Here is a 70,892-nt window from a genome sequence, read left to right on the forward strand (position 1 = left end):
TCTTGCATTTTTCGAAAATTCATGCATTGCATTCTTCATGATCTTCAAGTTGTTCTTGATGAATCCTCTTGTTTGATCTTCATATTTTCTTGTTGTGTGTTGCATCTTGTTTTTCATATGCATTATTGCATTCATAGTGTCTAAAAATTAAAAATTTCTAAGTTTGGTGTCTTGCATGTTTTCTTTTCTTGAAAATTTTCAAAAATAAGTTATTGGTGTTCATCTTGACATTCAATGTGCTCTTGGTGTTCATCTTAACATTCATAGTGTTCTTGCATGCATCATTTGTTTTGATCCAAAATTTTCATGCATTGAGTCTTTTTGATGTTTTTCTCTTTCTTCATTAAAAATTCAAAAATAAAAAAAAATATCTTTCCCTTATTCACTCATAAATTTTCGAAAATTTGAGTTGACATTTTCAAAACTTTTTAAAATTTAATTATTTTTTATGAGTCAAGTCAAATTTTCAATTTAAAAACTTTATATTTTTCAAATCTTTTTCATTTTTCTTTCATAATTTTTGAAAATTTCAAATTGATTTTCAAAAATCTTTCTCTTATTTTTATTTCATATTTTCAAAATTGATACTAACAATTAATGTGATTGATTCAAAAATCTTTAAGTTTGTTACTTGCCTAGTAAGAAAGGTTCAATCTTTAAATTCTAGAATCATATCTTTTTAGTTTCTTGTTAGTCAAGTAATCAATTTTAATTTTCAAAATCAAATCTTTTTAAATTTCTTTTTCAAATCTTTTTCAAAATATCTTTCAATCACATCTTTTTCAAAATCAATTTCAAAATCTTTTCTAACTTCTTTTCTAACTTCTTATCTTTTTAAATTGGTTTTCAAATCTTCTTCAAATCAATCCTATCTTTTTTTCAATTATATCTTTTTCAAAACTACCTAACTAATTCTCTCTCTAATTTTCGAAAATCACCTTCCTCTTTTTCAAAATTTCTTTTTAATTAACTAATTGAATTAAATTTAATTTAATTTCAATTTTCTTTTTTAAAAAATTTTTGAATTATAACTTTAATTTTAAATTAAAAACAAAAATATTTTTCTTTTCTTTTCAATTATTTTCAAAAAATTTTCTCTCTCATCTAATTATTTATTATTTACTAACACTTCTCTTCATCTCAAAATTCAAACCCTCTCTTCCTCTTGGTGTTCGAATTTCTCTTCTTCTATTCTTTTCTTCTTCTACTCACATAAAGGAATCTCTATACTGTGGTATAGAGGATTCCATATTTTCTTTTCTATTTTTTTCTTTTTCATATGAGCAGGAATAAGGATAAGAACATTCTTGTTGAAGCTGATCCTGAACCTGAAAGGACTCTGAAGAGGAAGCTAAAGCACAACTCTCTGGAGAAAATCTGACAGAAATTTTCGAAAAAGAAAGAGACATGGACGAAAATAATAACAATGCAAGGAAGATGCTTGGTGACTTTACTGCACCAAATTCCAATTTACATGGAAGAAGCATCTCAATCCCTGCCATTGGAGTAAACAATTTTGAGCTAAAGCCTCAATTAATTTCTCTGATGTAACAGAATTGCAAGTTTCATGGACTTCCATCAGAAGATCCTTTTCAGTTCTTAACTGAATTCTTGCAGATCTGTGATACTGTTAAGACCAATGGGGTTGATCCCGAGGTCTACAGGCTTATGCTTTTCCCGTTTGCTGTAAGAGACAGAGCTAGAATATGGTTGGACTCTCAACCTAAAGATAGCCTGAACTCTTGGGATAAGCTGGTCACGGCTTTCTTAGCCAAGTTCTTTCCTCCTCAAAAGCTTAGTAAGCTTAGAGTGGATGTTCAAACCTTCAAACAGAAAGAAGGTGAATCCCTCTATGAAGCTTGGGAGAGATACAAGGAACTGACCAAAAAGTGTCCTTTTGACATGCTTTCAGAATAGACCATCCTGGATATATTCTATGATGGTCTGTCTGAGCTATCAAAGATGTCACTGGACCATTCTGCAGGTGGATCCATTCACCTAAAGAAAATGCCTGCAGAAACTCAGGAACTCATTGACATGGTTGCAAATAACCAGTTTATGTACACTTCTGAGAGGAATCCTGTAAATAATGGGACGCCTCAGAGGAAGAGAGTTCTTGAAATTGATACTCTGAATGCCATATTGGCTCAGAATAAAATATTGACTCAGCAAGTCAATATGATTTCTCAGAGTCTGAATGGAATGCAAGCTGCATCCAACAGTACTCAAGAGGCATCTTCTGAAGAAGAAGCTTATGATCCTGAGAACCCTGCAATAGCAGAGGTGAATTACATGGGTGAACCCTATGAAAACACCTATAATCCCTCATGGAGAAATCATCCAAATTTCTCATGGAAGGATCAACAAAAGCCTCAACAAGGCTTTAATAATGGTGGAAGAAATAGGTTTAGCAATAGCAAGCCTTTTCCATCATCCACTTAGCAACAGACAGAGAATTCTGAGTAGAATCGATCTAGCTTAGCAAATATAGTCTCTGATCTATCTAAGGCCACTCTAACTTTCATGAATGAAATAAAGTCTTCCATTAGAAATTTGGAGGCACAAGTGTGCCAGCTGAGTAAAAGGGTCACTGAAACTCCTCCTAGTACTCTCCCAAGCAATACAGAAGAAAATCCAAAGAGAGAGTGCAAGGCCATTGATTTAACCATCATGGCCGAACCTACAAGGGAGGAAGATGACGTGAATCCTAGTGAGGAAGACCTCCTGGGACGTTCAGGGACCAATAAGGAGTTTCCCTTTGAGGAACCAAAGGAATCTGAGGCTCATCTAGAGACCATAGAGATTCCATTAAACCTCCTTTTGCCCTTCATGAGCTCTGATGAGTATTCTTCCTCTGAAGAGGATGAAGCCATTACTGAAGAGCAAGTTGCTAAGTACCTTGGTGCAATCATGAAGCTGAATGCCAAATTATTTGGTAATGAGACTTGGGAAGATGAACCTCCCTTGCTCACCAATGAACTGAATGCATTGGATAGGCTGAAATTACCTCAAAAGAAATAGGATCCTGGTAAATTCTTAATACCCTGTACCATAGGCACCATGCCCTTTGAAAAGGCTCTGTGTGACCTGGGGTCAGGCATTAACCTTATGCCACTCTCTGTAATGGAGAAACTTGGGATCTTTGAGGTACAAGCTGCCAGAATCTCATTAGAAATGGCAGACAACTTAAGAAACAGGCTTATGGACTAGTAGAGGACGTGTTAGTAAAGGTTGAAGGCCTTTACATCCCTGTTGATTTCATAATCCTAGACACTGGGAAGGATGAGGATGAATCTATCATCCTTGGAAGACCCTTCCTAGCCACAGCAAGAGCTGTGATTGATGTGGAAAGAGAAGAGTTGGTCCTTCAACTGAATGAGGACAACCTTGTGTTTAAAACTCAAGGATCTCCTTCTGTAACCATGGAGAGGAAGCATGAAAAGCTTCTCTCACTGCAGAGTCAACCAGAGCCCCCACAGTCAAACTCTAAGTTTGGTGTTGGGAGGTTCCAACAATGCTCTGAACATCTGTGAGGCTCCATGAGGGCTCACTGTCAAGCTATTGACATTAAAGAAGCGCTTGTTGGGAGGCAACCCAATGTTATTTAATTATATCTATTTTATTTTCTTTTTTGTTATTTTGTATTTTATTAGGTTGATGATCATGTGGAGTCACAAAAACTACTAAAAAATCAAAAACAGAATGAAAAATAGCTTTAAAAACAGCTCACCCTGGAGGAAGAACTTACTGGCATTTAACGCCAGAAAGAAGCATCAAGCTGGCGTTAAACGCTAGAAACAAGCACCAGGCTGGCGTTTAACGCTAGAACAGAGCATGGAAGTGGCGTTAAACGCCAGAAACAGGCTATATTTGGGCGTTTAACGCCAAAAACAAGCAGCAAGCTGGCGTTTAACGCCAGACATGCATGCTAAGGGCGTTTTACACGCCTAATTGGAGCAGGGATGTTAAGTCCTTGACCCCACTGGATCTGTGGACTCCACAGGATCACCACAGGATCTACGGACCCCACAGGATCCCCACCTTTTCTTCTCTCCTCTTCACACCTTTTCATAACTCTCTTCCCCAAATACCCTTCACCAATCAACTCAATCACTCTTTCCCATCACCTCTTCACCACTCACATCTATCCTCTCTTCCCCAAAAACCCCCCACCTACCTTCAAATTCAAACTATTTTCCCTCCCAAACCCAACCCTAATGGCCGAACCCTAACCCTCCCCCCACTCCTATATAAACCCCTCCTTCCTTCTTCATTTTCACACAACACAACCCTCTCTTCACCCCTTGGCCGAATACACCCCTCTCTCCCTCTCCTCTATTTCTCTTCTTCTTCTCCCTCTTTCTTTCTTCTTTTGCTCGGGGACGAGCAAACATTTTAAGTTTGGTATGATAAAAGCATTGCTTTTTGTTTTTCTATAACCATTAATGGCACCTAAGGCCAGAGAAACCTCTAGAAAGAGGAAAGGGAAGGCAACTGCTTCCACCTCTGAGTCATGGGAGATGGAGAGATTCATCTCAAAGGTCCATTAAGACCACTTCTATGAAGTTGTGGCCAAGAAGAAAGTGATCCCTGAGGTTCCTTTCAAGCTCAAAAAGAATGAGTATCCAGAGATCCGACATGAGATCCGAAGAAGAGGTTGGGAAGTCCTCACCAACCCCATTCAACAAGTCGGGATCTTAATGGTTCAAGAGTTCTATGCAAACACATGGATCACTAGGAACCATGATCAAAGTGTGAACCCGAATCCAAAGCATTGGCTTACAATGGTTCGGGGGAAATACTTAGATTTCAGTCCAAAAAATGTAAGGTTGGCGTTCAACTTACCAATGATGGAAGAAAATGCACGCCCCTACACTAGAAGGGTCATCTTTGATCAAAGGTTGGACCAAGTCCTCACATATGTGAGGAAGGAGCTCAATGGAAAATTAACTCAAGAGGCAAGCCTGTTCTACTAAGAAGGCTTGACCTCAAACCAGTGGCTAGAGGATGGTTAGAATTCATTCAATGCTCAATCATTCCTACTAGCAACCGGTCTGAAGTTACTATAGACCGGGCCATCATGCTCCACATTATCATGATTGGAGAAGAGGTGGAAGTTCATGAGATTATACCTCAAGAACTCTACAAGGTGGCTGACAAGTCATCCACTTTGGCAAGGTTAGCCTTTCCTCACCTCATCTGTCACCTCTGCAATTCGGCTGGAATTGACATAGAAGGGGACATCCTCATTGATGAGGACAAGCCCATCACTAAGAAAAGGATGGAGCAAACAAGAGATCATGGACCTCAACAAGAGCATAAGGAAATTCCTCACCATGAAATCCCTGAGATGCCTCAAGGGATGCACTTTCCTCCACAAAACTATTGGGAGCAAATCAACACCTACCTAGGAGAATTAAATTCCAACATGGGACAACTAAGGATGGAACACCAAGAGCACTCCATCATTCTCCATGAGATTAGAGAAGATCAAAGAGCTATGAGGGAGGAGCAACAAAGACAAGGAAGAGACATAAAGGAGCTCAAGAGCACCATTAGTTCTTCAAGAAGAGGAAGACGCCACCCTCACTAAGGTGGACCCGTTCCTTAATCTCTTTGTTCTTATTTTCCTATTTTTCGTTTACTATGCTTTATGTTTGTGTCTTTACTATGTGATCATTAGTGTCTAAGTGTCCATGCCTTAAAGTTATGAATGTTCTATGAATCCATCACCTTTCTTAAAATGAAAAATATTTTAATTACAAAAGAACAAGAAGTACATGATTTCGAATTCATCCTTGAAACTAGTTTAATTATTTTGATGTGGGGACAATACTTTTTGTTTTCTGAATGAATGCTTGAACAGTGCATATGTCTTTTGAATTTGTTGTTTAAGAATATTAAATATGTTGGCTCTTGAAGAATAATAAAAAAGGAGAAATATTATTTGATAATCTGAAAAATCATAAAATTGATTCTTGAAGCAATAAAAAGCAGTGAATACAAAAGCTTGCGAAAAAAAAAGAAAAAAATGGCAAAAAAAGAGAAAGAAAAAGAAAAAGCAAGCAAAAAAAGCCAAAAGCTCTTTAAACCAAAAGGCAAGAGCAAAAAGCCAATAGCCCTTAAAACCAAAAGGCAAGGGTAATAAAAAGGATCCAAGGCTTTGAGCATCAGTGGATAGGAGGGCTTAAAGGAATAAAATCTTGGCCTAAGCGGCTAAACCAAGCTGTCCCTAACCATGTGCTTGTGGCGTGAAGGTGTCAAGCCAAAAGCTTGAGACTGAGCGGTTAAAGTCGAGGTCTAAAGCAAAAAAAGAGTGTGCTTAAGAACCCTGGACACCTCTAATTGGGGACTTTAGCAAAGCTGAGTCACAATCTGAAAAGGTTCACCCAGTTATGTGTCTGTGGCATTTATGTATCCGGTGGTAATACTGGAAAACAAAGTGCTTAGGGCCACAGCCAAGACTCATAAAGTAGCTGTGTTCAAGAATCAACATACTAAACTAGGAGAATCAATAACACTATCTGAATTCTAAGTTCCTATAGATGCCATTCATTCTGAACTTCAATGGATAAAGTGAGATGCCAAAACTATTCAAGAGGCAAAAAGCTACTAGTCCCGCTCATCTAATTGGAGCTAAGTTTCATTGATATTTTGGAATTTATAGTATATTCTCTTCTTTTTATCCTATTTGATTTTCAGTTGCTTGGGGACAAGCAACAATTTAAGTTTGGTGTTGTGATGAGCGGATAATTTATACGCTTTTTGGCATTGTTTTTAGTATAATTTGGTTAGTTTTTTGTATATTTTTATTAGTTTTTAAATAAAAATCACATTTCTGGACTTTACTATGAGTTTGTATGTTTTTCTGTGATTTCAGGTATTTTCTGGCTGAAATTGAGGGACTTGAGCAAAAATCAGATTCAGAGGCTGAAGAAGGACTGCTGATGCTGTTGGATTCTGACCTCCCTGCACTCGAAATAGATTTTCTAGAGCTACAAAATTCCAAATGGCGCAATCTTAATTGCGTTGGAAAGTAGATATCCAGGGCTTTCCAGCAATATATAATAGTTCATATTTTGCCTGAGTTTAGATGACGCAAACTAGCGTTCAACGCCAGCTCTCTGCCCTATTCTGGAGTTAAACGCCAGAAACAGGTTGCAAAGTAGAGTTAAACGCCAGAAACAGGTTACAAACTGGCGTTTAACTCTAAGGAATACCTCTACACGTGAAAGCTTCAATGCTAAGCCCAAGCACACACCAAGTGGGCCCGGAAGTGGATTTCTGCATCATTTACTCATTTCTGTAAATCCTAGTAACCAGTTTAGTTTAAATAGAACTTTTCACTATTGTACTAGGGGATCTTTTTCCCTATTTTTGAATTCATATGCCATTTAGGGAGGCTGGCCATTCGGCCATGCCTGGACCTTGTTCTTATGTATTTTCAACGGTAGAGTTTCTACACACCATAGATTAAGGTGTGGAGCTCTGCTGTTCCTCATGAATTAATGCAAAGTACTATTATTTTTCTATTCAATTCAAGCCTATTTCTTCTCTAAGATATCCATTCGCACACAAGAACATGATGAATATGATGATTATGTGACGTTCATCATCATTCTCACTTATGAACGCGTGCCTGACAAACACTTCTGTTCTACATGCAAACAAGCTTGAATGTGTATCTCTTAGCCTCCTTATTCATGACGCATGGTTGCCTCGCCTAACAACCGAGCCTTCCATTCCATGAGATCAGAGTCTTCGTGGTATAGGCAAGAATTATTGGCGGCCATTCTTGAGATCCGGAAAGTCTAAACCTTGTCTGTGGTATTCCGAGTAGGATCTGGGAAGGGATGGCTGTGACGAGCTTCAAACTCGCGAGTGCTGGGCGTAGTGACAGACGCAAAAGGATTACTGAATCTTATTCCAGTATGATCGAGAACCAACAGATGATTAGCCGTGCGGTGACAGCGCATTTTAGACTATTTTCACTGAGAGGATGGGATGTAGCCATTGACAACAGTGAAACCCAACATAAGCTTGCCATGGAAAGGAGTAGGAATGATTGGATGAAGACAGCAGGAAAGCAGAGGTTCAGGAAGAACGAAAGCATCTCCATACGCTTATCTGAAATTCTCACCAATGAATTACATAAGTACCTCTATCTTGATTTTACAGTTTATTAATATTTTAATTATAAATTCACCATAACCATTTGAATCCGCCTGACTGAGATTTACAAGGTAACCATAGCTTGCTTCAAGTCGACAATCTCCGTGGGATCGACCCTTACTCACGTAAGGTTTATTACTTGGACGACCCAGTGCACTTGCTGGTTAATTGTGCGAAGTTGTGACAAAGAATTAAGATTACGATTGTGCGTACCAAGTTGTTGGCGCCATTGAGATCACAATTTCGTGCACCAGCAACCATTAAAGTAGAGGGTTGCAAAGGATATAATACTAAAGTCAGACACAGGAACTTCCAAGCTGCTAATGCCGATACCTCAGCAACTCATGAAAAGCTTGCCCCCACTTAGAAGGACCCTTCACATTTAAAGAAAATTTAGGTAAAGGGGCATACAAGATAGAGAACCTTGATGGTACTGAGGTCCCGAGAACATGGAATGCAGTTCACCTCAAAAGGTATTATTCTTAGGAAGTTTAGTGTTACAATAAAGACACTATTTTCCTATTTAAGTTAGGTTTTTAATGAGGCATTCTCAAATTTTAATTTGTATTTGTATTTGACTTTATTATCTTGTAAGAAATTCGCCAGATATAGTTAGATTTACTAGAGGATTTACTAAAAGAATCCGTTGGTAATTTGTTTATCATCGGATTTAGCATCGGAATAAATTCGATAGCATAAATTTCGATGGTAATTGTTTACCAGCGGATTTTTCGTCTGCCGTTAATTACCGTCGAAAAATTTCCACCAGTAATTTTTGCCATCTATCCCCGGTAAATTTGAAGGTAATATATTATTTCCTAATAATTAAATTAATAACTACTGGCAAATTTAACCCATGGTAAATCCGTCGGTAAAGTTAAATTTTAAATTTTTTTAAATAATCTGATCTAATTTCAAATAACAATTTTAAATAACAATTTTAACAAGAAATAAGTCTCAATACAAACATAGATCTTACATATCAAATTCTAAATGAAACAAATCCAACATACAAAGATAAATGACATATCCAGTCTTAGTTAAAAGAATTGTTTCTTAGAAAAGTATTGTGGAATCGCTTATCCACATACGAACAACATAGTGTTTAGAAAAGTATTGTTCTTTTCTACTTCTTATTTTCTTAAGTTGCAGTTTGTAACACAAAAGGCAGGCCTTTCTACAATTCTTTGACAAAATAAAAAAGTAGCTCAAAAATAAAAATAATAAAAAAAAGAGTAGAGTGCAATATAACCTTGAAGAAAACATAGACCTAATAACACCCATTGATTATCATATCTATACCAAGCGAGACGCAATGACAGCCAAGGAATAACACTCTTTAATTTCTACATTTTTCAAACCCGTAACTGCTATAGTGATTTCATATTTCTCAGCTTGATCAGGAACACCAATTAGCTGTATAATGGTATGAACAACACAAAAAACATAAATATTAATTGTAAATAAGCACTATCTAGCATCCAAGTCGAACATTATAGTATAATAGGAAAAAGATGGAATTTAAGCAACCAAACCAAGATAAAAATATGAAGATTCCTTCTACTCCCTTTACTCAGTAATACAATGCTGACATTGTGACATACTTTTTCTTTAAATAAATCCACCGTATTATTTCAGTAAAAAAGATTACAAACCACTAATAAGTCAATAATCAAGTGCTCTCTTCTTCCATGACTTCAAATACAGTTGAGCTAAATTTTCCATTTTTTTTTAACATTCGGGATTTGATTGCCCATAATTCATTGTCCTTCCTTCCCAATTCCTCAATGAAAGTAACATATACATATACAATAGGATAAAAAGGACTAAACATGGTAGCTTCTGTTACCTGGTAGCAAGAAAAAGGGATTTCAACAGCTGATTTCAACTGAGCATTTTCAATAATGCGAGTATCAACGGGTTTCAATCTTCTCCTTTCGACATTACTCTTTCACGCGTCTAACCCAATGCAGAAGGAAGAACCACAAAATCCAGAACCCGCATCGCCATGAAAACCCGAAAATGAAACCTTCAAATCAAAGGAACCAACGCGAAGTAACGTAGAAATATAGGAGTGAGGACAACCTACCTAGAGGGAGGAAGAAGGTAGCTCTGGTGACACAGGGAGAAGTGGTGGCAGCAATGGCTAAAGCGACAAAAATGATGGCGACAGAGCTACCAACGCGATACAAGGAGCACCAACCGAGTCCACACAGTCTTTGGATACTGTTAGCGGTGGCCGACGTTGGCAGAGGTGGTTTAGAGGGGAGAGAGAGAGAGAGAGGAGTAGGTTAGAGGGTACGTGATTCAAATTTAGGGCAAGATTACCGTCGGATTTATTCGCCGATAACACTTTGAGAGTGACCAAAATGTAGCATTGCACTAATTAGGTTTACTGGCAGATAAATCCACCGGTAATGTTCGCGCCAATTTTTTCCCTCCAATTATTACCGGTGAATTTACCGTCAAAAAATCGAATCCGACGGTAACTTTTTTACCCGACAAATTTATTACTAAATCCGCCGGTAAACCTTTCGCTAACGTCTTATGCTAAATTCAACGATATTTAGCATTTCTCTTGTAGTGGATAATGTCAATTTATTTCATTATGTTAACATTATTCTGAGTACTTTGAGAATCATTCAACATAAAGAAGCAGTAATGTCGTTAAAATGGTAAATAAATATTTAAAGCGCAATAACCGTTAATATTGGAAAAACGGAAAATAAGTATCAAAAGTGAAAGACATCAAAATAGATATCAAGATTAACAAGAGTTCATAAGCATAAAATCAACAAAATAAAGGAAATAACAAGTAAAATTAAGAGAGCAAAGATGTAGTACCAAGAAATTGCAAGGAAAACTAAATCAATACAAGATTAAAACCTAAATCTAAGATAAAATTAAATATAATCTACCCTAATTATAGAGAAAAGAGAGAGCTTCTCTCTCTAGAATATAGCCTAAATCATATTCTAAAACTAAACATAATTGCTCTCTCCTTCATCCTTCTTGAATTTGGCCACTAATAGCTTTAGAAATGAGTTGGATTGGGCTTTGGCAGGTCCAGAAATTACCCTAGCGTCTTCTCATTAATGAGTCACGTGATCGCATTCGTGTGTACGCATCAATTCCTGTGCGTACGCATGGCTGTAAAATACTCCAAACTTCATTTCCTCATGAATTCTTCACTTTTACATGCTTTTTCCTCACTCCTTCAATCCATAATTGCCTTCTAAACCTGAAATCACTTCATCAAACACATCAAGGCATCGAATAGAATTAAAGTAAATTAAAATTAGCAAATTAAAGACCTAAAAAGTATGTTTTCACTCTTTGACACAATTTAGGAAGAATCCATAAAACCATGCTATTTTAGTGAATAAATGCAAGAGAAGTTAATAAAGTCCAACCAATTAAAGCAAATAAATACCATGAAATATAGATTTATCAAGCGTACAGTTATGATATTTCAAGGCAAGAAAAGTTTGAATTTATTAAGGCTAAAATAAAGTCTAAACCAACCAAATGATTCCCAAGAAAACGAAAAGAGTTGTTCTCAAACAAAATAAAATACCAAGTGCAATAACTTAGAAAATTTTACAAGATCTCTATCACTTTTCCATCGACTACTTTTTTTAATGCTGTAACACCCTACCACACAGAGCCTTACGCTTAAGTCGTAAAGTAGATGTGGCAAAGTATTACGACCTCTAACAGAAAAGACCTATACATATATATAGTTGAAAAAAAGCGTAACAGAAGTCGCACCACACTCGTACGCATAAGCGTAAAACGGATATACACAAGATAGAAAAGAAGGACTAAAACACACACACACACACACACACACACACACACACACACACACACACACACACACACACACACACACACACAGATATATATATATATATATATATATATATATATATATATATATATATATATATATATATCAGAGTTTTATGATACAGATATCAAGCTCCAGACTCGACCTGTGAAGCTAAAGCCGGCCAAAGTATGTAAATGTATGTGTGTGTGTGTGTATAATATATATATATATATATATATATATATATATATATATAGAGAGAGAGAGAGAGAGAGAGAGATACATACATACATACATACATACATATACAATCCAAAATACGACTCTAACTATAGAATAGACACCTGTTTCTCCATATTAACTTCTAAAAGAGACAAAATATAAAATACAAGGTGCGAAGAACAACTGTGAACATACATATATACAAGTACAACCAGAAAGCTAAACCCAAATATAGTTCTTCACTTCTTGAAAGTCTCCAAAGGATCAATGAGGTGCCTCCCAACCTGTATCTGAAGAACAACAATATATGTATAGAATGAGAACCGGGGGTTCTCAGCATAATAAAGGTGCCTACATAGTTAATATAAAAGGTCTCAGAAAAGCCAGAAGCAATTCTAGAACTTTAACACTCAGATTTAAACTTAAGATCCAACTAAATCAGAAATTTGTTAAAACTCTCTAAGGTATTCAAATTCTAATCTAACTTCAACCGAACATTTCACTTTCTATCTCCTCCAACCCTTCGAATCACCAGTGGAACTACCCTCAACACTCCTCCACCATTGAGGGATCTCTCAGATGCAAACACATATAAAACATGCAAGGAAAGTACAAGTATAGATAGCAGTTATAACAATTAGATCAGATAGCAGATAATCACAGATAAACAATCAGGCAAACTGAAACAAATGAAAACTCAAAAAAAGCATACAAATGCATATGATGCATGCCTGTCCTACTGCCCATGAGCTCATGCGTCGGTTATGCTGCCAGAATCTGACACATCTGGTAGCTAACTCAGATACCATCTCTCGATTGCGCATCTCCAAGAGGCATAAAATCAGCGGATTAGTGCCCTACCACCTTCTCATGGAGGCATACACCAAGAAAAATAAATCGAGGGATTAGTGCTTTACCACCTTCCCCTAGTGAGGTCGTGCCATACTGGTCGAGAAATTAGTACCCTACCACCTTGCAGACAGAAAGAGAGAGAGAATGTGGGGAAAAATACCGGGGGATTAGTGCCCTACCACCTTACTCACATCCCACAAAACACAAATCACGAAGAATGCATGGAAATGAATCGAGGGATTAGTGCTCTACCACCTTCTCCACATCCAACTCATCGCAGTCACAAAGAATGTGGGGGAACGAATCGAGGGATTAGTGTCCTACTGCCTTCCCCACATCCCACTCATCAATATCCTTATTATCGTTAATTATGTCTCATTCATTCTCAAATTCCCTATTATTCATTCATATTCATTCAAAACTCATAATTAAACTCAATCCTCATCATTCCTCTTCTTCATAGCCAATCTCATCATTAATCATATCTCAATTCAGTCACATTTCATTATTGTTATCATTATCTTTATCAATTACTCCTTACTCAGCATTATCAATATCTCATTTGTTAATTATCATTCCACAAATCCTTCTCAATATTCTCTTAACTCATTTAACTTATTCACCCTTGTTTTAAAACCCAAAAGCTTGCTAATGGACCCTAAACGAGTGTTAAAGAGGTTTGGAAAGCTAATGTATACGTTTAAAACTCAAAAATACCATTTTTCCAAAATAAGGTGGTCATGCATACGCATGCCACCCTATGTGTACGCACGGGTGTAATTATGACAAACTTGCATATGCAAGCACCTCCTGCATATGCAGGTATTCATAACAGAGGAGGTGCCTCATGTACGCGTGAACATCGTCGCGCACGTGTACCTTTAAAACTTGGCTTTTCATGCGTACGCATGCCTCATGCATACGCATGATTGTAAAATTTGGAAAAGTCACGTACGCATCCACCTCATGCGTATGCGAGTGTATAAAACAAAGAATATTCTCACGTACGCATACATCACTTTTCTCAAAAAAAACTGTTAAATTTAAAGAATTCTATTTTACACACCCAACTTCAAATGCGCATAACTTTTCCGTTAAAAATCGTTTTTAATCCATTCTTTGAATGTTGTAAACTTCACGGATCCAATTTTCTTTCAAAATAAAATAACTCCAAGGTTCTTAAACATGTTCATACACTATTTTTCATACCATGACATGCCAACATACATAATTCACCCAATCCATTCAATTCAATTTTCCAAACTCACCGTCAACTTTTAACACATCAACAAATCATTATTATCTTATACTCATGAACATCATAATCCATTACAACAAGCTTATATACTGATCACAATTATAAATTAATACATAACAACTGATCACAATCATAATTTAACACATACCAACTCATCTATCCTTCATAAACAAATCATATGCCATACATATATCATTTAATTCATTCATACCTTATAGTCCTCTAACCTAAGATTTCACGTGACATTAAACATTAACTACAAGAAACTTAAATCATACCTTGACTTATTCCTCCCTAAGCTCAAAATGCCACAAATTTTAAGCTTCCAAGACTCCAAATCAATTTCAAAGAGCTCCATCCACCAGAGCTTGAATCCAAGCACACCAATTTGCCAAATTCCACTTTAATCCGACGCATAATCAATATAATCCATTCAATTTCACTATAATCAACATAGGGTTTACCAAATTTTAATAATTCACAAGGGTTCAAGGGTTTCTTATCATTCTCATGGGTAATCGAAGCAAAACTCAGTAATTGCTCACCATTAAAGCACACCTAACATCGTTAAATCACAAAATCTCAAAATCCATGAACCTAAAATTTTTAAATTTGAAGGGAGAAAGGCTGGGTGAGAAATTGTAAATTTCTTACCACTTTGTTCTCATAGATTTGAAGAGAATTCCGAGACGAACGCGTGGCTGCTGACGGCTTGTCAATCAGAGCTCTAGATTGAAAGATACATGAGATTGAAATTTGAGCAAGGGTTTAGGTTTTTCTTTCTCCCCTCACCCCAAAGCTCAGCGTGTTCTTGGTGATTTGGGAGAAAATGGCTGAGTTGCATGTTATATATGTTGGGCCTTGGACCCGTTTTAGACCCGGTCTAATCGGTTCAGTCCGCCGTTGATCCAATTTTGGGACAAAATCTTTACAATTAGTGTTAAAATTCATATTTTAATTATTTCTACTCTTCTAAATTATCAAATTTAATTTTCTAATTTTTTTAAATAATAATTAATTTATTGATTAATTATTTATTAATTTTAATCTTTAAAATTAGTATTAAAATTTATATTTTAATTATTTTTACTCTTCTAAATTATCAAATTTAATTTTTTTAATTTTTTTACATAATAATTAATTTATTGGTTAATTATTTATTAATTTTCTGGAGTTTACAAATGCACTAAGTGATGACAGGTTCAAGTCGGGAGCGATTAACTGCATGTTATGCTCAGCATTGAATAACCTATCTACAGCAGCTTGTTCAGCATGCCTGACTGATTTGTTAAGGGATTCGATCTCCTTTATCAACTCAACAACTTGTTTGTTCAAATTCTTGACTTTCGTGTTAGAAATCTTCTTTGTTTCTTCCAAAGACTTCACTTTTTCTTGAAGTGTAGTATTTTCTTTTTGCAAAGAGGTTAAAGAGGCATTAAGACTCTGAATTTGAATTGTTGCGATCTTGAGCACTTTTTCTTTTGTCACATACTCAGAGTGAAAGTTTGAAATTTCTTTCTCAACATCTCTGATATAGGTGGCTAAGCGAAGTAGCATCATCTGAACTCAGGGCAAGATATCTTTGAGAGGCATTTTAGCTAGTCTCGACTTCGTGTCTTCAATTATTAGATATTCATCAATAAAATCAGGAGATTGAAACTCTTTCTCTAAAAAACAACCAAAGAAAATCGAATGAGGGACTCCACTTGGTTCAAAATTGACTTTTACTTTGGTTTTATGCTTCTTCTTCTTTGGAGTGTTGGTATGGGATTTTCATTCAAGTTATGGATTTCGAAACCCTTATCAAACTTTGGAGGAGGAGGAAGGTTGCTCATTATGGCTGATGAAGAAACTCTATCACCTCCACCAGGATTAGTCAGAATGTTGGATCCAGAAGCTAATCTTCTCCTCATGGAAACAATGACTTCAAGTCCTCCTGTCATATCAACTACTAAAAAAAAAGTTCCAAGTTTAAAATTACATACAAAAGAAAAAGAAGATAGCCATACGAAAATTTTTATGAGAATATTCATTCTTCTTAAGTAAAGCATAAATCTTGACCACATGCTAGTACAATAACAACTTAAAAAAAACACATGAATGAAATTTCATGAATATATAATTTTTTTCCAAGGATAATGCTATAAGGACTAGGAAAAAGGTTAATGAGTTAACCCCCTTCAACTTATCTAGAGAAGGGAGATAAAAACTCAACTCCACCTAGAGAAAGGTCAATCCATAAATGAAACTCTAAATTATATTTTTTATCATTCATATCATAGTTCACAGCCCAACAAAATATGATACCTCTTGATAGTTAAATAACATGCTAACAATGAATATAAAAAATGTGATCTTTTAGGTATGAGGCATCCACTTAATAGATAGCATATATAACCAGAACACGAACAAGATAATTAAAACTTAAAAGGGATTGGCAGTTACTGGAGATCAATTGATACATGATAGCAGATATAGTTGAATAGATTATTGGATTATACTAGCTTGATGGTGGATATTTATATAAAATTAAAGTCCAAATCTAGCATCAGTGATTAAAATGATCGGGATCAAAAACTCAAAAATCACCATTTATTTTGAAGACTTCAAATTGGAGATGCGATTCTATTCTCACTTGTTATTTGCATCTTTCATAGATTTTCTCCAAAACTATAAAACCTGTATCAGGCGACCGTTTCCAACCAGAGAAATGCATGTGATTGTATCACGAACCTAGTCGATATAAATTTGAAAAACACAAAAAAAGTCGTATAAGCCCAGAGATTCCATTTCAAATCTTTTTCCTATCACACACAAACATTAATGGACTGTAATTAACAAACGTACCTAAAAAATGGAGATGAAAAATTAAAACTGTAAGTCTACAACAGCATGACTAAGAAAATTTAAAGTATACCTCAGATATAAGCAGTTCTAACAAAGTAGTCAATTTTTAATAAAAAAATAATGAATTAGCAATGCTGAACAATGTCTATTCTCCGAGCTCACAACTACAACTTGTTTTTTTTTTAATAGTGAATATTTCTACACATTAGGATGACATGAAGTATATTTATTGTGTATAACTAAAATAAAAATGCTACGAAAAGAATCCAAAATTAATTAAGATACTTTTTTGCTAGAAGAGATAAAGATTTTCAATTCTCATGGGACATGTTTGATCAATTAATCCTTCCCATGACATAGGCCTAACAATCTTACAGAAAATAATATTTAACTTTGAATTGATAAAAATAGACAACTTTACATGATGTATCCTTCAAGCTTATGTCTCACAAAATGTATTAAGATATCTTCAACAACATATAGCAATTTTGTTTTGAAAAAGAAAAAAAAAAGGGACAAAAGTATAAAATAAAATAAAAATTATGGTGCAAAGATAGTAGAAAAACATCCAAATTCACAAAAGAAAACATAGAAAAAAGCAATTAAAAAATGAAATCTATGTAGTTTGCAAGGGCAGAAACAAAGCACAACGTATAGGGCTCAGAAAGTGTAGTGTGGCGATGGTAGAAGGAGTGGTGACGGTGTTGAGTGCAAGCGGCGGTGGCAACAGTCGCGGTAATAGCTATGGGGATGGGACGAGAATATGGCAAGAACTCTAAGAGAGGCAAATGTCTCATCTCTTTGAAATTGTGATTCAAACAATAGATATAATGTGCAAAAAGCAAAAATAGAGGGGCAAACTTTTAATTATTGATTTTTCAGAAATAAAAAACGGGATTCTATTTGTAAATATTTTATGTTGGTTAATATATTTTTTATTGAAGGTAGTTATTTCATTAATGAAAATGTTGGTCCAATAGAACTAAATGCAATAAGGACAAAAATGAAAAAAATCCACCACAAGAAATCTAACACTCATTTTAGAATATAATTCTCTAAGTTGGGGGAAATTAGCAACCTTCGGGCTTTTTCAATGCTAGAAGAAAGGGTTTTTGGCATCCATCGAAAATGAAATAATTTTGAGCCTTCTAGTTCAGCCACATGAGATTGGTCATCAGCTCCATTTGGTCTCCACCATCTTTGCTCCTTCTCGTCTTATCGAGAACTTCAACCCAGCATCACCAAGATTTAATGTTTGATGATGGAGTGGGCAGTCCAATCAACCTCCAAGCTTCCATATAGTCTAGACAAGACAAAATATAATGGTAAACTGTTTCATTCTTTGCACCACACCGGGGCAATCTGGACGCATTTTTCGTGAAGTTGATTTTCTTTTTCATAGGTAGAGCGTTATGCATTAGTTTCCACAAAAAATTTCTTATTTTGGGTTGGTTCCTCAAATTTTAGATACTAGACCAGAGTACTTTTACTTGGCACTGCTCCAGAAAAAACTCCAGAGGAGGATGATTGAATTGGAAAGAGATTCTGTAACCATATGCAATAGAATACTTTCCATTTTGTTCCATTGTCCATGTAACTATCCTCATCTCTCTGGATATTTGTATGTAAAATTGCTTCTGCTACTGCTGGATTAAAAATGTCGATGATTAGTTGTTGATTTCATTCACCATTAGGAAAAAATTTAGAGACCCATGTTGGAATATAATCTATATTAGGAATAAGGTATTGGATAATAGCCACGAATTCTTGTATCCAAAAATCATCTTTAATTCTGATCAGATTGCCTCCCCGACCTTCCATAAAATCTCTTTCTCCGAAATCTTTCTTCCTTAAATGCTCTCCCAACCTTAAGAGGGTTTGGTTCCCACCTCAACATTTAGGAAAATAGTAGTCTTAAAATATTTACTATTCAGCATCTTGTAAATTAGAGAGTGAAGACGAGTTAAAAGTATCTAACTTTACTTTGCTAGCATGACAAGATTGAAGGCTTTTAAATCCTTAAAATTAAAACCCTTTTGCTCATTCAGTCTACATATAATCTGCTAGCTAATCCAATGCATTATCCTTTTTGACCTTTTTTGACTTTACCAAAATTACACTGACTCTTTGTATTTCATCTAGTAGCATCTCTAATAACTTTGATATGAACTTCGTTCTCCGAGATTGAGAGAAGAGTTATCTTCTATTACTGCAATTTGTTATTCATCTTATTTTTTATGTAGCTGAAAGTAGCTCTTTTAAATTTTTGAATTATTGCTAGTAACCCCACATACTTATTCTGATTCTTCACATGAGGCACTAGAAAAGTATTTGAGAAATGGTTTCGGATAGGTTCTAAGATATTCTTGCTAAAGAAGACAAAAAAATTATTCAAGTTTACCATTTATCCACTTACTTTCTTATAAACCTTTAGGATTCTAATGAAACTTTGACAATCTTTCTTAGTAGTATGACAGAATAAGATAAAATCGTTTACAAAAAATAAATAATTAACTCAAAGACAACTGTGAATCTGTGATAAAGCCTCAATGCAATGAATGTTATTTTTACGTAAAAGTGAGAATAATAAATTCGTAGTTTAAATAATAATATTATATTCTTATCGGCAAATAGATATTTCAAAAGGTCAAATAAAAGACAAGAGGGAAAAAAATATTTAAAACATAAATATTAATAAATTGTTAACTAAAAAAATTATAAAGATTGAATCACATTTTATTTATTTATTTATTTTGAGCTCAACACTGATTAAACAATAATGTTATGTAAAGAAGATCTAATTGTTTTGTTATAATTTTATTAAATTTTTAATTAAATTTTTATTATTTAAAAATTTATGATGAAATATTTATATTTGGTAAAATTTTTTAAATAATAATAATAATAATAATAATAATAATAATAATAATAATAGGATTTTTTTCGGTTATAAATTATTAAAAATAATTATTTTCCAAAAACCCAGTTTTGATCTTTATTTACAAGAATGTCTATTTTATTTTTGCTAATTAGGGCAAGTTCGTCGTATCCCCCAGCGAACTCCATATTTTTTATGGAGTTCGCCGTACCCCCCATCCTCGACGAACTCTATGTAAAGTTTTCCTATAAAATGACCCTAACACAACGAAGTTGAGCACCGAAATTTGTTCTCGACAATCATTTTGGTTGTTGAATATCTCATTTTCTTTACAATGGCGAGAAATCCACTGTTATACATTCATTACGATGCAGAAATGGTGTATGATGAAGAAGGTTCTATCGTTTTAGATCAAACCAACCAATATTTACATATCTGACAGCAGAAATCAATTGTTTAGAGCCATTAAAAAATCTGGTATTAATTTCCGTGGGATGAAAGAGACAAAGAAGGTGAAGAAAATCTACTACAAATATCCAACCGAAGTAGATGGTACCTTAATTTATAAAAGGTATGTCAAAACTCTGTTGTTTATGCTGTTCATATATTTGTGTGAAAACGCTTGTGATGAAAATGTTATGTTATTTTGAATTAGGTATCGTCTGCGCGATGATGAAGACATACGTCTTATATGGTCTTGGCACAACCGTTGGGTAAATATTCATCTATTGGAGTTAGCTGTGTTCCTCGTCGATTTGGGTGGCCGAGGATCGTCTGCGGATACTGTCGACAAAAGTCCGTTAAGTGGGCCTGTAAGACAAAATATCAGGTGGACAATGGTGGATCTGAATATGGCTCTTGAAGGTAGTCAAGAAGGGTCTAATGTTGAAGTGGATAATGCTGAGTTGGGTGACGGCATTGAAAGACACAATGGTTCCGCTGTGAGGGATCCGATGATGGATCAGTATGAAGCTAACCCCAATGATGGAGACGATGCCGAAGAAGAACCAGCCGAAATTTCTGATGATGGTGACGATGAAGAAGAGATGAATTTTTATGGTGACACACAAATTGCCCTAACACGGTGATGAGTATTTTGGTGGAAAAATAAATTTCTTCCAAAACACACAAATCTAACCGGCAAGTGCACCGGGTCGCATCAAGTAATAAAAACTCACGGGAGTGAGGTCGATCCCACAGGGATTGAAGGATTGAGCAATTTTAGTTTAGTGGTTGATTTAGTCAAGCGAATCAAGATTTGGTTGATTGATTGGTGATTTGCAGAATTTAAATTGCAAGGAAAGTAAAGGGAACGGGTGATTGGCATGAAATTAAAGAGAACAAGAATTAAATTGCTGAATCTTAAAGTACAAGAAACATAAATTGCAGAAACTTAGATTGCAAGAAATGTAAATTGCAGAATCTTAAAGTGCAAGAAATATAAATGGCTTGAAATGTAAAGGGGATTGGGGATTGGATTTGCAAAATTTAAACAAGGAAAAGTAAATTGCATCAAGCAGAGAAGTAGAAGAGGAGTGGGATCAAATTGGATCTCAGAGCAGAAAAGTAAATGAACATGGAAAACAGTAACAGAGAATGTAAAATTGGGAAATTAGATCTCAGGACCCAGAGACTAGAAAACCAAGTCTAGATCTCAATGCCTTCCTAGATCCAACAAGAACAATTGCAAGGGAATTATAAATTGCAAGGAAAATAGATGAAGAACAATTAACAGAAATTAAATTCAATTAAGCAGTGAATAAAGCAAAGAGAATCAAGGATGAGATTGAAACAGAATTTCTTCAATTTTCCAACCCAAGATCCAAGACAATTGTAAATGAAATTTAAAGCAATAAAACTAAGAGGAAGAGAAGTGAATTCTCCTTCCCCAAGACTAAGAAATTAAAGATCACTCAATATCCAAAGCTCTCCGAAAACTATTATGAAAATTCAAAGGAAAAGCTCCCTGAAGAACTTGAATTCTATCCTATTTATACACTTTCTTCAAATGATCTTCAAGCCTTGAGTTGGGCATTTGCTCTTGGTGGAATTGGGTTGAAAGAGGCCTTGGTTGATTGCTCTTGAAGTTTGGAGAAGAACCAAAGTGAACCAATTGAACCGGGTTAGAGTTTTGCAAAAGTTGGACCAAAAGTTGGAGCAAAAGTTAGGGTCTAACTTTTGGTCCAACTTTTCATATCAGCCAACATAACTTGCTGATACTCACGTTGGTGCAAAAGTTAGGGGTCTAACTTTTGCACCAACGTTGGCCTTCCTTGGTGCACTTGTGGCGCCAACGTTAGCCCAAAAGTTAGAGGCTAACGTTGGCGCAAACTTTTGCTCCTCCCCTTGTAGTTTTCATGTGCCAACTTTAGCCTCAAAGTTAGGGGCTAACGTTGGCGCAAACTTTTGGTGCCCAGGGAGTGTTTTTCTCATGCCAACGTTAGCCTCAAAGTTAGGGGCTAACGTTGGCGCAAACTTTTGGTGCCCAGGGGTGATTTTCATGTGCCAACGTTAGCCTCAAAGTTAGGGGCTAACGTTGGCGCAAACTTTTGGTACCCAGGGAGTGATTTTCAAGTTCCAACGTTAGCCCAAAAGTTAGGGGCTAACGTTGGGGCTAACTTTTCACCCAAAAGTTTGTGCAAAAGTTTGAGGCTAACTTTAGGTCCAGCTTTTTGCTTCCTGGTTCAATTTCACTTATTCCATTGTCTTCTCTTTACTCCTAGCTATTCCTTCTTGCTTCAACCTTTCTCCAAGCTTTCTTCACCTATCATTAATCAACCAAACACATCAAAGCTATGCTTAAAATCATGTGATATTCATTCTTTCATAATATGTGACAATTATAGTATAAAACCTCATGAAATAGCATGAATTCATACATGGTTGATTAAATCAAAGGAAACATGAAAATCTACCTAATTGGCTTGCTTGTAGCTCAAGAAAGTGCATAATTCTAATGAAAACAAAAGAAAAAGACTAGTTAAAATAGGCTAAGATGACTTGTCATCACACGGCCCGTTATTTCGCAATCGTATGATCGCCTGGACCACTTCTCTAGGTTGAATCTCGAGGCAATGATGTCCGATTGGTCCTTTACCCAGGGAGGCCTTGAAGATGATCCAAGAAATGAGTTCGAGGTTGGACAACATTTTCAGAACAAGAAGTCATGTTGACTATTAAGACGTACAGCATCAAGAGGGCTGTGGAGTACAAAATAGTAAACAGTGACCAGTGGAGGTATAATGCACAGTGTGTCCAGTTCGGACCGGGTTGTGAGGAGATACATAGGTCCTCACAGAGCATGCAAACTTCGATGGAGCAAGACTATCATCAGTTGGATTCGAAGGTGATTGCGCAACACATTTTCACAATGGTAAAAGCAGATCCAACAATAAGTATCAGGGTTCTGCAAGGAAGTGTAGAGAAACATTTCGGTTACAAGGCGTCTTACAGGAAGGTTTGGCTTGCAAAGCAGAGAGTGATTGCTAGCATATATGGGGATTGGGAGGAGTCCTATAACGAGCTTCCTCGTTGGTTGTTCGCCATGCAAATTTACTTGCCTGGTAAGGATTTATTCGTTGTTGTTATATGTTAATAAGACAAGAACGGTGTACGATATGCTTATTGATGATATGTTTGTAGGTACTTGGGTGCAACTTGTCACTCAGCCTTGGCCTGGTGCTGCCGATGCCGTCATGTTTCATTGGGTGTTTTGGACGTTTCCACCATGCATCGAGGCTTTCAAGCATTGCAAGCCACTAATTTTCATTGATGGAACACACTTATATGGTAAATATGGTGGCACGCTGCTTGTGGCCATAGCTCAGGATGGCAACGCAAACATTTTGCCTATTGCGTTTGCCGTGGTCAAGGGTGAGACAAAGGAGGCATGGTCGTTCTTTCTCTCCTATCTGCGTTATCATGTGACTCCACAACCCGGTGTCTTAGTGATTTCAGACAGGCACAAATCAATTGATGCTCACTGAATGCCGATGATAGTTTATGGAAGCCACCCCATGCGTTCCGGGAATTTTGTACGAGACACATTGCTTCCAATTTCATGACTCACATCAAGAACAAGGACTTGAAGAAGGTTCTGATTAATGCAGTGTATTCGAAGTCGCAACGGGAGTTCATTCATTATTTGGGGCATCTGAGGGGTGAGAATGAGGCGATCACAAAGTGGCTAGAGGAGATGCCACGATCGCAGTGGGCGCAGTATGCGGATGAGGGTCGTAGATTCGGGCACATGACGACGAATATCTCCGAGTGCATAAAGGCAGTGATGAAAAGTTCTCGGAATTTGCCAATCACGGCTCTGGTTAAGTCAACTTATTTCCGGTTAGGAGAACTTTTTGACAGGAAGGGTTCCGAGGCCCTTGCCTAACTCCAAGTCGGCGCCGAGTTCTTGTAGACACTAATGAAGGCCATCGAGTTTAACTCGAAGCACATCAACACCATGAATGTTTACCAGTTTGACCGTTCGCGAACTAGCTACACAGTTGAAGAGTTAGCGGTAGTCCCTGGGTCCAGACAACAAAACTACCAGGTTCTGCTCGACGAAGGCAAGTGTGACTGTGGGTATTTCCAGGCGCTTCATCTTCGATGTCGTCACATCCTTGCAGCATGCTCCCATGCAAGAATTGATTGGAGGGGGTTTGTGCATCTAGTGTATCGCATGGAGTCCGTCTTCAACGTATATAGGTTAGAGTTTCGTCCGATTGGACATGAGGATGATTGGCCATCCTATGAAGGGCGCATTCAGCCCAATCCTATGATGATGAGAGTGAAGAAAGGTCGACCAGTCAACTCAAGAATCCGGAATAACATGGATGATGTCGAGCATACCAGGGAGAAGAGGTGCAGCTTGTGTCGTCAACCTGGTGACACGCGGAAGACGTGTCCCACTGTTGACGGTGCAGGTGCATCGTCTAGCCGACGTTAGTAAGTGGGGTGGGTTTGTATAACTGTTACGATTGTAATTTGACTTTCGTGTAACTTTCATTGCTATAAATGTTAATGAAATTAAACATATTTGGTTGTTAAATTCTAATGCAGTGATACCAAAAACATGGATAAATATATATCATATATGTTCAAGAAACACCTAAACCTGGATAACTATTTATAATATATATGTTCAACAAAATTCTATAGATACATTATCGATAAAGAACCATACAAATATCTACTAGCCCCTCCGTCCCCTACCTCCACGCGGAGGACGCCGTCTGTGAGGCCTCTGGTCCAGACACCCACCTATGCCACAGGTAGGTGGTCGAATATCACGCTGAGCTCGACCAAGCTGAGGATCAGGGTCCGGTTGATGAGTGATAAGATGCTCTCTCAGTGCGGCGTAGTCTGCAGTGGAGGACGACCCACTAGAGGGATTATCAACATGTTGTGGCTAGTAGGCTGACTGAAGAGGAAATGTGTGCATCTGCGAGAATGGTTATGCCTGCTGTGGATGTGTCTCGATATCCGCCAACCCGCCATCACCACCCTACATTAACCCCTTCATCCAGTCAGGGACCAGCATCGTCACATCAAGCAAGTCCTGCGTGTCCAATATGGGCTGGTAGTCCGTATGCTGTCCGAGATCACTAGGGTTGAATGGCAAATGGAACAGGGTACCGATATCCCCATGCACTGCCCGCTGCTCCTGCTGGCTAGTCCTAACCTATAGTCCCTCAGCCTGGTGGCTAGAACCGGCATCAAAGTGATGTGACCCAAGGGGTCGGAGGGACAGGTATCCTCCGGGCAAGGGTCCCGACAGAGTCCCAACAATCTGGCCACCAGCCTCATCCCACCAACTACCTCTGGCCCACCACTTGGGGGTTGACTGGGTCCCTGTCCCTGTGAAGCTCGTCTCCCTGCTCCCTCCCTCCGCCTCCACCACGTCTACCTCTGCCTCTTGCTCTCCCTCGTCCCCTACCTCTCCCTCTTCCAGCAGGAAGTCGCAGCTCTGGGAGGTGACCATCCTTAGGCTGATGTAACTCTAGAGCAAGTGGATGGTGCAGAGGCAGGTCCTCCGGCACTACTCCCGCCGGCACTAGGTGTTGGTCACCCTGACTAAACAACTCCGTGTGTACCCACTGAATGTACCAAGTCATATACGGTAGTGAAGGACGCAGGTCTATATGATTATGGATATGCAGACGATGGTTGGCCCGATGATCCCATAAATCATGCCATCCCCCCAGCAAGTGCGGGAACCACTCACTACGTCCGAATTGACCATCCATACCATGTAGGCTATCGATGTCTAATGGCCTGGTCGGAATGTGCTGCAGGCCACCGAACTGCCACACGGCTTGGTCCACATGATGCCACTCAATAATGGCAAAGCAGAGCAGCGGGCAGACAACAGCCACCGTGTGGTCAGCCTCAGCAATCACATGTGGAACTAGACCCTCCAACTGCGGGTCTGCATACAGTGTCCACTCAACCTGTTTTCAAGACACAAGTTAGTGTTATTATTGAATTTTCATATGCAAAAAACATAACATAAATTGAACTGGGTATGCATAAATATTTATGACTTACGGTGAACATGCCAAAGCCGTTCAGGACACGCCTGTAATGCCTAAGGCGCCCCTCACCTCTGGCGTTGTCCGGTCTGTACTGAACCCACCTACAATTCTGCGATAGAGGTAACATCACAACTCAGTTATATTATATTAAACACTTAATTTATTAAATAAACAAAGGACTATTGCAGAAAATAAAAAAATTATACCTCTCAACAAGCGAAAACCGACGGATATCAAATCCATACGGACGTAGCAGGGGAATACAGTGGTAGGCCCATGACAATAGCAGACTAATGCGACCACCCAGGTTGCGCGCACCATGCTCCGTGGCGCGACACATCTGGCGGTACATCCAAGCCAATACAGCCAATCCCCACGACAACCTCACATGCATCGAGGTCCTCCAGCAGGGAGACCCACCTGATATGCACCCGAAAGTCAGATGCATCTGGGAATAGAATACCCCCTATCAGCTGCATAATGTAGTCTTTCGTGTACCTCAATAGGCTCTCCTCAGTGGCGTCCTGCTCCAGCTCTCCGCAGACAGTGTTCAGGAACCAAGTCAGCTTGACAGTCCACTTTGTTTGTGACTGTCGGTCCTCTGCACCAGGCACAACACCCAGTAACTGCTGACAAAAGTCGTCAATGGTCCGTCCCTGGTGGTGCTATTCCCAACTACCTATGCACCCGCTCATAGGATCACCATCGATCCTGAGTCCCAGCTGATATGCCACATCCTGTTGCATGATGGTCATCTCCCCGCATGCTAAATGAAAGGTGTGGGACTCAGGCCTCCACCTCTATAACAATGCCGAGACGAGTGGCCAGTCATGCTCAAACTCAACCATGTAGGCCACATACTCAAACCCGGATCATCTGAGATATGGCCTAATCGCCTCCGGTGGCCTCGTCATCAAATTTTGCCTAGTGCGCAAGATCCGATGCGCCTACCAAAAGGAAAGATAATATTAAAAACAAAACAAAAAAATAGCGTCAACTCTAAATAGCACAAATTCACTGTTTGATAATTAAAGACAGATAAACGACAAGGATATCATCATACCACTTGATCAAGTCTGCCAGCAATGTGCTCAGCCTAATCTAATTTGTACAGGGTCCCCTCATATCCCAATAACTGCTGCTCCATCTAACCACAACGAATTTAAACAAAATAACATGTACTTATCAGCATTTGTTTCACAATAACGGGATTTGTAAGTAAACGTATTTGATAAATACTACTTATCTACCTCACTTTCAGTAAAACCCTAGGCAACCCTACCCTATTACTTACTTAATCCCACATTCTACCTTAATTTTATTCAGATTTGACTAACAATGTAAACCAATTTTTCTTACTAAACTAACTACGAAATACACTAGCAGCTTATACTAATTCACATGTTAAAAACAATCAACAACCACCGAATAACATGAAATAAGTAAGCAGTCACTCTAACCATAACTAGCATGCAACTACTAACTAAGAAATAATAGGTAACTCTAACTAATCTGAGAAAAATAACTCAAACTAACATTTTAATTACTAACCTCAAACTGCTAATGCTGTGAATAACGAATCTCTCGAATGCCGGAATACAGAAAGTTCCAAGAGAATAAAAATTGGGAGAAAATTTGGAAAGAAAAGGACAGAAGACAATGATCCCACTTCGAATTTATAATACGCCGAACTTTACGTGGAGTTCGCCGGGGGTACGGTGAACTCCATAAAAAATATGGAGTTCGCTGAGGGTACGGCAAACTTACTCTAATTACCAAAAAAAAAAAAAATAGACATTCCTGTAAATAAAGATCAAAATTGGGTTTTCGGAAAATAATTATTTGGTTTAATTACTCTGCAGGTCCCTATAGTTTCAACGAATTTTCAATTAGGTCCCTATACTTTTTTTCTTTTCAATTGGGTCCCTGTACCTTAATTTTTTTTCAATTAAGTCCCTGTTAACGTTTAACGTTAAAAAAAAAACATTAGTCAGTTGTGAAATGACTTATTTACCCCTTTCTTCTCCCTATAAACAGATCTGTGTCTGAGTTATCTGAGGTTTCTCTTCTTCTCCGTTTTTCATTTTCAATTTTCATCTTCCCCAAATTTATGGCTCAAAGTCAAGGAACCTCATTCATTCTCTCTTCGAGAAGCTGTGTTTCTAGGAGCTCCAACCCGAAGGAAAGAAGACACGTGTGTTTATGTGGAGAGGCAGTAATCATCCGCCGTTCCTCAGCCATTTCTGACCATGGTAGGAGGTATGTTACTTGTGGAAAGATACCAAAATGCAACTTTTTTTAGTGGATTGATGATTTTGAGTGGATTGAGGTTGATGACGGTGTAAAGAATGGGTGGCCAAAGAAAAAGGAAAGGCGGGTTTACTGTTTTTGTGGTGACACTCTGAGTCTTCAAATTTCAGGAACAACAAAAAAACCTAATAGAAGATTTATTTCTTGCCCTAACAGAAGATGCAAATTTTTTGAGTGGGTTGATAAAGTTGGTGCAGGAAGTAACGTGTCTGCTGCTGCTGTTGGAGTTGTTGGAACACAAAATTCTGCTAAGTTGGAGGGTGAAATATGGAAATTGGATGCACAAGAAAGAAAGATAGAGAGACTAAACGTGGGGATGGAGAGATTAATTTTTGAAGCCAGAGAAATAGATGCTTGTGTGGGTAGATTATGTGATGAGTTCAATATTCTCCAAGAACAAGTTGGGAGATTGGATGACAATATAAAAATTCAATGTAAAATGCAATATATGCTATTTATGTTTTTGCTAGTCTTAATAATTGGAATGTGGTTTGCAAGATTTTAGAGTTATCTGTGCTATGAAATTCTATGTAAGAGGTTCTATGGCTTCAATCCAGTTAAAGCTAATTATGTTTAGTTTGAATGAATTTTGCATTTTGATGTATTTTGTGTGTGTATAACAATAAAATGATAGTTGGGAAGAAAGTTTATCAATGTGAATATTTAAAGTTTCATAATTGACAACAACTTGCAGAAAAAAGTGGCCAGATAATATGCCACATATATTTTCATTAAATAAGTGTTCCTGTACCCCTTACTTACACAAAATATCACAGCATAAGTGGTCATATAATATGCCACATACCTAGTCCAAAATAAAGGTCCAAGAAGTGCAACAATTAAAAGTGGTCCAACCTAATTCCAAAATATCAAAATAGTGGTCCTATCCACATAATAAACAGTGGCCACAGAGACACAATTGAAAACAAAATATACTATATAATAGCAACCCCAACAACCCTAACTATAAATTTAATCATACTTCAGTCTTCACTTAGGTATATATGTAGAGTAGGTGCCCCTTTTTACTTTCTCACTCCTAACTTTAGCCGCCCACTTCTCCTCACACCAAACACCTTTGTCTTGGGTAAAGGTTGAGAAGATGCTCTAGGTAGTTGCTGAGAATTTGCACTTGCCACAGCTAGGGGAGGCTGGGAGGCTGGCCCTTCAAGAGGTAAGGCTTGTTGTTAGGTGGCTATGGTTGGAGCCACTGCACCGGTGGCTATGGTTGGAGCCTGAGAAACTGAAGTTGCAAGTATGGGAGGTGGTTGAGTAGAGGCAGCAACAGCAGGTGTGGTGGGTAACTGTTGTGAAGCTGCAGGTGTGGTGGGGAGTGGTTGTGAAGATGCAGCTCTACCCCTTCCCCTGCCCCTTCCTCTGCCCCTACCTACCCCTGTTTGCCTTATTCTCTCAGATCTATGGATATTCACACCGGATCTATTGTCGGCAGCAGGATCAGAGTCAACAGCAGCCGCAGCAGTAGCCACAGTGTCAGCACCAGCCATATCTTCTCTGTTGGCGGCAGTAGCAACATCAGGCTCTGAAATTAGGTAAAACACAACCAGTTGCAACATGAATATTCAACTCTTTTTCAATCAATTTATAATCCATTTATAATTTATTTATAACACAGCATAATCAATTTATAATCCTGTTATAATCTATTTATAAGGAAGCATAATTTGTTTGCAATCTACAATGATAAAACAATAATTTGTAATACAGCATAATTTATAATCTATTTTCACGCAACATATTTTATGCTATCACAACCTAATCCACTAAACACATCAAACACCCTATAATTTTGAAAAGAAAACAATAAAACAGCAGTTTGTATATTCAAATTTGCAAAATACTTGACACAATTGGATTGGGACAATGCCTTCTATTATGTCCATATTGTCCACAGTTGCTACATGTAACAGATGTACCCGTCCTCCTAAGCTTTGTCTGAGAACGGTTCTCATCAGGTTCTCTGATCCTCACCATCCGTGGTCTTCCTGGCTTCACTCTAAAGATGGGAGGTATGATGGTATCACACTCAACTTTCGGCCACATATTTTCTCCGTTGATTGGAGAAACTAACTTACCATAAACTGACCAAGTGACTTGAACTCCAACCCCACCTTAAACTCATATTCCCTACTCATCTCAGCCTCATTGTATTTAGGATATCTTCTCTTCTTAATCATATCATCCGGATCTCCCTCAAAGCTATCAATATCTTCGGTTTCATAACCCTCAGAAATTTTTCCAACTTCAACATCATCCTTAACAGCAGCATCAACACCAGCAGCTTGAGCATTGTCATGTTCATTTAACGGGCCATCAAACCCCCTAAAAGCATTTGCAAATCCACCATCATTTCCATCTTCAATATCAAACCCAAAATGATCATCGTGATCTCCATCATCAGCACTATCATCAAATCTATCCTCCTCACTAGACGCCTCTGATTCACCTTCAACTTCTACTTCTACGAAACCACTGCCACTGTACTTAGCTTCAGTTGGCACATAATCCTTATCATTCGAAAATATCTCAACACCATTACCTTCCCTGCAGCCATCAACAACATACACCAAGCAATGCTTAACAGTCTGCGACACTAATAACCTACCCATTCTCATGGCATCTCCATCACTCATCAACTCTCTGAGACCCGAGCTCAATTGACAGCTTGGTTCACAGTACCAGATCCTAGCATACCCTTTGTACCCTAACTTCTGCAACTCACTAACTATTTCTTGCAAACTCCATTCATCGAACTCAAAATGCATATCTTCCAACACCCTTCCTCCCAAATATTCTAGCCTATTTCCTATATCATGAAACTTGCCACCGTGATGTATGTCTATGGTAAAATTTGAGTCCCCCATCACTACATTAATAAAAACAGAAACAGAATATATTTAAAGCAGCATCATCACAACAATAATAATCAACATTCAAGAATAAACAAAATTCATCATCCAATGCCATATTTTTAAAAATTGCTGTGCGCAAGATTCCCCATGCTCTGACCTATTAATGCACCTTAAGCCTATGCTTGTTTTTCTTTTATATATTATTTTCATCATCCCAATTCAGCATACATCCAGAACATGGAAAAGAAGCAAGGCAATGATTGTGAAACCATCAACATAATTTATTATTTGAATATGGAAACTATCATAACATAAATCCCTAGCTCAAATCTTGCGATACATCTTCCTATCTTGCTTAATTCCATAACCCAAAATATGAAAAAAGAACCATCGAATTATGCATCTTTCAGAGCAATTTGCAAACTTGAGAGTAACGCTCCAAATCAATTAAGGTTGTTCAGAGAAACAAAACTAAACTATTATAAACCATTAAATCAAAACAATCCCTATACATAAATATTGATATTGTAAATCCTAAATAAACCATTAAATCAAAACAATCCAGAAATCAATTCAACAAATACATAATCAACTAGTTCCATAATTAAAAAAAATAAAATTAGCATAAACATCAAATTTTAAAACTGAAAAAAAAGAGGCATTTTTTTGTTACCTGTTTGCAGACAGTTTGAGTGCAGGGAGATGGAGCAGAGGTACAACGCGGGGACGGGAGGCCAGGCGCTATGAGGCTCGGCACGGTGCGATGAAGCGACGCCAAGCGAGGGTCTTCACCGCGAGGGACGGCGGACGGACAAGCAGCAGAAAGACCTCCGAACAGAACAACGCAGAGCAGACCGGCACAGAGGGAAGGACGCGACGGACAGCACACCTCCAAGCGTCCGTTTGCAGTTGATGCCAGACACGGACACCGCCGATGGACCGACGCAGGAGACACAGGAGATGAGAGTAACTTAGGGTTTTCTTTTTCCTTTGGGATGAAATGTGAGGGGTGCTTTTGGTATTTGGAAAAAATTCATATTAGTTCAGCTAGCCACTCCAGCTAAATGAGAGGAATATTCTTTTTTTACCAAGAATATTCTGTTATGTTAAACGTTATACTGACGACAAGGACTTAATTGAAAAAAAAAATTAAAGTACAGAGATCCAATTAAAAAAATATATATAGAGAGATCTAATTGTCGGTGAAACTATAGGACCTACATAATAATTAAACCTAATTATCTTTAAAAATTTATGACGGAAAAAAATCCAATAATAATAATAATTATTATTATAATTGATAAACAAAAAAAGGTTAGTTATCTTCTATGGGATAAAACACAACAGAAGAGGTTATGAGGAACGAGATTTGCGTAGGTGAAGTAAACAGAACCAACAGGAACCCTCGGAAAGCGAGTTTCCTCTTATGGTGCGAATCACCGTCACGCGTTGTGGCGTTGCGTTGTGGACGATTCTCGAATGGGGCTACACCCGAACCCCACGGCCCCAGCACCACCACCACCGTAAACGTAGCCTCCATCCACATTGCATGCGGCCGCCGCCACCGCCACCGCCATGGACCGCTACCCCTACTCCGAGCCCACCACCCCTGCCTCTTCCGTCCCGAGGGAAACCCTCTTTGTCTCCAACTCCAGCAACTCCCTCGTCTTCTCCAACTCCGGCAAGTCCCTCGTCGTCTCCGCCTCCGGCTCGCGCTTCGATCCGAGGAAGAAGTATGTTAGGCAGGTCACCGGCCGGCACAATGACACCGAGCTCCACCTCGCTGCCCAGCGCGGCGATGTTACTGCCGTTCGACGAATCCTTGCCGAGATCGATGATCAGATGACGGGAACCCTAAGCGGAGCTGAGTTTGATGCTGAGGTGGTGGAGATTAGGTCCGCGATCGTCAACGAAGTCAACGAATTGGGAGAGACGCCGCTGTTCACGGCCGCCGATAAGGGACACCTGGATGTCGTTAAAGAGCTTCTCCCTCACACCACCAAAGAGGCCCTTTCGTTCAAGAACCGTGCCGGCTTCTCTCCCTTGCACATTGCCGCTAAACAAGGTCATAAAGGTATGTGAATTTCGCTGCGTAATTTTGTTCAGTTTTGTTCTATTTATCTATATTAATAGCTTTCTAATCATTTTCTTAATTCATGTTTCTAATTATATAACTGAACGTTTACTTGAGACGGAAGGAACTGTATTTATGCTTATCTAGTTTTTTTTTTTTTTCCCTAATTTGTATTCTGCTCTCCTAGCTATTGGATTGGCTGTGGGACCTGCATGGTAATATGCGCCCCTATGGCCACATCCTATCCAGAAGTGTAGGCAAGTCAGATTAGTTTGTGTAAATATATATGTACAAGTATACATTTTTATTTATTTATTTATTTTTCCATGTATAAAATGAGAGAAAGAGGAACAAGCAAGAATATTGCTATCAAAAGGAATTCAAGCATAAATACACCGAGTAGGAGTGTGGTTAAGTGGAAAGGGTTGCATGGAAAAACTTCAAAACTTTGTATAAGTTGTTTCTTCCATTGATGTGCCTACAAGTTAGAGAAAGATTAGTTATCGTTCTCGATACCCCGGTTGTAAACCAAAAAGAAGAAAGACAATTCATGATAAGATATAATGCAGTGTTTGTTCTATGTACTTACCCCATTTTACAGAGAAATATTATTTGAACGATTGATGGAAATTGTTTATAGTGAAAAAGGTTTAGTCGAACATTTGTTAAATATATATATATATATATATATATATATATATATATATATATATATATATATTTATTTATTTTTAAAAATTTGATAACTTCTAAAAACAGTCCGCATGGCTAGAAAAGAAAAATAAAGTTAAGAAAGTGAATAAATTTAACCAACTCCAAAATTACTCCTAAGAGTATTTTCAGAAATTCATATATCTCTATTTCTTTATATTGTCAATTTTCATTTTGTTTTTTAGATTCTATACAAGTTTTGAATTAAATACTGTTGTTGCAGACATTGTAGAGGTGCTTCTAGACCATGATCCGGAGCTAAGCAAGACCTTTGGCCAATCAAATGCAACCCCTCTTGTCACTGCAGCTATGAAGGATCAAGCGGATGTTGTTGAGCTGTTGCTTAACAGAGATCCTAGCTTGTTGGAGATAGCTAAGTCCAATGGGAAGAACGCACTCCATTTATCTGGTCGGCAAGGGCACGTTGCTGTGGTGAAACTGTTGCTGGCCCATGATCCGCAACTCGCTCGGAGGACCGATAAGAAAGGACAAACTGCTCTGCACATGGCTGTGAAGGGGACTAGCTGTGAAGTGGTGAAGATGATTCTTAATGCAGATCCTGCAATAGTCATGTTGCCTAACAAGTTTGGAAACAATGCATTGCATATAGCCACCAGGAAGAAAAGGGTAGAGGTATATATATCATGTGAAAAATGTTTTTTAAACATCTAATTTCCTCCCAGTCCAAAATCTTCTAATACTCAAACTCCTACTTTTCATTTTTTGATTTATTTAGATGTCAATAAACACTTACTTTTAGATGTACAAATATGACAATTCAAATCACATTGTTTAAACTTAATTTGAAGGATGTTAATAGTGTAAAACCATAAGGTTATAACTCATAAGGATCGTCAACATTCCCTATAGTCTCTGTTTCTTGTATTTGGTTTGTGGATTAAATATGTATCTTTTTGAACTACATTATGAATTTGAATATGTATCTTAAGATTCTTAACTATACATACATTCAATTGTGTATTACTATATAAACAAAAGTACAACACAGTCACTTATTAGCTTAAAAATTTTGATAAATAAAATCATGCAGATAGTGAATGAACTGTTACTTCATCCTGACACCAATGTGAATGCCCTATCAAGAGACCAGAAAACGGCTCTTGACATTGCTGAAGGACTTCCAGTGTCCGAAGAATCCTGGGAGATAAAAGACTGCCTTGTCCGTTTTGGTGCATGTAAATCCAGTGACCTCAAGCAACCAAGGGACGAGCTGAGGAAAACTATGACACAGATCAAAATGGACGTCTCCTGCCAGCTCGAACAAGCCCGGAGAACAAGCAGGAATGTAAGCGGGATTGCGAAGGAGCTGCAGAAGTTGCACCAAAGCGGAATCCATAATGCCACAAATTCAGTAACCGTTGTGGCCTCGCTGTTTGCAACGGTTGCATTTGCAGCAATCTTCACTGTTCCTGGTGGTGATGATGATTCGGGCAAGGCCGTGGTGGTGCACACTGCGTCCTTCAAGGCCTTCTTCATATCCAATGCTATTTCGCTCTTTGTTTCACTGGTTGTTGTGGTGGTTCAGATCACGGTTGTTAGAGGGGAGACAAAGTCCGAAAGAAGAGTTACAGAAATTATCAATAAGATGCTGTGGTTGGCTTCAGTTTGCACCTCTGTTTCATTCATGGCGGCGTCTTATATAGTTGTTGGTCGCCGCAGCAGGTGGGCTGCAATCCTTATTACAGTCATAGGGACTGTTGTAACAGTTGCCGTTCTTGGTACCATGACTTACTTTGTGCTGAAATCCAAACGTCTCCGAAGAGAAAGGAAGAAGTTCAAAAGGATTAAAACATCTTCTTGGCGGTGTTCAGATTCTGAAACTGAAGTGGATCCAATTTATGCCATCTAGTTCCTGAACCCTGAACTTTAAATTCTAACTACAGCATGATTTTGTATTTAACAAACACTGAAAAGGATAACAATGCTTTTCCAAGGTTTCACGAGCTGAGAAAAAGAGAGATGGCTTTTGTGGAAGTGAATGGCGGCTGCTTTTTGTTTCCACAACAGGGCATAAGGGAGACAAATTGGTTAGTTGATCTCTCTTTCAAAAGATTGATTTCACACCAGGTTTCCTTTATCCCTTTATGGTATATTATTGTATTTGTTAAAACAGTTCTGATTGCTTTGTTAAATTTAGGACGATTTTGCAAATACAAACGTAAAGCGTTATATTAGACACCGACATTAAAGTTGTCGGAATTTATAAACCAACAAATAAATGTATATTTTGAACAAACTGGTGGGGTGTAATTTTATTATAAATATATATACCTTACAAAGCAGTAATCTAGTATGAGGGCTAAAAAATTGGTTATGGGTTTATTATTGGTGTTTTAATTGGAAATAGGTGCAGTGTGTGTATTTACAAATTGGTGGAGTGTCAGAAGGCATTTTCATCAGGCGGGGGGACATGTTGCAATCAGCATGTGGGTGGGTATGAATGCCATGTGGCGAAATCTGGTTGCATGAGACTGCAACACGGGGGGCGTGCTGAGTCAGCACGGGGGAGGGACGTGTTACGCGTGGCAAAGGCTGGTTGGTTGGTGATGCAACATGGGTGGTGTGTTGAGTGCTTCGCCTGTATAAGGCAAAGCTTGATACCATTTTCATTGCGAGGAAGAGTGTTCTTTGAGCGTGTTGCTAGTTTAATAGAGGGTACCGCAAATTTGGTAGTGTATCGCAACGTTGAGATTATACGAAATATTCATGAGGGAGTGAGGTTTGTGTGTCAGAATCCGTTTTCATTTGTGGTTCCATGCACCATGACGTTTATCAAGCTTCAGAACGGTCTCTGTCAAAACATGAAGAATGGTATATTGAGGAGAGTGAGCAGTATATTGCACCGGAATCCAGTTATAGTTTTTGGTGGTCTAATACAGTTTGATATCATGCTGATCGTTGATGAAGAGAGTATGTAGAATATGTTCACCAGCAAACTTAGATGCAACAACCACAGATTGAGCCATATGTTGAGTTTTAAAACGTAGAGGCAGATGAGATTCAAAATAATTGATAGAGCTGTAGTGTACAAAGGAATGAACAGTAACAGCGAAGAGGACTTCGAAGTCACTTATGAAACTAGCGGCATAGACGAGGATGGTGATGTGGGAGTCGAGGCAGCAACGGAGAATGTAGTGGTTCATCCCACAGTTAGTCAACCGATGAATGTCCTATCTTTTATGCGTAATTTAGATCTTGACATCATGAGTGCACCGGAATTTCCGGAATATGCAAACATAGGTACGTGATGAGTGAATAATGCGTTTTTGTTAATTTATATTTTGGATGGATCAATGAATGATGATTTCTGCTTTCTGTAGGTGTTGCTGATCCTGAGGTCGAAGAGTTCAGGATCGGAATGGAGTTTAGTTCTAGAAAGTCTGTCATCGCAGCAATCAGAAGTTACACTATTTCTAGAGGAGTCGACTACAATGTTTATGAGTCCGAACCACAGACGCTCTATGCAAAATGCAAGACGTGTATGGGCGTGGGTACGACTGGCTTATCCAAGCCAGTTTGATATGGAAAAAAGGTTGTTGGAAAATAAAGAAATACAACGGTAGGCATACGTGCACCATGAGAACGATTTCAAATGATCATTCCATGTTAGACTCGGACACAGTTGCTGAGGCTATAAGGCCATTGGTTGAGACTGACCCCGTCCATCAAAGTCAAATCTATAATTGCGGAAGTCCAGTCAAGGTTCAACTACACCATCAGTTATCGAAAGGCTTGGTTGGCAAAGTAGAAGTCCATAGCCAAAATTTTCAATAGTTGGGAGGATTCTTACCAAACTTTGCCATGGTAGCTCTCGGTCATGGTTCAGAAAATGTCTGACTGAATATTATTTATATTCGAAAATAAATAAATATAAATAAATAATATTTATATTTGAAAATAAAAAAATGTAAATAATATTATATTTTTATATAATACTAACAATAAAAAAATTAAAAATATTTAATTTAAATACAAAAAATAATAAAATTTATGAATTTACATAAACTAAATTTTTTTTTTGGTGACTATTTACATAAACTGAATGATCTAAATAATTGATGATATATTTTTCAAGTGCCATATAATTACGTACCATTTTTAATCACTACAAATTAATATTTTTTTATATAATTTTTTTTTCAAACACACCTAACACCTAACTCTCTTCTTTAGCCTCTCTTCTTCTTTCTCGGTAAAACTGTGAAACTAAGATTACCAATAATAACACTTGATGCATGAAAATGGTCACCAAGAAGCTCAATTTATAGAGCTTCTTTGAGCGTCGCTGGTTGCTGGGGTGGGGACTGTCCCTTGCATGCAGACTGCTTGCAACACGCTCCCCCCGTGTTGCTCTAAGCTTCTTGGAAACGAACGAAAACCCTGTTATCAGGATTCAGAGACAACACGCCCCCCGTATGTTTTTAGGGTTGTGCCACCTGTCATTGCCAGCTACTTCACCACACCCCCTACGTGTTTTCAAGGCCTGTCACGCTTTTGACAGACCTGTCACCACGCCCTCTGGTGTATTGAAACTGACACCACCCAGGCATTCATAACACAACAAAACACCTTTTTTCCTCTCAAATATTGAGCCAATACACCAATGAAAAATAATGTGTAGTATGAGTGCTCAAGGTAATTGCTTTCCGTAGATTGGATTGAAGCAACCATTTTCTACAAGAAACTATCAGATAACATATTTTTTAATGTCCATTTTAGCAAACTTTGTCACAAATTGGGTACTAATTGTCTAATGATTAATTATCTCACTAGATTCCTTAACCAAAGAAGACCATCTCACAATTTCTCAAAAGTCCTATTTCAGATTTTCAGCTTTTATCGGAAAAAGCTAAGGACTGACCCTTGAAGAATAAGGAGAGAGACTCCACGTGGGTCGAGGAAAGAGAGTCCCAACTTAGAGGAAAGTCTAATCAATCATAACTTGTCAGTTGACAAATTATTTTTAGAAAAACATAAAAAAATTAAATTAAAATAAATATTAAAACATTAGATTTAATAACGGCTAAAATTTATTCTATAAATACAATTTATACATATTTTTATTATTATATTTTTTCAATTTTTTAATTTTTTTTAATTTCTCCAATGAGTATTTTAATATTGGTTTAAATTCAAATTATATATTATTTATTATTTATGAAATTAAATTTTTTCGTATGTTATTAATTTATAATAATGAATCATTTTTTTAATTTATAAATTTTAATAATATTATTATAAAAAATTTAAGTTAATAATTATATTAATTTTTTATTTTAATTAATTAAATAAGTAGAATTATAATAAACATTAAAATTAATCTCTTTTATTGAAGATAAAAGAATCACTTTCAGTTTTTATTTAGTGTTTATAATGCAAAAATTGATATGAAATTATTTTTATGATAAATTGACTATAAACAAGGATTGGAAAGAGTTATCCTGTTCGATTGAAAATTTAATTTTGCAAACAAAAAGCACCTTTATTTGCAACCAACGATATAATCTTTAGCTAGAAATATGAGGGGGTTAATTATTGTTGGCTGAGCTGGATATAAGGTTTGTATAAGACATTGAGTGCCTAGTGTGAAAGGAAATAAGATGGTTGTTACAATACTCCGATATTGTTTGGACTTTTGTCATTTGTGACTGTGAGTGGATTGTGAGTGAGTGGTAGTGCCGTGGTGGTCTCAAACATCCAAGTAACTAAAGACAGGTGCATCTCTGTCTGCTAGTAACATCAAAAGACCAAAATAGCCCTCCGAGAGGCGGCTACGTCTCTATAGTCAAACATATTCCTTTGACTCGGCCAACCCCCACTCCTTCTTTTTACTATTTACTTTCTTTTTATTTATTTATTTAAAAATAAAATATATTTTTTATTTTAAAATTTTGTAAAAGTTTTAATAATATTTTTTATTTCTTTTAATTTTATCTTAAAAATTTTAATTTATATTAAATATATTTATAAAAGCTAAATTTTTAAAAATTTAAGATTAATCTAATAATAATATATAACAATTATATTTGATTTACTTGTATTAAAAATTATTTTTATAATATTAATATTAAATTAGTTTTAAATTTGTTTTAAAAATTAATCATTACAGATATTTTTAATGTAAATAAAAAATTTTTAAGATAAAATTAAAAAAAATTAAAAATATTTCTAAAATTCTTAACAAATTAAAAGAATTTGTTTAAATATTTTTTTGGTATTTTAAAATTAAAAAAAATAAATAATTTTTATAAGACGGATTTATTTATTTATTTATTTATTGTTATAGAATGACTTTTACTTACATGATGATTTTACCATTGAGAATCGTATTCAACTATTCGTATTTCGTGTGCATGGGATATTGGGATGAATCATGGAAAACTATTTGCCACTTTAGGCTCACAAAAACGATTTTTTTTTTAAGAAAAAAAGAGAAGGGTGTAAGAAATGTAATTAACATTTTTCTTTTTCACTGGCAAGGATAAGTGAGATTTCTTACACACAAGACTTGTGCTAAAATCGTAAATCAGCAAAAAGAGACAAGTTAATTACTAGTTAGTTAGTAATGCACACGGGTTCCTCTTATTTATCTTCGGTGGAAAAATGTGCGTCAAACATTATTAAATAATAAATCGAAAACAAAAACCAATCATCACCATTCAACTCATACCTTCAAACTCACCCAACTTTATGGTGTTCTTCGCGTTACCTACACCACCTTCTTCTTCTTCTTCTTTGGTTGCTCTTTTTCTTTTCTCTCTTTTTGAAGCATACGAATAGTGCTCCCAGAAAAGGAGTGAGGAGGGGACCGAGTGTGATTCAGTTTCTGCCTCTTCACACCTCGGTTTCCCGCTACTTTCATTCTTCATTTCCTCTTCTTGCTATTCTTAGTTTAATACTCTTTTCTTATTCGGTTTCTATAACTTAGATCTTAGCAACACCAACTCTCAAGGCTCAACCTAGGCTGTTGCTGTCTTATTCAGCAATTGTTGGTTAGTTCATGTCTTCTTTTCCCCCCAATTCCATTAACTAATACTTGCCAATTTATTCCAAAATAAAAAAGAAATTAAGGAGATCAACAAGCAATGTTTGCCCAATAATTGTGTGCATCTGTTGAATTAATGTCTTGCTTTGCTCTTTACCATAAAGTAATAATAGATACATGAAAACTGAATTTGGAACACTTTGGGTTCCTAGTGCTTACCCATGTTTTTGTTTCTTAGCCTATGCTGAATCTGTATTAAGAGTCTGGTTGGGTCCTGAATTGTGAATGCAGATGTGGCCAGAAATTTTGAATGGCTGAGTGATGTGATATGAGGGAGACAATGAATAATTGTATCTTAGATATGTTTTAAGGAATGTGAACTTGATATGTTACATCCATCTTATAAGTATTGAAGATTAAAGATACCTTCCAGAGAAGATGAAGAAACAATTGACCGGTATCCGGGGTGATTCTCCCTTGCACTCAGCAATCCGAGCTGGAAACATGGAATTGGTGCTGGGAATCATCTCTGAGAATGGAGAGGAGGAATTGAAGGAGTTGCTCTCAAAGACAAATAACTCTGGTGAAACTGCCTTATATGTTGCTGCTGAAAATGATAATCTTGATATAGTGAAGGAATTGATCAAATATCATGATATTGGTTTGGCCGGCTTCAAAGCTAAGAACGGATTTGATGCATTCCACATTGCTGCTAAAAATGGGAACTTGGGTGAGTGTCTTAATTCTCTTTACTTCGTAGGAGCTTACAGTTATTTCACTTCATTTTGATGAATGATGTGCAACATGTTATAATAACTCTTTGGTTAATTTTTCAAAGAAAGTTCGCTTCTTAGGATTTGTTGATATAGAACTACACATATTATTTCTCTCCAATTTGAGTTCTTATGTCAAATTAGCCATAACTCTTTTACATCTGCTAGCTTTCTAGGTTTTACATTTTGACTCTTATTTTTGTTGATCATCACACTTACAAATTTATCATTAATCTAATGTTTGGAATTTTTCTGACTCCTCTTCTCTCTTCCGGTTTGTAGAGATATTGAAGGTCCTCATGGAAGCCTTTCCCGAAGTTTCAATGACAGTTGATATGTCAAACACTACTGCATTGCACACAGCTGCAGCACAAGGATATATTGAGGTAGTAAATTTTCTCTTTGAAAAGGGTAGCAGCCTGATAAGTATTGCGAAAAGCAATGGGAAAACTGTGTTGCATTCTACTGCAAGGAACGGCCATGTTGAGGTCATCAAGGCCCTTCTGAGCAGAGAACCAGAACTCGCAACAAGAGTTGATAAGAAGGGGCAGACAGCACTCCATATGGCAGTGAAAGGACAAAACCTTGACTTGGTGGATGAACTTTTGAAATCAAGCACATCATTGGTTAACATGGTGGATGCAAAGGGAAACGCTGCTCTGCATATTGCAACCCGAAAGGGTCGCCTACAGGTAAAAAACCACTTTCCTGTTCTCGCTTTGTTAAGATAGTGAGCATATGGCTTTCCATTGGACTCAGACTCCATCATCTTCTAAGAGCATAATCTAAACTTATTTTCTCAAGTTAATTTTGTGTATGATATTCAAAGAACTTCAGAAGTATGTCTATTTTATTTGATAACTAGCATAAAGAGCGACCGAATGCCTACGACTCCTACTGTAGGGTCTAGGAGGGCAGCTGCAGTCATAGGCTCATAGCCCTACCTCTAAATTAATCTAGTAAGCACTTTGAGGGAAAAGTGCACTTTGTGCCACTACTAGTGTTTTATATGGCAATTGCTGTCTTGTGGACTGCGGCATATGGGTGGTGAAAATGAAATAATACGATGACATAAACTTTGGTGTTTGTTTTTCCCTAGTAATGTTTGTTGACCTTGTTTTAAAATTTTAATATCCTGATATGACATCATCATAAGCAGTTGACTGGGTCCTGCAACCGTTGTAAGCAAACTTCTCTTAGCATTCTATTGATAATCTTTGCAGATTGTTCAGAAGATACTAGATTGCCCAGAAATAAACACTGATGTTATCAATAAATCTGGTGAAACTGCGCTGGATACTGCCGAGAAAAACAACCGTAAGGACATTGCCAACTTGCTGCAAGTTCGGGGAGCTAAAAGTGCCAAGTCCATCAAGTCACCTGCCACAAACACAGCCCTCGAGCTCAAACGAACTGTGAGCGACATCAAAAGTGGGGTTCATAACCAGCTGGAACACACATTTAAAACGCAAAGAAGGATGCAAGGCATAGCGAAACGAATCAATAAAATGCAGGCTGAGGGACTTAACAATGCAATCAACTCCAACACTGTTGTTGCTGTCCTTATAGCAACAGTTGCTTTTGCAGCCATATTTAATGTTCCAGGCCAGTATCCTCAGAACCCAAGTGACCGTCCTCCCAGCTTGTCTCTTGGGGAGGTATACATCGCTCCCAATATCGAGTTCACAATATTCATAATCTTTGATTCTCTCGCCCTCTTCATATCATTGGCCGTTGTGGTTGTCCAAACATCGGTGGTTGTCATCGAGAGGAAAGCGAAGAAACAAATGACGGCCGTTATAAACAAGTTGATGTGGTTAGCCTGTGTGCTAATTTCTGTGTCATTCCTTGCAATGTCATACATCGTTGTGGGGGATAATAAAGGTTTGGCTATAGCAGCAACAGCTCTAGGAACTGTGATTATGGCAGCTACACTAGGAACACTATGTTATTGGGTGATCGCTCACCGACTCGAGGCTGCCAGATTGCGAAGTCTTCGGACAACAATGAGCAGTAGGCAGTCATTATCCATGTCAATGATGTCGCCATCGGAGAACGAGTATAAGACGGTGTATGCAATATAAAGACAAGACTATCTGTACCATGCCTTAAACTTTCCTTTTTGGTATCTAACTATACTAACATAGACTCAGATGTTTTCTTAGTAAAAGCAAACATGAATTAATGCTGCAAAAGCATGCCTTTGGAACAACACAGGCAAAGATTTGTAATCATACCAATGTAATTTATCATCCGAGGTATTGAGTTGGAAACATACTCATTTGCATAGAATTAGTGAATCTATGTTGTTTTTTCGACATCAACTAATGATTTTATGTGAGAGACTGTCAAATCAGGTGACTGCATGTGAAAATGGATTAAAAAATGGATATGTATCAGAACATTTCACAACATTTACATTCAAAACAGAAATTCAAATTTTCCAATTGAAAGTTTTCATTAATTAGTTGTAACTAAGGATGTGAATCTCTTGTTCAGTTTTTTTTGGTGACTAATCTCTTGTTCAGTTGATATATTTGTAAAGCATCTATCTATCTATTTTTATCACATAAAAAATAAATATTGATTTTTATGATTGTCACATCAACAATTTTGTATAGATGGCTTTTTTACAATTTTGTAATATAAAAGATAATAAATTTTTGAGTAAATGACATTTTCGTCCCTGACCTTTTTTTCCGCAGACATTTTCGTCCTCAACCAATAGAAAATACATTAAAGTCCCTGACCCTTGAAAAATGTGGACATTTAAGTCCTTCCGTTAAATTCAGCCGTTTGCACTGGACGGAAAAGGCTGAGCTGGCAGAGGTGGCGATGAGGTGGCACTAACGGAGGCCAGGTGGCATGGAACATTTCGTAACAGGACATATAAGTCCCTGGAGACAAAAACGACGCCGTTTTGTCTCCTCCCCCAATCTTTCAAATTCGTCTTCTCCAATCTCTCTTCCGCACATAAACGATAAAGTGGGTGTTGTGGGGAGTGGGAGCAGAAAGGAAGTTCTTCCTTCCATGGCATGTGAAGGAGTATCATCAAGCTGGAAGAGGTGGAGAAGAAGATGATCACCCCCACCTCCATGATTCTTCTTCCGACGACGCCGCCGCCGCCCACCACGATGCCGTCGCTGCCGAACCCTCAGCGGCGTCCCACCCATCACTGGGCGACAGATCCATCTTCGACCGCCCCCAACCTTCCTCCGCTAGCGGTCTTCCTTCTGCATTCGATGCATTCTCCGAAGTAAACACTCCGATCTAAATTCCAGTCTTTTTGCTTCACCCACAGTTCTCTATTTCTGAAACTTTGGGAATTAAATAATAATAAACATTTTTTTTCTGTAGTTAAGTCATTATCGTCAATTTTGTTCGGTATTGTTGAAGTTTGGGTGTTTCTGAGTTTCTGGTTTCCCTTTGCTTCAGTTGTGTGTTTGTTATAAGCCCTTTTTATTAAAAAAAAATAATAAAAAAATAAAAATCCATACTTGCTTGTCATGTTTCAGTTGTTTATGTTCAAAATGCTTCTGGATGGCCTCAATTGAAGTGCTGGCCTTAGGTGCTATTTGGCAAGGAGACACGATCAATGATAAGTGAAAATGATATTTTTTTTTCTTAGGGTTGGTAACTAGGTATATTACTCTGATGTGTTAAACTCGGCTGGCGGCTACTATAGCTCATATGAATGAAGAGTCTTTAGTTAACCTTTTGGACTTTAATTTGGTTCCAATAATTGGTGTGTTCTTGTTCATTTCAAAATTTTAATATTTGTTGATACACTTCTTAAAGGTGCGGTGGTAGAGGCAAAGCCTCAATTGGTTGGGATCCATGAACGAGTAAGAACTGACAACGGTAGTCAACAACCGGCATCAGCTCCGTCAAGCACCCCAGAAGGAGGCAAGCGGATGTCAACGGCAACCAATCCCAATGCTGAATTTTGGGCAAGATCCCTACGGTGCGGATGGAGCCGACCTGACCTCCACCTCTTCTCCAACTTGATGATACCCCTTCACATGCCATGGAAGGAAGAACTTCCTTTCTGCCCCCACCCCCACAACACCCACTTTGCCGTTTCTGTGTGGACGAGAGATTGGAGAAGATGAATTTGAAAGATTGGGGGAGGAGACAAAACGGCGTCGTTTTTGTCTCCAGGGACTTATATGTCCTGTTACGAAATGCTCCATGCCACCTGGCCTCCGTTACGTGTCACCTCATCGCCACCTCTGCCAGCTCAGCCTTTTCCGTCCAGTGCAAACGGCTGAATTTAACGGAAGGACTTAAATGTCTACATTTTTCAGGGGTCAGGGACTTTAATGTATTTTCCATTGGTTGAGGACGAAAATGTCCGCAAAAAAAAAGGTCAGGGACGAAAATGTCCTTTACTCTAAATTTTTATATGGTAATGGTACAAAACTTTAATCATCTTAATCAATTAAATTCAATACCTATTGTTACTCAATTGAATTAAAAAAAGTAATAATGATATACAATTACTATTTACATTAAGATTATAACAATAATAATTTTCAGTTACAAATATTTAAAGTGTATATTATTTGGTCAATTTAAACATATTTTCAATAACTCTCTCTTACTACTATTATTTTATTTTTTAATCTCTTAAATGAATTGTCCAAAACATTTCCCGACACATTCAACTTTGACACAACATCTATTTATTAGGTATACATTCTAATATAGTAAATGCTATGGTATCTATCACTTTGTACCTAAGTTACTAAAAAGGTAAATAAATAATATTTAATAAATTTTACATGATTTACTTTTTATTTTAAACATTTTATTTTTTACTTTAAAAGGAAAGTTAGACAATTTAGGCACCATAACAAAGACACTATAGAACTCACCTTCTAATATATCATGATTAATAAAATTTATTTATAATTTTATATTATATATTGTATTTTTTCAATTATTTTTTATAACCTTTCTTTTAAATTATCTCTAAAAAGAATAAAAGAAAAGTCTCAAAATTACAAAAGTCAATATTTATTAAAGAGACCACCTTCACAAGATTTTATTATTGTCGTATATTTTCTTTTGTTTTTTTAAGTAATTATATTAAATTATATACAAACGGTAAATATTTTTTACAAATTAAAATTTAAAATTTAAAATTAATTTATATATTATTTAATTAATCTTCAAATAATATAACATTTTTAAATTTATAGTATATAATATAATTAATTTAGCTTTTCACTATGCACGGGTCTTAGTCGAGTAGTTGTTTAAGGTGGTTGCTTAATTTACACCACAGCATGATAAATGTTGGGAAAAAGCTTAGATAACTTGCCTTCAAAATGAACAAATACAAAACTATTTCCCATTACATTTTTATGAAAGTTGAAGCTTAAGGACGAACATACCCGTTCCATTCCTTGCTTACCTTATTTTTCATTTTCCCTTGCTAACTTTAAAGACAAGTTTATATAAAGAGAGCCATTTCATTTAAGGGGCAAAAAAGCGAAAAAACCTGATATGGTACAATATGTAAACCACAAATTCTACAATTGGGTTGATTAGTGACACAACCTATTGCTTAAGGTGGACCAAATGAATGAATATTTGAGGATTGACTCTAACATTAATTTCTATGCCATCAAAGAATTTCCCTAATCCCTATAGGAGAAGGATACTTTCGAATAGAAGGAAGAACGTATAGTATTTCCATTTACATCCTTATACCCTATACTAATTGTCATTGATATCTGGAATAGGGACTCTCCAATAATTCCATGAGTTGAAGTCCTCATGCTCAACCAAAGAAGTAGGTGGGAACATGTCATTGACAAGGGTGTGCAATGATGTGTAAGATTTTGAATCAATTCTTTGACTTATTGCTACCTCACCCTGTTCATTTTCATACAGACATCAAATTAATAACATGCTATAACTAGAGAAAGTACTAGTTAATAGAAATCATCAAATCACACACCTTAGGATTAATAATAAATATTTTGCCCTTTGGAATCCCTATCTTCCTGTAGCTAAGTTCATCTGTGTCTCTATTGCCAAATCCAGCATAGAATGGATTGTAATCAGCAGGGAACAGTCTTTTGATATCCTGCAAATCAATTCTCATCAGAAAACATGTGTAATATAATGTTGTTGGTAAGGTTTCTAGCTCTGGTAATTTACCTCTAGACAAGCAATCTTGAACTCATGAGGTGCTCTTCTTATCACTTCCATTTGTGAAGGAAACAAACACAACATAACAAGTCAGATATACAAGCAACGAAACTGTAAGATTAGGGCAGTAATTATAAGTCTAGGCAGCAGAGATAGAATCAGTTTAGAATATGAAGAATAGAATTAAGAAGGGAGAGTAGGAAGAGAGTAGAAGGAAATGAGAAACAGAAGTTGGAAGGTATCAAGGTGATACTCTCTGAGTCTCTTGATGAATTCATTGAAGAACCAATTATGAAAAATAGAAAACAAGGTAGCATTTGAGAGGCTACCACCTTCCTAATCTCCTGCCCAGTCTAAAATCCCCCTCCCCCTTGAATCCCTTCATTCCTTCTATTTATACTCTTGATCCTCTCTATAACAGAATTCATTCCTCTGACGTCCTCTCCACTAACCTTTCTTGCTGTCCTATTGTTACATTAGTTGGTTCCATTCTATTGTCATTTTCAGCGCTCTTTTTTTTTTTTTTCACTCTTCTACAGTAATAGAAGGTAAAGGAGCTATTTTACTACTCTCCTCTCTAACTGACTTAACTGCTTCCATCCCCCCTTTTTTTCTTGTTTTCTTCCCTTTGGTGCTTAACAGAAACAGATGAAAAAAAGGTAGTCAGAAAGTAGTTTATTTATACAAAATCAAGCATTTAGATCATCTATATGACTTCTTCAATCACAACAGAAACTATGATTTTATCTAACACACACTTTCTACTTAGTGATACTGACAACCACAGTATGCATCTCTTCACAATAATGACAAGAATGTAGTTGTAAACATTAAGCATAACTACATTGGCAGAAAGAGGAGTTATTATCAATTATCATGATCACAGCCATAATGAGTTTCACACGAAAAGGTTTCTCACCTTCTCGGTATAGTGAAGGGAATAATCCATCAGGTGAAATAACAACAGGTCCATTTGGTAAGGTATTTCCATCCTGAAAATGTTCAACTTAATTAATATTAATGATGTCCTTTTAAGGTAAGACGAAAGGCTGTAAAAAAAAAAAACACTATATAAATAAACAGATGAGGACTTAATTACTCATGCATTCTAAGACCAACAAAACCCTTCATAAGAAAATCTCATAAATAGATTCCTGGATGAAAGAATAAATAAACCTACAATTGAAAATAAACTGTTAATTTCAACTTTCAATACCTGTTTCAGGTTAAGCAAGAAATTCCTGGTTAGATAAGCTTGGACAATTGCACGAGCACTCAGAAATAGCAGCTGATAACCATTTTCCTAACATAAATTCAGTATCCAGCATTAGATTTGAGATTCAATTCAATGAAACAATAGATAGATAATAACATCAACCATGCTAGGGTGCATTTACATTTGATAGAAGAAAAAGTTAAGTTGACAACCATTACTATGTAACAAGCTTGTTGAAGAGCGCAAGGTGAAACAAGGAAACAAAAGAAACAAAAAAAAGTAGAGCATGCAACTGGACTATGGACCATGGACAATTAGTATCAGTTCTGTTAGACACAAAAAAAGCCATCATCTCAAGAACCTTCGTATCAAACAGGCTTGATCATATAGCAAAACAGTCCAGACTTGACCAGACTCTGGGCTCGATTATATAGCAATGCTTGACTTCCTAATCAAAACTTGTTTATATGTATATTGGCATAATATCTCTCAAGGTGAGTATTAGCTAAAAATTGTGGGTGCACCAATACAAATGCTTCCAATCTAGAGTAAATCTCAGCCATAACAACGAATAACCATAAGTAAATAGAAGTAACTCAAAACTCTAGTTAAGAGACAGCTGATAAGAGCAGGTAGCAAAGGAAACAGTGGTAACAGATACGCAGTAATTTGATTCTACCTCTTTTATACAACCTGCTTCATAACCATACGCAATTTTCCTCATCAATTTTGACATTAGCAATACCCCAACTTGATTGATATATATCTAGAAGTTAACAAATACCTTAATAGCTGAGAAAAGCCTTGCCACTCCAGATTGTGACCAATCTTTCCCAACTAAAGGCATGAACTGCCCCAAAACATCAGACCTGAAAGGAAATAAATGGTAGAAAGAAAAGAAGGGGAAAATTAAGATGTTGATGGTTAATGGTGATTCTGAAACCATAATGAAACTCTTCCCTCTAATCTTGCAGCAGCTTTTTTCTTGTTATAGAAAAAATAGCGAAAGGCAATCATGTAATATCTTTTGCTTTTCAATCTACATAATGTAGGCCTGGACAAAAGTTATAGTGAATCACCAATAAAGAAGACAACAATACTTCTCACTATTTAGTGAAGTGAAAGGATCATCATGAGAAATTTTGTATAGTATGCATGCAAACTAATAATAGATGCTTAGGTTCATTAAAATGACATTCTAAATTTAAGACTAACAGACAACTTAAAATTTAAGACTTCATGTTTCAAACTAGAACCTGCATCCCTTTTCACATTTTTCTTCATGTTGTAAAAAGTTTCATTAGCATCAACAGCTATCAAAATTTGCAATGACCATAATAAGATTTCATCATAAAATAAAATAATGTCCAATTAAGAAAGAGAGAAGAGAAAAGAGGGGGGGGGGGGGGCGTAGAATGTGGTGTCAATCATCCACTTCAAGTTTAAAATGGTATTTGTTATCCTAAAAATGTATAGTCAGTAGTCTTACTTGGTAATAGTTCCATCTACATCTGAAATTACAATTTTTGCATCCCATTTCCATAAGTATATGTGAGCATCAACCTGAAATGCAATTAAAATTCCACACTAAATAAGCCAAACATCCAAGTCTTTTATTTTTCTATAGTGTATTCCAAATGGATGCCAAACCTGTTGTGTTCCAAGAACCCTTGTAGAGAAGCTGAATGTTACCAAATTTTGACCTTCTTTGAGATTCAAGGAAGCTATCTGCTCATTACCAGGAACATTTGTTCGAACAAATTGTTTATGTGGAGACCCAGGATTATAAGATTTTGGACTCGGATCCAAAAGAGAAGACTGCAACTCGGACTCGGTATCTACAAAGATCTCATCACTTGATGCATTACTAGTACTGTGCTCTAGTGTCTTTACTCTTCGAAAAGGAATAGGCCAAAGTCTCCATTTCCGTCCAGACGAAGCTGATCCAGCATCACCATCCCTGGATAGTGCATCCCCCTGTTCCACAGGAATTGTATCATCGGGATTAACAGGTGAATCTAAACCAAATACAGCCATCCCAAGAATAAGAGGAGCGGCCTTTTCCCACAACAGATATCTCTCTCTGAACTTGACAACAAGATTTTCATTTTTTATTATTAATGGTGCAGAAGCTCTAAATTCCTCTGCGGATATCCTATGTGCATCAAATGTTTCAGCAGCAGCAACTGAACCCATACCCACTTTAAGCTCATGACCACAAAGTGATATTTCAAATCCTGCAAGTTTTAAGATAAATTGAAGTAAATAAACCTCCACTAAGAATTAATGTTGAGAATCAATTGCTCAGTGAAAGAAAACTAATTTGAAGCAGAATTCTTACCCAACCCATAATAACTTTGGTCCTCATCATTGGAAGTTGTTGGTTGGGGTTCGATTTCCTCACTTAGATTATTGGCATCATCAAGTGCAGGAATTTGTTTACTATCATCTACCCCATCCGTCAACACTGAATTTTCAATGAGTTCATCATTTCCTTCAGTCTCATTATCATTAGTAACAGAATGACTTCCAGAATCAGTGTCAACATGCACTGATGCTTTATCATCAACCTCTTGAACTCCTCCTAATTCCACTTTTGTAGATCCATTCTCATCAGAATAAGTAGGCCTACTAAGGGGAGATAACTCATCAATGCTGCAAGGGCTCTTAATGTACTCTTGTGCATTTTCATTACCAACTGAACAATTTGCATTATATTCGTCTGCTGATTTTTGAACCTTCACTGGGGAACCTTCATCTTCCGAATCAGCATTTTCATCCTGCTGGCCAAATTGATCTAATGCCAAACAGCTTTTGAAAACGGTCTCTCTCCTCAAGCCAGATGCAACCTCTTCTGTATCAGATTGCACATAATTTTCTTGATCTTTAATCACCAAGGTCGCTTCTGCGTATCTAACATGTACCTCCTCTCTTTGGTGAACTTTGGCCACAATCTCTGATGTCATATCACCCCCATTCCGGTTATAACTACAGGATGGAACATCATCTGTTGAATCATCCAGCTTTCTAATATAATCAGCAGCCCAAGCATTTTCATCAGAAGTAAACTCATTTCCTTCACAGAACTCAGTCCCTTCAGCTGGGCCAAGGTGAAATTGAGGATTTTTTAACTGCACATTCTCCTCATCGTTTTGCTCTGATCCACATATTGGGGCAGTCATCATATGACCATCGACACTAACCAATACCACTTCCGGATGGGAACCATGTGAGTCCAAACCATTCTCTCCATTGGGATTATCATATCGATTAGACCCATATTCTGACAACTCAAATGAACCGTCAACACCAGGTTCATCATCCTGGAGTTCATAATATCTCCTATCAAGATCAGATTCCACCCTTTGTATTTGAGGTCGATCATTAGCCTTTAACCGAAGCACCCCCGAATCAGAGATACTATGGTCAAGTCTATGGACATGAGTAAAATCAGATTGACCTGCATCTTCATCAGCCACACTTGACTCAACGTCCTTATCATCATCCACCTCCTTTATAAAATAAGCCTCTCCTGAATTGTCAAGATACATATGGAAGTTTGCTTCAACCCCATTGACATTTATACGAACAAACTTTTCAGCGCCTTTAAGAACACCCTGGAATTTACCAAACCGAACATACCACGGCGTGCTCCGAAATGTACCATCTTGTTGCTGAACAACAATGACATCAACAGCACCACCAAAGGGATGAAAAGGGGTAGCAACTGAATAGACACCTTGTGTGATCAAGCTTCCAACTTTTCCCACCACATTCATCTTTTAATTCCAGCAATCTCAAAGTTTAATATTGTAGAATTTTAGGGAGGTCCAAAAAATAGACCTCAAACTCGAAGTTAGTTGAGTCTGCCTTCGATCAAAACAATGAATTCCAACTACGTTTAAAAATTATTAATATTCTCCAGGTCCAACAAACTTGGACCAAGATTATATTAATTTCTTGGCCTGGTGTTCAACAATACTGCATGACAATCAAATGAGGGGAAAATATATATATATAAATTTTTTTAAATTATTTTTAAAGAAATATAGATTTAACAAATGGTAATGGTCATTAAGAAACAAATTTAAACCGAACTCATTCAAGTTATAAAAATTCAATGCTTGGAAATCCAAGATTACAAGACTTGTCAAAAAAAATGACAAAGATAGAAGGAAAGAGAAAAGGCGGTGATAAGAACAATCAAAAATGGCGGCGAGACGAGACTTACCAATCTTGATTCTGAAAGCTCAGAAGAAATTGGGTTCTTTCTGCAATGAGGTTTCTTCAGAATCTTGCAGCGCCTTCGGAATGATGCTATGTGTTGTCTCCCTTTGTTCTTTAGAACTTTTTTGGGGGCGATTTCTAAGTTTGGATTTATTTTTTTGCGTCTTTCTTCTTTTTTTTTTTCTTCTTTATTTGGAAAGGAATGGATATAATGAGAAAATCAATGTCAGAACAAAGACTCACGAAACTCCGGCATTAAATAGGTTATTCCTAATCCCAGAAAATTCAGAATACGAACCTTGTGAGGGTATTTCGGTCATTGCGTGTTAATTTGCGTGTTGTCCTGTATGGCGGAATAGAAGGATTTTTATTTAAATAAATAATTTGAATATTTATAGTCAATTTGTGTTTTTAAATTTTATTATTTATCTCATTTATAGTGTATGTAAACAAATTAAATATGAACATATTTTATTTATACAGTAAATTAATCGAGATAAGACACCTACATCAATCGACGTGTTATGAAAGCACATGTATTGTGTAATAGTAAAACAAAATATGCACATATCAATTCGTTTAGATTGTAAATGAAATAAGTATTAATGGAGTTTATATATGAAATTCGTTCACAGTATTTTTGAAGTATCATTTTCAAAGGTTTTTCACTTACTTTCTTTTTTTTAGACTTTTTTTGAAAATTTTGTAAATAAATTTAGAATTAATCTCTACATACAAGTGTTTTGCATTTATAAGTTTTACAAGTCTGAACGAAATCCACCCATTAAACGCGCTGCTTATGTTACGTGTCTTTTTAACAGAATTTTAAATCAATTCAAATCAATTAACGCGCAAATATATAACTTCCATTTTTCAAAAGATTTCGTTTCTTTTTTCGAGTTTCTTGCCAAATTTGTTGGATCTCCTTCGTGCGTTCTCTCTTTGCTTTGTTTTTTTTCGATTTTCATGGTTTCTGAAATCAAGCTTTGAAATCGTTTTGAAGATAATGGAACTTCAGAAATACACCCAAATGATTACATAAATACACCCAAACGATTACAGAAATACACCCAAACGGTTACAGAAAGGATTATAGAAATGCACCCAAACGGTTACAGAAATACACCCAAAACAGGGGGAGACAGTATATTTCTTCTTGAAATCTTTTAATGTTTTGCTGGTTAAGGATGAGGCACATGGCAAAGACAATCTAGAAGAAAAACCTAGAAGAACAGTAAAACAGTACCTTGAATAATGTTTCTTCCTTTTTTCTGGTGATTTTTTATGGAGATTTGCATCTTTTCTTCTTGATTTCTTCTACTCTTCGCAAGGAGTTGGAACGTTTCTGTAGAATCGTAGTAGTTTGTTTCGAATGTTCCTTGAATCTTGATGGTTTGCGTTTTGATCGAGGAAGAAGAGGAAGAGTGAACGTGTTGTGAAAGGGGCGCGTGCTTTTTTCTTGAACTTGGAGCAACTTGTATAGCTTGTAAGCCAAAAAGACTTGTATGTGTAGCAGGCCTCATAAATTTTTAAAATATTTGGTTTAGAAAATAAATGCATGATAATAAATTTATTACATTTGAAACAGTTATTTAATAATTTTTTAATTTAATATGCATGTTAGGAATTATTTTAGTAATTTTAAAAAATATTAAAGTATGACCTTTGAAATAATTATTTATTATATTTTAATTTTAATTTTTATATTTTATTTTGAAATATGCCGAATATTAATTCAATTTTTAATTTAATAGAGGCATCGCATCCTACTTTTTAGGTGAGTTAACCACACTCTTGCATCACCAGATGCCATTCTCACTTACTTGAGGGAGGTTGGATTTGGCGAGACGATGCAACTCAGGGACTTTGTATTTGACAATACCCTACTTTCTGCATTTGTGGAGTGTTGGCGTCCAGAGACCCACACTTTTCACCTGCCTTGGGGTGAGTACACCATCACCCTATAGGATGTTGTGTACCACCTTGGCAGACACACCAGTGGATGACTACTTGAAGGACTTTCAGATATGGTACCAATACTTGACGTGAGAGTGGATAGAGGAGCTTCTTGGTGTTAGGCCTCTGCATGCTCAATAGCAGCAGGAGTAGAGGAAGAAGTACTTTTCTATCAAGCTGACGTGGCTTAGGGACAGAGTGTAGCATATGTCAACTGGTGCAGATCCTGCCACTCTTCGACAATACACGAGGTGTTACATCCTGTTGTTGATCGGGAGTTACTTGATGACAAATAAGTCGAACAATCAAATTCACATGAGGTGGCTTCCCTTGTTAGTCGACTTTGATAGGTGCCACATTTTGTCTTAGGGATATGTCGTGCTAATATGGATGTATCACTTATTGTGCTCTATAACACATCGAGCCACCACAGACATTGTTGGGTGCATATTGTTGTTGATGTCATAGATATTCCATCGATTTCTGGCATGGTACCCACTCGACAGGCAGATATCGACCTTTCCATTAGTCATGAGGTATATGTTTTTTAACTTCTCATGTGATATTTCTTAGTAGTTAAATTTATTTTTTTGCATAGAATCATGTATAACTTGTTATTGTTGCACATGGTTGTAGGTTGATAGGTATGACCCAGCTGAGTAAGGACCACTTTGAGGGGAGACACTTTCACTAACGTCTTTAGCTGGACCAGTTGTCACTCGATGCGATAAGAAAGCTTTCTTTCATTTCATAACTTCCTGAACAAAGTTAATTGTATAATTTTATATCGTGATTAAAATCTTCCTACTTAATTTGCAGTTTTAATGGACGCCATATGATGACCCATCATTGCAGGCCATGATGCTGGACTAGCTGCGAGATGACTGGGAGAGACGAACATGGAAAGCTATAGTTCCCATGGTCTGCTTCAATTATGTTGAGTTTAACCATGCTAACAAAGTAAAGCGCCAATTTTGTAGCCAATAGCTAGTTCTTGGGGATCCGGTCAATGTTGACAAGTACATCTCCACCACAGGCAGGTGAGAGGACGTGTGGTGGTCCACTTGTCATAGGAAGTGGTATGATAAATGGAAGGTTTGGTTCGAGAAGGGGCATATGATTTCCACACTTCTAGAGACAGACTATCGACCCACTCAGGAGTACTGGGACTGGTGGCAGGGTGCTTGCCATGTTAGGTTCTTGTCTAGCCAGGACGTGTTTGACAATGCTAGTTTGTCGACTCTTCCTACAGACATGCAGTCCACTGTGACATAGTGCTAGACCTTCTACGTAATGTACCTGACCATCGTAGGCATGCTAGGCAAGCTCGGCTAGACACACGAAAACCAACTAGGAGGGAAAGGCATGCGAGAGAGCCCGAAGGAATTAGGGGACCCTGGAGGGAGCCAGCCAGACAACGCAAGGAGCTCTTAAATGCCGAGTCTAAGGAGGAGCCAGAGTATGCTCGACATGAGAATCTCGGCGACATCCAACAGGATGAGCACAGGTCATCGCCGCCGCCGCCGCCACCAATGCCATAACCACAGTCACATGTTGATGATCCTTTCACTTGATTATGAAATAGTGGCTTATCAATATCCAACATTCTATCGGAGTGCAACACAGAGACTCCAAAGACATCCTGCTACAGATTGCTTGTAATGCACATGGTACTTTGCTCGATCAGACTCCGTAATTTTGTACTCGGCACTCCTACAAATGTTGTAATTCTTCACACCTAGCATAACAACCTCCCTGCTCTTGAATCTATGCCCAATACGAAACTCCACACTACCATCTGTGTTGTAATAATCTTAACTCATATTGGAAAATAGAGTATTAGTGCGCAAAATTTAACCTCGCACAACTGAACCGGCAAGTGCACCGGGTCGTCCAAGTAATACCTCAGGTGAGTGAGGGTTGAATCCCACGAGGATTGCCGGATTGAGCAAGCTATGGTTATCTTACAGATCTTATTCAGGCGAATAAAAGGATAGTTGTTGTTTGTTGTAGGCGCATAAACAAGCAATAACAATCAAACGTAGAGATAGTAATTAGCAGTAGTTAAGGCTTCGGAGGTGCTTCTTCTTCTGAGTTAACATGTCATACTCTCTACTTCAATGATGAATGATTCCTTCAATGGCAAGGCTGTAAGTGATTAAGCCATGGGTCGTGGTCATTAATCTCTTCAGGTCCAGACCAAACATCCAAACGGACCAGATCAATCTGGGAGAGGGTGAAGCGCGCGCAAGTCAATCCCTTTGGTGATGCTACTCAAAACACCACAGACAAAGTCAAATCTTCTAGATCAGAGACTGCTGCTCTTTTTTGTTCTAGCCTTTAGAGCCACAGGAACCTCAATTTCCCCTGACTAACGAGGTTATATGTCACATACCCCGATTAATCCAGATAATTCTGTTGGAACCCGTGATGCATCATTAAGCTGTAGCTCATACTATCCGGGTCAGGACTCGTAAGAACTCATGTAGAATCGAGATTCATAAGGATGGGGAACGACAATGCATCATAGAATAGAATCAGGCATTCATTGAAATAGAAAGTAATTGTATTAATTCATAGGAATCAGTAGAGCTCCTAACCGTAACCTAGGAGGTTTAGTTGCTCATACTGTACAGAGAATACTATGAAATATTCGAAAGTGATGTAGATCTCCCTTTACAAGAGTGATCTTACTTCTATTTATACTAAACTAATAATTAAGAATTACAAAAATGAGATAACTAAGCTAAAGGTGCGAAAATCCACTTCTAGACCTTCTTGGTGAGTGTTTGGGTTGAGCTTGGCGTCCAACTTGAAGGAGTGGGCGTTGGATGCCCACTAGGGGGTAAATATGTTGCTTCCTTACTCCCCTTGTGCCGCCAGTTTGGGCGTTGAACTTGGGAGGTTGCTCCCTTTGGGGAGTTGAACGCCAGAAAGGGGGTAGTTTGGGCGTTCAACGCTCAGTTTAGGCAGTCCAATTCAAATAAAAGTATAAACCATTATATATTGCTAGAAAGCCCTGGAAGTTAGCTTTCCAACGCCGTTAAGAGCGTGTTATTTGGATCTCTATAGCTCTAGAAAGGCTCGTTTGAATGCATGGAGGTCAGAATCTGACAACTTCTGCTACGCTTTCCTTACCTCTGAATCAGACTTTGCCAAAACTTGCCAAATTCACCAAAATTCACCTAAAATCATAAGAAAAATACAAAAGCTCAAAGTAGCATCCAAAAAGTGAATTTTGCATTAAAATCTACTAAAACATAATAAAACTTAACAAAATATACTGAAAACACTAAGAAAAAACATCAAAAAGCGTATAAAATATCCGCTCATCAAGTATCCTCATGCATCGCATCAAGATTCAGTGTGTAATAGTAGCTAACTATAGCTAAAAATTTCAGAATTGGTTGTGGGGCAGGCAGAAGATACCGAACTGTTTCACCTACCGGGGTGTCAAATACAAACTCTTCCTCATCCTCAGCAAAACTACTTTCATTGCTGTCAGCGACGTATTATTCATCCGACTCCTTAGTGTCCACGTCTATGTGTTCCATTGGACTAGCATAGTGCATGGAGGTTGTGTAAGAGGGGGTCATGTTGGACAAAATTCGCATGCCCTGAACCACCACCACTTACATCACCAACCTCCACACACAGATCCATCACTTGTTGGGTTATGATTCTTCTGTGAACATCAAACATTAAGCGCACATGCTCATCACCGTTGAGACAAAAAATACGAAACTAAAATACTTTATTTTTCATCGGTGCTAACAATCTATACCCAACTCTTCCAACCTCCTTTGTACTATTAGCACCCATGGTCGTCAATAATAGGCTTTCTAACTCAGACAGAGAACTTAAATGACGAGTGTGCAAAAAGATAGAACTATCATGCTCAAATACAACTTTATTATCATTGTTTCTCATGTGACAATTGAGATATATACTCACAAAAATATATTCACCAGTAGAAATTTTTACAAAACTTATTGAAAGAACAGAGAAGAAAAATGGAGAAGAAGGAGTGATATGTTTGTGATGAAGGCCAATACTTGTAAATTTTTTTATAGCTGCTTGAAATTTATCGTACTGTATTTTGTTTATAGTGTAAATATTTTAATTATGACTATATCTCGTTTACAGTGCAAACGAATTGATTATACGCGTATCTCGTTTACACCGTAAACAAGATATGTGGAGTTCTTCGTCTTCCACGTATCACAGGTGTATACATTTTATTGGTTTAAAATATATGTTTTATCTCATTTATACTCGTATAATCAATTCGTTTATACTATAAATAAAATAAATAATAAGATATAAAAACATAAATTCTACCAAAATTACTTATATCTGTAAATAAAATATTTAAATTATTTATTTAAAAAATTCCAGAATATGAACACTCACCATCACCTCTTCAAGTTTAACCATTTTCTTTTGATAAACAACCAAAATAGCAAAGAAAGCTATATTCCCAAAAAGAATACTAAATGATAATTAATAAATAAGTTTATGAAAGATTTAAAAATAAAAAAAATTATGATAATATTAATTAGATATTATATTTTTTTAAAAATGATATTTTAATTGATTTTTTAAGCATTAAAAAAAGATATTTAATTTAAAATTTAATAATTTAATGTTGACGAGATTTTTTTTTATTTAACTAACACGTTAAGGCTACATTGAAAAGTTTAAATAAAATTTGAATTTTTAATACATAATAGCTATTTCGAAGGTTATCTAAAATTGGGTTATTTTTGGGTCTAAACATGAGGTTCAAACTTCTTCTGAAGCTATGTCCGACTTCTGCTAGTGTCGAGGAGCCGCCGTCCGAAAAGATTTGAAATTTAAAAAGATTATCTAAAAAGATTTGATTTTTGAAAAGATCTGAAATTTAAAATTAAGATAAGATAAGATAATGATTTAAAATTTAATAAAAGATAACAAAAGATAAGATAAAGATTTGAAAAAAGTTTTGAATTTTGAATTTTAAAAGAAAGATAAGATAAGATAGAATCAAATTAAAAGAAAAATATGATAAGATATAAAAAGATAAGATTTGAAATTTGATTTTTGAAATTAATATAAGATAAGATAAGATAATGATTTTGAAATTAAAATTTAAAATTTTGTTTGAAATTTTTGAAAATAATTTTGAAATAAAGATAGAAAAGTTATTTTTTTATTTTTTGAAAACACTAAGTTTTCAAAAATTTAAAAAGAAAAACACCAAAAGACACCAAAGTTAAAAATATTAAGATCAAAATAAGAAAGGAAACAAGAACAACTTGAATACCAAGAAAGAACACTAAGATGATTTTCGAAAATTTAAAGCAAATAAAGAACAATAAAAAGACACCAAACTTAAAAATTTTGAAAGTCAAATACACTAATTTCAAGAATTTTAAAGGAAAACAACTAAAAGACACCAAATTTAAGAATTTTGAAATCAAAGACTCTAATTTTAGAAAAGAAAGGAAAAGAAACTTAAAGACTCGAGATGACTAAAAAAGATACCAAACTTAAAGATTGAGGCAAGACTAAAAAAAATAGTAAAAAGTACATAATCTAGGCAACAAGATAATCTGATTGTTTGTCAAATCTGAACAACCCCTGGCAACGGCGCCAAAAATTTGGTGCACGAAACTGGCTCCACAAAATTCGCACAGATAGACCGGCAAGTATACCGGGTCATCCAAGTAATACCTGAGGTGAGTCAGGGTCGATCCCACGAGAATTGTGGTTTGAGTAAACAGTGGATACCTTGCAGATCTTAGTAGGCAGATAAAAATTATAGTTTGTCACGAAAAGCATATAAAACAGATAAATAGAACGTTACTGATTAAACGAGAATTCAATGGTGATAGAATGGTTGAGGCTTCGGAGATGCTTTGTCTTTCCGGATTAACTCTTCTTATTGTCTTCTTCAATAACCTTTTGATTCCTTCAATGGCAGCTATAAGTGTTTAACTCATGTCCTCTCATCAAGTTAATTTCCTCCACTGCAGTAATCCACCACGTTGAGATGACTCATGTCCTCTCATCAAGCCACCTCTAGGTTTCTCACTGTAGCAGAAGATGAAGCTCTAAGTAATCCACTCCCCTTCACGATCCTACTCAAGGTGCCACAGACAAGGCAGATCTTCTGGATTAGAAAGTTCCGCTTCTCTGACTCTAGCCTTAACACCACATAAACTTCACCATAGTCAACGGGATTATATGTCACATATCCAAAGTTGCTCAGATGCTTTATTGGAATCTGCAATGCAATCTCTAGCTTTGGTTCAACGCTATCCAGGTCAGGAATCGCACGGAACCCATGTAGAACAAGGGTGATTGTCACGGGTCACCCTCAATTCATTAGATGAAGAACGAGGTTGCATAAGAGAATAGAATCAGACATATTGAATGAAAACATTAATATTATTGATCCATGAAACTCAACAGAGCTCCTAACTTTAACCTTAGGAGGTTAATGACTCATACTTACTGAAAAATACAACGAAAGGTTCGAATGGGCAAGAGTCCCCTAACAAGGGTGAACTCTTGTATATAAATACTAATCTAATGACTAAGGATTACATAAATAAGATAAACTAAGTTGATAGTATGAAAATCCACTTATGGGGCCCACTTGGTGAGTGTTTGGGCTGAACTTGAGTGTCTCCCACGTGCTAGTGTCCCTTAGGGGTGTTGAATGCTGGCTAGGGTGCCCCTTTTGGGCGTTGAACTCCAGTTACTCCCTTGTGGGCGCTGGACGCCAGAAATGGGGCTAGCGGTTGGCGTTGAATACCAGGTTTGGGCCTTTATTTCTGAAACATAGTATGGACTATTATATATTTCTAGAAAGCCCTAGATGTTAGCTTTCTATAGCCGTTGAGAGCGTGCAATTTGGACTTCTGTAGCTCTAAAAAATCTCCTTCGAGTGCACGAAGGTCAGATCTTGACAGCATCTGCAGTTTTTTCTCTACTTCTGAATCAGACTTCTGCTCAAGCTTCTTAATTTCAGCCAGAAAATACTTGAAATTACCATAAAATACACAAACTCAAAGTAGAATCCAAAAATATGAATTTTTCACTAAAACCTATGAAAACTTAATAAAACTTAAACAAAATATAACAAAAACTATAAGAAAATAACGCCAAAAAGCGTAAAAATTATCCGCTCATCAAAACCCCAAACTTAAACTATTGTTTGTCCCCAAGCAACCAAAAATAAATTAGGATAAAAAGAAGAGAAGGATGCAATAAATCTCAGAGTTCTCAATGAAGCTTAGTTTCAATTTGATGAGCGGGACTAGTAGCTTTTTGCTTCTGAATAGTTCTGGCATCTCACTTTCCATTGAAGCTTAGAATAGTTGGCATCTTTAGGAACTTAGAATCTAGATGATACTATTGATTCTCTTAGTTAAGTTCTTTTTTATTCTTGAACCCAGCTTCTTTAGAGTCTTGGCCGTGACCCTAAGCACTTTGTTTTCCAGTATTACCACCGGATACATAAATGCCACAGACACTCTAATTGGGTGAACCCCTTAGGATTGTGACTCAGCTTTGCTAGAGTCCCCAGCCTGTGGTGTCCAGAGTTTTTAAGCAAACTCTTTGCTTTGGACCATGACTTTAACTGCTCAATCTCAAGTTTTTCACTTGGCACCTTCACACCACAAACATATAGTTAGGGAAGCAGCTCATTTGAATTGCCTAGGCTAAGATATTTCTTTTAGGCCCTCCTAACCATTGATGCTCAAAGCCTTGGATCCTTGCTCTTGTCTTTTGGTTTAAAGAGCTATTGGCCATGTAAATTTAAATATAAGAAACAGGAATTAGAATGGCCACAGAAATAGGGAGGTGGAACTCAACTATCTTAATTATGGGAGGCATTAGGCTCTTCAGGGGATAATTTTTGACGCTTTAATTCTTTTAGTTCACGCCCCTACTTCTCTTGTTCCTTGACCAGTTTACAAAGCATGCTAGTATGATCTTTTTGCTCCTCTCTTAACTGATCCAAGGTGGTTTGCAATTGTGCAACAGATGCTTCCAGCTGGGTCCAATATTCAATTGGAGGGATCTTTTATACCTGAAGAGGCTCAGGTGCCTTCCTTTTGGGTTGCTCAGCTGGTACTTAGGCGCTTTCCATCACTTGCTTGGTGATTAGGCTTTCTACTGGGATGAAGGAATCTTTGTTAATCATGACTCCAGCCTCTTTATACTAGCGAAAGATAAGGTTTGGATAGGCCAATCTGGCTTGAGTTGACATCCTATTTGCCACCTTGTATAGCTCAAAAGGAATTATTTGGTAGACTTCCACCTCATTCCCCATCATAATACAGTGAATCATCACAACCCTTCTGATGCTAACTGATGAGTATTTTGTTGAAAAATTAATTTCTCCCAAAACACACAAATCTAACCGGCAAGTGTACCGGGTCGCATCAAGTAATAAAAACTCACGGGAGTGAGGTCGATCCCACAGGGATTGAAGGATTGAGCAATTTTAGTTTAGTGGTTGATTTAGTCAAGCGAATCGAGTGTTGGTTGGATGATTTGTGATTTGCAGAATGTAAATTGTATGAAAGTAAAGAGAGCAGGAAATTAAATTGCTGAATCTTAAGGAACAAGAAATTAAATGGCAGAAACTTAGAGTGCAAGAAATGTAAATTGCGTAATCTTAAAGTGCAAGGAATGTAAATTGCTTGAAATGTAAAGGAGATTGGGACGTGGATTTGCAGAAATTAAACAAGGAAAAGTTAAATTGCATCAAACAGAAGAGTAAAAGGGAATTGGGATTGGATCGGATTTTATAGCAGAAAAGTAAATGAACATGGAAAGCAAGAAACAGAATGTAAATTGGGGATTTGGATCTCAGGACCCAGAGACTAGAAAACTAAGTCTAGATCTCAATGCCTTCCTAGATCCAATAAAAAAACAATTGCAAGGGAATTGTAAATTGCAAAGAGAATAGATGAAGAGCAATTAACCGGAAATGAAATTCAATTAACAGTAAAGAAACAGAGAGATCCAAGATTGAGATTGAAACAGAATTTCTTCAATTCTCCAATCCAAGATCCAAGACAAGTGTAATTGAAATTGAAAGCAATGAAAAAAAAGAAATTAAAGATCACTCTATGCCAAAAGCTATGAAAATTCAAAAGAAAAACTCTTCCGGAAAAAGCTCCCTTATAACTTGAATTCTATCCTATTTATACACTTTCTTCCAATGATCTTCAAGCCTTGGGTTGGGCCTTTGCTCTTGGTAGAATTGGGTTGAAAGAGGCCTTGGTTGATTGCTCTTGGAGTTTGAAGAAGAACCAAAGTGAACCAATTGAACCGGGTTGGAGTTTTGCAAAAGTTGGAGTAAAAGTTTGAGCCAAAGTTAGGGGTCTAACTTTGGCTCCAACTTTTCATATCAGCTAGCACAATTTGCTGATACCAACGTTGGTGCCAAAGTTAGGGGTCTAACTTTGGGTCCAACGTTGGCCCTTTCTAGTGCACTCATGCGCCAACGTTAGCCTCCAAGTTAGGGGTCTAACGTTGGCGCAAACTTTTGCTCCTCTCCCTTGTATTTTCATGTGCCAACGTTAGCCTCCAAGTTAGGGGTCTAACGTTGGCGCAAACGTTAGGTGGCCAGGGAGGGGTTTCTCATGCCAACGTTAGCCTCAAAGTTAGGGGGCTAACGTTGGCGCAAACTTTTGGTGCCCAGGGGAGAAATTCATGTGCCAACGTTAGCCTCAAAGTTAGGGGGCTAACGTTGGCGCAAACTTTTGGTACCCAGGGAGTGATTTTCAAGTTCCAACGTTAGCCTCCAAGTTAGGGGGCTAACGTTGGGGCTAACTTTTCAACCAAAAGTTTGTGCAAAAGTTTGATGCTAACTTTAGGTCCAGCTTTTTGCTTCCTGGTTCAATTTCACTTATTCCATTGTCTTCTCTTTACTCCTAGCTATTCCTTCTTACTTCAACCTTTCTCCAAGCTTTCTTCACCTGAAATTAATCAACCAAACTCATCAAAGCTATGCTCATAATCATGAGATATTCATTCTATCATAATATGCAACAATTATAGCATAAAACCTCATGAAATGGCATGAATTTATACATGGTTGATTCAATCAAGGGAAACATGAAAATCTAGCTAATTGGCTTGCTTGTAGCTCAAGAAAGTGCATAATTCTAATGAAAACAAAAGAAAAAGACCAGTTAAAATAGGCTAAGATGACTTGTCATCACTAACTTCAGAATGATTGCTAGTAGGGAGTATGGAACGCCCAATAAAGTCTAACCATCTCCTAGCAACTGGCTTAAGATCTACTCTTCTCAGTTGGTTTGGGTTACCTCTTGTGTTATTGATCCACTTAGTTCCAGGCAGACATATGTCTTCTAGAATCTGATCCAACTTTGGATTAGCCACCACCCACCTGTTAAAGGATTCTGGATCATCCTTTTGGGGAGGTAGCTTAAAGATCTCTCTCACCTTGTCAAGATGGAAATAGAGAGTCTTCCCTTGCACCATGGTGCGAAAAGTATGAAATCCTTGTCCATCTTTCTTTTGCTTATCTGTCATCCACAGATTTGCATAGAATTCTTGGATCATTGCTGTTCCAATAGTGATCTCAGGATCAGCTAGAATCTCCCAGCCTCTCTTTTGAATTTGCTCCTGGATCTCTGCGTACTCATCTTCTTTCAATTTAAATTTGGCTTCCAGGATCACTGTCCTCTTGCACATTATTTTGTAATAATTTTCTTCATGCTGCTTTGTGTAGAATCTGAAAGGTTTGAAAACAACTACTTGGTTGTCTTCTTTTTTGTTTCTTGAAATGAGATTTCCACTTTTTGGAGCCATGATATTCAAATAGAGTGAGAAGGAAGGGCTCTTTCCACACCAAACTTAAAAGGTTTGCTCGTCCTCGAGCAAAAGAAAGGAAAGAAGATAAAGAAGAGAAGAAGAAGAATTCGAATGGAAGGAGCAAAAGGGAGGCCGAATGGTATAAATAGGGATAGGGAGGGTGGGATTTTGAATTTCAAATAGATAAAAGATAAATAAAATATGATTCACACTTTGGTAAAAGATAAGTTTTTAAAACCAAAAGATATGAAAAAGATAAAAAGATAAGATAGAAGATATGAAAAAGATTTTAAAGCTAAATAAAAATATTTAGAAAAGTATTTCAAAAGATATGAAATTTTTAAAAAGATTTGAAAAAGATATGAGGTTTTGAAAAAGATTTGAAAAAGATTTTAAATTTGAAAGGAATTTGAAATTAAAAGATGAAGTTAGAAAGAATCTTGTTTAAAAGATATGGTTAAAAAGATAAAATATAGAAAAAATGTGTTTTGAAAAAGTCAACATCCTCCTTACCCTATGATGGGCGTTTGAACGCCTAGAAGGGCATCCATTCTGGCGTTCAACGCCAGGCTGCTCTTCCCTTGCTCCTCCCTTATGGGCGTTGAACTCCCAGAATGGCATCCATGCTAGCGTTCAACGCCAGGCTGCTCTTCCTTTCTAGGCGTTCAACGCCAGGACTTCTGCACCTTGGTGGCATTCAACGCCCAGCCAGTACCTCCTGGATGGAGTTGAACGCCAGTCTTGCTACCTCCTGGGGGTGTTCAACACCCCTCTTACCCTTTTGCCTGGCGTTCAATGATGCACATAAACTTGTTATGCTACGATTTAGGAAATTGCACGATCGGCAAAATTTCTTCCGGCAAGTGCACCGGTTATCGTCGTCAAGTAAAAACTCACAATAGAGTGAGGTCGAATCCCACAAGGATTGGTTGAGTGAGCAATTCGGATTAGAAGTGTGTTCTAGTTGAGCGGAATCAAGGTTTGAGATGAGAATTGCGGAATGTAAAATTGGCGGGAAAAGTAAATGACAAGAAAATTAAATGGCGGAATCTTAAATTGCATGGATTAAAGAGCAGAATGTAAATTGCTGAAATTAAAAGGGAATGGGGGTGATTGCAAGAATGGAGTTGCAGAATGTAAAGAGAAAGTGGAAATCAGAAATGGGGAATTCATTGGGTTTAGGAGATATTGAAATCTCCGAATCAAAACATGTATATCTCTTCCTCAACCAATGCATTCATTGAATTTTGCTTGGCAATCTTATATGATTGGATCCCAATCCCTTGGCTCACCAATTCTCTCTAAAAACAAACAAATTCCCAATCCCTTGGTTTAAATGTTCATAAGAAGAGATGATGCTCGATCACTGATTATACCACACAGTTTCATGAACCACAATTTGGTAGGATTACATGTCACAATATCCATCCAAACCCCAATCCAATTCACTGTGAGAAAGCTTCTCTAGCATGAATCCTCCATTCCTTTCCCAAGGCTCCGAAGGATTCCAAGTATGGGTAGTTTCTTTCCCAAGACAACTACTCAATGGAATTAGATCGAGAAGCTTTCTAACAAAATTCAAGAGAAAAGATTGAAGAAGAAGATAAACTATTATTGATTCATTGAATTACAATAGAGCTCCCTAACCCAATGAAAGGGGGTTTAGTGAATCATAGCTCTGAATTCAATTACAAAGAAAGGGAAAACTAGCTAAAAGTGAAAGTAAAAGTCCCCTCTAACTTAACTTCTATCCTATTTATACACTTTCTATATTGAGCTTCAGTTGTGCTTCTTGGGCTTTGAGGCCTCTCCTTGCTTTCCTTTTGCCTTGGGTTTATGATCCATAATCTTGATGAGGTTGTTGATCCAAATCCTGTAACATTTATTGAGCCAACTTAGTGATAATCAAATAATGACACATGACTCAATAAATTGAGATTTCAAACTCATCAATCCTTCAGGCCCAATCCCATAAACCATGATATTCAATTGGGTTTCATACCAAAGTAAGTTTAAGTTAATATTTGTGCTCAAAGACTAACTTAAATCACAATATTTTTGGCCCAGAAACCTTTTCCAAGAGTGGCGTTTAAGTTGTAGTTTAAGCTTAAACTGCAGCTTAAACGCCAGACACTTCCAGTGAGGCCTTTTGTAGAAGCACGTTTAAGCTTCAGTTTAAGGTTAAACTGAAGCTTAAACGTGGAAATGGAAGAAGGTAGCCCTGGAGAGTCATGTAGTCGAACACGTTTAAGCTTCAGTTTAAGGTTAAACTGAAGCTTAAACGTGGAGATAGGAAGGGCAGCCCTGGAGGTCGAACACGTTTAACCTCCAGTTTGAGGTTAAACTGGAGGTTAAACGTGGAAAAGGGTGGAGGCATACTGGAGGTCGAACACGTTTAACCTCCAGTTTGAGGTCAAACTGGAGGTTAAACGTGGAAGCTTAGAATGGTAGCCCTGGAGGTGTAGAACACGTTTAACCTCCAGTTTGAGGTCAAACTGGAGGTTAAACGTGGAAATGGAGAGAGTAACCCTGGAGTAGAAAAGCTGTCGAACACGTTTAAGCTCCAGTTTGAGGTCAAACTGGAGCTTAAACGTGGAATGGCTCCCTGGTACTCTTCCTGGTTCTGGCGTTTAACCTCCAGTTTGAGGTCAAACTGGAGGTTAAACATGGAACTCCTCCCTGGGTGGCATACTCATTCTGGCGTTTAACCTCCAGTTTGAGGTCAAACTGGAGGTTAAACGTGGAATGCTTCTTTAGTGAGGCTTTTCATTCTGGCGTTTAACCTCCAGTTTGAGGTCAAACTGGAGGTTAAACTTCAATTCCAGCATTTCTTATCCTTCATGATTTTTGGCGTTTAAGCTCTAGTTTAGGCTTAAACTGGAACTTAAACTCCACATGTGATATTCAAGCTTCCTTTATTGATTTTGTTGCTTCCTTGCCTAGCCTCTTCTTCCCTGAAATCATCCAAACAATTGCATCAAAGTCTTGCAAAATTTCATGAGAAATCTTCCATTCATAGCATTTAAGTATTATAACTAAAACTCATGGAATATGCATCAAAATCATGTTGTTTGGATGGTTCATTGCTTTGTTCTTCATTTAACCATTTTTGGTTACTTTAAGCTCAAGAAAATGCATAAAACAACTAAAACTAACAGAAAAATGCTAGTGAAACTAGCCTATGATGCCTTGGCATCACAACACCAAACTTAATACTTGCTTGTCCCTAAGCAAGTCCTGAGTTATTTGAGAAGAAAGTATGAAACAGAAAGCAATTACATTGGCTATATTAGCAAGCATTTGAAGTTCATCAGAAGGGTTTTATGCAGAAAGTTGTAGCATCACTTTTTCATACTTATCAGGTAGGATTATCACTTTTTCATTGCATCCATCAAACATTGCTATGGCCTCTTGTTATTCTTATGTCTTTGGCACTTTTCTCTTCTTTGTTTTTCTTTTCTTTTTCTTAGAGCTTCTTTTGCTCCTTGTTTGCTTAGTGTCATGTGTTGCACAAGCCTTTGGCATTTTCTTTTTCTTATCAGTGCACTACACATATCCACTTTAGGCATTTTAGTTCACATTTCTTCTTGAGACATTGGTGCCCAGCACCTCTTTGTGTGACTAAATGTTTTGTATTTAGGTTGCTCTTGATAATGGACTTTTGGTTGATAATCCCGGGTTAGTTAACCCAAGTTACCAAGTGTTGAAACACTCCTCAGAACCTATTCATCCAAGCATATCCTTAATACATAAACACCACAGGCATTTGTCTCAGAAGTTCAAACCATTGGTACCTAGCTTATTTTCTCAATTTTTTTGCTTTTTGGTTGCCTTTTTCCGTGGCTTTTTCTTTTTCTTTTTCTTTCTTTTTCATGGCCAAAGACATTTATTCATCAAGATCCATAGACAATTTTCACTTTCTACATAAAAAATGATAATTCTACACTCTAATTTTAGTGATCTGACTAAACAATCAAGCATGCATACCACCACTTAATTCTACTTGATTTGTCACTAATTTAGCCAAGTTACTTTTGTTCAAACTTTTCTTTTATTTTTGGAAACAGAACAAGCATGGCACGCACTTGTTTAAGAAGGTGAAGTTATATCCAAACATCTAGGCATTCACTTTATTCTAAGCAATT

The 70,892-nt window shown here is 37.1% G+C and overlaps 8 protein-coding genes and 1 non-coding gene across 12 annotated transcripts; 6 read left to right on the plus strand and 3 right to left on the minus strand.

Annotated features, from left to right (window-relative positions):
- Positions 1-1,800: 1,800 nt before the first annotated feature.
- On the minus strand, positions 1,801-1,908 carry LOC148555042 (small nucleolar RNA R71). Its single transcript, XR_015886373.1, has one exon. It is a non-coding gene; the product is annotated as a small nucleolar RNA R71 (small nucleolar RNA).
- A 21,322-nt stretch (positions 1,909-23,230) lies between these two features.
- LOC107646854 (uncharacterized) lies at positions 23,231-24,050 on the plus strand. The gene is made up of 2 exons (XM_016351000.1): positions 23,231-23,627; positions 23,707-24,050. The coding sequence occupies exons 1-2, from the start codon at positions 23,231-23,233 to the stop codon at positions 24,048-24,050; spliced, it is 741 nt and encodes a 246-aa protein (XP_016206486.1).
- A 434-nt stretch (positions 24,051-24,484) lies between these two features.
- Positions 24,485-25,009, plus strand: LOC107646853 (uncharacterized). Its single transcript, XM_016350999.1, has one exon. The coding sequence runs from the start codon at positions 24,485-24,487 to the stop codon at positions 25,007-25,009; it is 525 nt and encodes a 174-aa protein (XP_016206485.1).
- Positions 25,010-29,670: 4,661 nt separating this feature from the next.
- Positions 29,671-30,968, minus strand: LOC148555043 (uncharacterized). Its single transcript, XM_088491710.1, has 2 exons — positions 30,767-30,968; positions 29,671-30,447 (listed from the first exon to the last, which is right to left on the minus strand). The coding sequence occupies exons 1-2, from the start codon at positions 30,966-30,968 to the stop codon at positions 30,095-30,097; spliced, it is 555 nt and encodes a 184-aa protein (XP_088347836.1). The 3' UTR covers positions 29,671-30,094.
- Positions 30,969-33,098: 2,130 nt separating this feature from the next.
- Positions 33,099-36,763, plus strand: LOC107646851 (ankyrin repeat-containing protein ITN1). Its single transcript, XM_088491708.1, has 3 exons — positions 33,099-33,851; positions 34,786-35,195; positions 35,614-36,763. The coding sequence occupies exons 1-3, from the start codon at positions 33,353-33,355 to the stop codon at positions 36,430-36,432; spliced, it is 1,728 nt and encodes a 575-aa protein (XP_088347834.1). The 5' UTR covers positions 33,099-33,352; the 3' UTR covers positions 36,433-36,763.
- Positions 36,468-38,413, plus strand: LOC110263271 (uncharacterized). Of its 2 annotated transcripts, XM_021104345.2 has the most exons (3): positions 36,532-36,610; positions 36,931-37,823; positions 37,904-38,413. In XM_021104345.2, the coding sequence occupies exons 2-3, from the start codon at positions 37,577-37,579 to the stop codon at positions 38,101-38,103; spliced, it is 447 nt and encodes a 148-aa protein (XP_020960004.1). In that variant the 5' UTR covers positions 36,532-36,610; positions 36,931-37,576; the 3' UTR covers positions 38,104-38,413. The 2 variants fall into 2 exon arrangements, with proteins under 2 accessions (XP_088347835.1, XP_020960004.1); XM_088491709.1 differs by lacking the exon at positions 37,904-38,413 and having other exon boundaries at positions 36,468-36,610; positions 36,931-37,558.
- A 2,743-nt stretch (positions 38,414-41,156) lies between these two features.
- Positions 41,157-44,633, plus strand: LOC107648705 (ankyrin repeat-containing protein At5g02620). Of its 2 annotated transcripts, XM_016352528.3 has the most exons (4): positions 41,201-41,575; positions 41,860-42,298; positions 42,624-43,033; positions 43,565-44,633. In XM_016352528.3, the coding sequence occupies exons 2-4, from the start codon at positions 42,007-42,009 to the stop codon at positions 44,423-44,425; spliced, it is 1,563 nt and encodes a 520-aa protein (XP_016208014.1). In that variant the 5' UTR covers positions 41,201-41,575; positions 41,860-42,006; the 3' UTR covers positions 44,426-44,633. The 2 variants fall into 2 exon arrangements, with proteins under 2 accessions (XP_016208013.1, XP_016208014.1); XM_016352527.3 differs by having other exon boundaries at positions 41,157-42,298.
- Positions 44,634-45,321: 688 nt separating this feature from the next.
- Positions 45,322-46,787, plus strand: LOC107648704 (uncharacterized; the record flags this gene model as incomplete). The annotated part of the gene is made up of 2 exons (XM_088490582.1): positions 45,322-45,613; positions 46,140-46,787. Coding segments are annotated over 2 exons (606 nt in total), but the record flags the coding sequence as incomplete, so codon positions are not given.
- A 1,011-nt stretch (positions 46,788-47,798) lies between these two features.
- On the minus strand, positions 47,799-54,224 carry LOC107648702 (phosphatidate phosphatase PAH1). Of its 2 annotated transcripts, none has more exons than XM_016352523.3 (10): positions 53,951-54,224; positions 52,061-53,700; positions 51,370-51,956; positions 51,209-51,282; positions 50,504-50,588; positions 49,720-49,806; positions 49,423-49,495; positions 48,513-48,556; positions 48,310-48,438; positions 47,799-48,224 (listed from the first exon to the last, which is right to left on the minus strand). In XM_016352523.3, the coding sequence occupies exons 2-10, from the start codon at positions 53,496-53,498 to the stop codon at positions 48,066-48,068; spliced, it is 2,676 nt and encodes an 891-aa protein (XP_016208009.1). In that variant the 5' UTR covers positions 53,499-53,700; positions 53,951-54,224; the 3' UTR covers positions 47,799-48,065. The 2 variants fall into 2 exon arrangements, with proteins under 2 accessions (XP_016208009.1, XP_016208011.1); XM_016352525.3 differs by having other exon boundaries at positions 52,061-53,498; positions 53,951-54,174.
- Between the last annotated feature and the right edge of the window lie 16,668 nt (positions 54,225-70,892).

This window comes from Arachis ipaensis, chromosome B6 (assembly GCF_059453495.1).
Source record: "Arachis ipaensis isolate K30076 ecotype BB chromosome B6, ASM5945349v1, whole genome shotgun sequence".
Taxonomy (NCBI): domain Eukaryota; kingdom Viridiplantae; phylum Streptophyta; class Magnoliopsida; order Fabales; family Fabaceae; genus Arachis; species Arachis ipaensis.

Bases quoted from the DNA above. Each gene is read 5' to 3' on its own strand.
- LOC107648702 (XM_016352523.3), bottom strand. From the start codon at position 53,498: ATGAATGTGGTGGGAAAAGTTGGAAGCTTGATCACACAAGGTGTCTAT. The intron at 50,589-51,208 runs GTAAGACTACTG...ATTTCCTTTCAG, and splicing joins GTAGATGGAACTATTACCAA to GTCTGATGTTTTGGGGCAGT. The intron at 49,496-49,719 runs GTATTGAAAGTT...GAACATTTTCAG, and splicing joins TCTTGCTTAACCTGAAACAG to GATGGAAATACCTTACCAAA.
- LOC110263271 (XM_088491709.1), top strand. From the start codon at position 36,468: ATGATTTTGTATTTAACAAACACTGAAAAGGATAACAATGCTTTTCCA. The intron at 36,611-36,930 runs GTTAGTTGATCT...AATTGGAAATAG, and splicing joins GGCATAAGGGAGACAAATTG to GTGCAGTGTGTGTATTTACA.
- LOC107646854 (XM_016351000.1), top strand. From the start codon at position 23,231: ATGTTGACTATTAAGACGTACAGCATCAAGAGGGCTGTGGAGTACAAA. The intron at 23,628-23,706 runs GTAAGGATTTAT...ATATGTTTGTAG, and splicing joins CATGCAAATTTACTTGCCTG to GTACTTGGGTGCAACTTGTC.
- LOC107648705 (XM_016352527.3), top strand. From the start codon at position 42,007: ATGAAGAAACAATTGACCGGTATCCGGGGTGATTCTCCCTTGCACTCA. The intron at 42,299-42,623 runs GTGAGTGTCTTA...TCCGGTTTGTAG, and splicing joins TGCTAAAAATGGGAACTTGG to AGATATTGAAGGTCCTCATG. The intron at 43,034-43,564 runs GTAAAAAACCAC...TAATCTTTGCAG, and splicing joins CCCGAAAGGGTCGCCTACAG to ATTGTTCAGAAGATACTAGA.
- LOC107646853 (XM_016350999.1), top strand. From the start codon at position 24,485: ATGAAGGCCATCGAGTTTAACTCGAAGCACATCAACACCATGAATGTT.
- LOC107646851 (XM_088491708.1), top strand. From the start codon at position 33,353: ATGGACCGCTACCCCTACTCCGAGCCCACCACCCCTGCCTCTTCCGTC. The intron at 33,852-34,785 runs GTATGTGAATTT...CTGTTGTTGCAG, and splicing joins CGCTAAACAAGGTCATAAAG to ACATTGTAGAGGTGCTTCTA. The intron at 35,196-35,613 runs GTATATATATCA...AAAATCATGCAG, and splicing joins CCAGGAAGAAAAGGGTAGAG to ATAGTGAATGAACTGTTACT.
- LOC148555043 (XM_088491710.1), bottom strand. From the start codon at position 30,968: ATGTGGCCGAAAGTTGAGTGTGATACCATCATACCTCCCATCTTTAGA. The intron at 30,448-30,766 runs GTATTTTGCAAA...ACCTAATTTCAG, and splicing joins TCCCAATCCAATTGTGTCAA to AGCCTGATGTTGCTACTGCC.